The sequence below is a fragment of the Camelina sativa genome, chromosome 3, assembly GCF_030686135.1.
Source record: "Camelina sativa cultivar CO46 ecotype springtype chromosome 3, ASM3068613v1".
Lineage (NCBI taxonomy): Eukaryota > Viridiplantae > Streptophyta > Magnoliopsida > Brassicales > Brassicaceae > Camelina > Camelina sativa.
The window spans coordinates 16,541,286-16,599,610 of NC_141882.1; the positions used below are offsets into that span (position 1 = coordinate 16,541,286).

A 58,325-nucleotide genomic window follows, 5' to 3' on the forward strand; every position below is an offset into this window, starting at 1 on the left:
GGATAAGTCGGTGAACGAGGAATTATTGAAGACAAGAGGCAGAATGTCGCATGATATCTTACAAAGAGCAATCAATGCTGGAAAAATGGTAGACGTCACCTACAGGTCCGGCGAAGAATTCACTAATCCCCAAGGAAGATTCAAGGAACATATCACTTCTTTATTTGTCGATATAATTCGTCTTGAACAAGACTAATAAAGTCGTTGAACTACTTTGAATTCACTCTTGTGTTTTCTTTATTTAGTTGTTACCTTGAATTAAATTAATTATTGGATGCGCAATAATATAATAAAAGAAATAAGTAAGAAACAAAAGTACTAACTCATTATGAAATAAAACATATAAACATTGTATAAAGGGTCTAACTAAGCATGAATAAATGATCAAACAATAGCTCAGTGACTTTGGCCACAAATAATGGTAGACTTTAAAGAGGTGAATGGAATCTTCACATTTTCCTCATTTGAGATGGATACATTAGAAAATAAACTTAAAACATCTAGTTAAGAAATCGCTAGGCGCTGGTCGGACGGCGAGGGTAGACCTAACGCCTAGCAAAGAAATCGGGTATTAAAAAAGGATTAATCGGGAACTAGTTTTTGATAGATTTTATTATATTTTTATATTTTTAATAATATATGTTTTAAAATTATAAAACAAAACATTAATACATTCCAAAAACACAAAATACGTTACCAATCACATGATATACAAAAATTGGTATGGTCTTGATCTTGACAGACACAAATATATCCAAAAGTCACAAAAAGGAATGAAGACTACTTCATTATCAATAGCACTAAAGGGGATACTTGACTCTTACACCCACCTAGCACAATATTGACGAACAACATGTGTCTTTTCTTTAGAAATTGCATCATGGATATTCTGTTGTCGTGTTTGTGCAGCTAAGGAAGCTTAGGGTTGATGCAACTCGCAAACTTATCAAGGGACCTTGGAAGTGAGAAGCCGTTTGAGTTTCAAATTCTTCTTGCAGTTCACTATCCAAATGTGGTTTATTTATATTCACCTCCGATCTAAGCACTTTCTCACGTTCTCTCTTCTTCGTTTTCATGTTCTTTGCTTCTATAAGTGCATTCTTACACTTAGCTTCATCCTCTTTCGTTGACAATGGGTAAGCAGAAACATTTTTCTTTGATGAGCAATATGTTCTTTCATCCTATAAACTCCACCAGACATTTCTTTTCCACACAACTTGCATTTGAGTTTTTGGATCATACAACACTCCATATTCCCATCCCACATCATAAGAATTACGTTTTAGTTGTACATCAAACATTCTAACATGTAAAAAACTCAAAACATTAGTAGACAAAAGACACATCCTAATCGGCTACAAGATTGTAAAATTATGTAGTAACAATTTAGAGATTTAAGAAAATTACAGTAGATCCACAAACAGAAAGATGAGAGTTGCTTGACAAGTAAGAACAAATTTCTGGAGATAATTGAGATTAGGGAAGAAAGTTGATTAGGGTTTTTAGTATCTCGGCTTCCGATGTACAGAAAAGAAGAAGAAGAAACGTTCTCAGATCAATTTTTACTCACAAAAAATGGGCTTTGAGACCCAAAACGTTATACCCAACTTTTAAAACAATAACCCAGTTCAATTTTTACTCACAAAAAGTGGGCTTTGAGGCCCAAAATGTTTTTAATCAAATAAAACCCAATTTTTAAAACAATAAATCATTGGATAACTCGGGGTTTAATCGGTAAATCAATTTTGTTAACCGATTATACATTAAACCCGGCGGTAGAGCATTGCCTAGCGATTATTGGCCCGATTAATCGGCTAGGCCCCCGAGTTTTGAAACAGGGCTTAAAACTAATAAGTAAAGTTATCTCTCCGGGGAATCACTCTTCTCTTTAAACACTACACAATATTCATCTTTGAGAAGAGAGAGGGCGATTTGGTCATGTTTGTTTTGTTGCCGCAAGTAAATGCGGCTGCGGCAGATGCAACTATCATTGTTCATTTGGTTGACGCAGCGTCTTGCGGCAAAAAAATTAGATGTAATAAAATTCAGCATCAACCGCGTTAAAAGTTGCGTTAGATGTGCTAAATGACAAAATATCCTTAGAGCATCTACATAGGTAGAACAAGTAAAAGTTTCTCATATATATTATTTTAATATATTTCATATAATTTAGTTTTTGTTTTAGATTGAAAAAATTAAAAAAAATAAAACAAAACCAATAGAATTGTGCCATGTGTGAGATAAGTCTCTCACTAAGTTTTTCATGATTTCTCATATGAGAATCGATTCTCTCTCATCTCTCAACTTTTTTATTATTTTTGTTTCTTATATTGCTGAGAATCTGAGTGAGAAACCCCCAATGGACATGGTCTTATTATTTTTAAGAAATCACAAATAAACCCAACCCTAACTCTCTTCTTCTTCAAAAGCTCCTTCTTCTTAGTCTCTCTTCATGACAAAGCTCTTTCACTGTTTAACCACTAAATTTGGGATTTTGATTGTGGGGTTAGCATGCTTAGGGTTAAGATTCATTGGGTTAGCATGATTTAGTTCACTTTCACCGTTCAACCACCAATTATCTACTGAGACCATTAACATCAATCCATACTTGAAGGTTATATTGTTTCTAGCTTTTACAGAAGAACTATTGAAAGGAGAAGATACTAGTTACAAGAGCACCATTGAAAGGAGAAGATCTAATTCCTCTTATCTTTCACAAAAACTCTCAAGGTTTCTTCTTTCTCTCTCTCTCTCTCTTTCATTTTACTGAGAAGAGAGTGTGTTCTTCTTACATGAGGGATAATCTTTTACAGATTTTTGCTTTTGGGTTTGGAAAAATATATTCGTTAAATAGGTTTTTGCACTAAAAATTCTCTTTGAGTTAGAGGGTTTATGTTACTTTGATGGTTTCTATTTGCAGTAAAAATTCTCTTGTATGTTTGTTGTGAATCCTTCCATCAAGTTTCATAATTTTATGTGTTGTTTTCGCTTTTGTTTGTCGTCTGCATCAACACAGACGAATTTAGTAGCTTTATGGCTTCACTCCCTCTGTTTAACTAATAGGAAAGTGAAAAAGTTTCTTGTTTAACACTTGTTTGTTTGGATTTTGATGATTTCTCAGTTTACAACTCAAGCATTTTGAGAAAGAAGATGGCTAAAGATGTATGGTGTTTTAAGATTTCGTGTTGTAGTAGTAACTGGAGCTGAAGGATGGAGCACTAAAACTGGAGAAACTAGTTTAAATTCTACAATGGATGGAGATGATGATGATGACGCTGATTCTGTTGACAAAGATATATCAGTGCCAAGAATAGAGAAACAGACTCAAACACAAACCTAGACACAAACTCAAGCAGCAATTGAACATCTTCTAGCTAATGAAGCAAACCAGTGGAGTTTTACAACATTTCCTAGGGATGAAGATAAGATTAGATTTTTGGAGCTTAGGACTAGAAGGAATCTTGATGATATGTAGTGTTTTTAATTTTTCCAGATTCTGGTAAATGAAATAATGGTAGAACTTTTCATATCAAGTTGCTTGAGAGCATGACCTTAACACTTATGTTCTTTTTTCTTGCAACAAATGGTTTTTGATGCAATTTTAATTTCCATGAATTGGTTCTGTGTTAAAGTTGTTATTTTATTTGTTATACCAAAACTCTTAACAATCAGTATATTTTATGGGCGGAAAACAGCCAATTCCCCCATAAATTAAGTTGCTTTGGTCAATTCACACACCAAACTTTGTACTGTGAATAAACCCACATGAACTATTCTATATTTTGAATTTCCAACATGAACAAATCCACTCCGGCCAAAACCCACAAATTGGTAGACGCTGTTATTGTTCCACTAATGACTAGCTGACTAGGATGACACATCAGCGATTTAAACGACTGCGGTTTGATCAATTGTGTTTGATCAAACAATATAACATAAATATGGATTCTGAAATGCTATTATAATTAGAAAATCAATCCAAAATTACAAAATAATTTGAGAATTAAGTTAAGTACACAATGAAAAATAAATAAATATACCAGAACTGATACTACTGAAACACCCTTGATCCTTCATACCCTTAATCCGACTCAACACCCTGCAACAACCTGTAGAATAATAAATACAATACACAAACCCAAACCTGAAATGTTAGTCAGTGACTTGGTTTTGAGTTGATTTACTTGGTATTTCACATCCATCTTTTGTTCTCTTCCCCTCCAACATTTTTGCAACTCCTTGGAGTTATGTCCAACTTCACCACATTTTCCACAATGCATGATCCTGTTTTTTCTAGAAACTGTAATCTAATTTGTCTCTATGGTTTTCTTTTTCTTCTTTTGTGGTGACTCATGCCTCTCCTTGATTTTTTTTGGAATCGGCTTTCTACCTTTCGTTGAATCTGTATGTGGCTGCAAAATCTCAATCTCACCAGAATTTGGCCAGAAATTCACGCCTCTAACTGCCTTTATAAATGCATTATACTACTTCTCTCTTTATGTTTCCTTCTCGCCTTCTGTATCTTTCTATCCTTCACTTTCTGTCCCTTCTTTGTCCTTATGACATCGACTTGCACATCTTAATTCTGAATTGTTTTTATCCCATCTCTTATACTTCACATTCCTTCTTGACTTCAACACATAGTCCTTTACAGCTGATTTGAATCCCTCTAAACAGTCAAATAATTGTCTCAACTTCAACTCGCCACTACCTGTGATGTATCTGACATAACTCACTTTCAAACCACCTTCATCTTCACTATCAGATCCTACAACAGTCGCATACTCATCATACTCATCATCTACAATAGCAAAACCGACAACATTTCTCTCCACTCTTGCTTCTTCTTCAAATGGTTCAAAGTCATCTCTTGCTTCCAAATCAGCATCACCAGTCTCAGCTTCATTAATATCAAGCTCCACAAATGTATCGATACCTCTGGCCCACGCTGCAGCCAAACACATCTTCTTAAAATTTTCATCACCATTGTATATCTGTTTTCGTTCCTCTTTTCCTTCAAAAGGCAGCTTATACCAACTCTCTGTCCGTATAAACTCACAGGAAGATGATTCATCAACTCACTAAACAATTCACTTGGTTTTGCTTCCAAAAAACTCGAACACTACCACCATCATAATAGATTTTTCCATCAACCTTTTTGAATTGACCACCATAGTAACAACTAAAATTCACTGGGATCTCTTCATGATCACTACAGTAACAAATATATGTAATAATAAGAAGACAAAGTAAGAAGAATTCAGAAAAAAAAATTGGAAAAAGAAACTAAGACGAGAGAGGCATACAAGCAAAAAAACAATTTAAAATCCAAAGAAAGAAATGCAAGAGCTTCTTGCCTCACTGTGCTCCCTAGGAAAAGCTCTTGCATTTCTTTCTTCGGAGAAACTGGCTCTGGTGATTGCACTCTGGTCGATCGCGGACCAAATCTTGACTCCTCCTCGATCGCAGCTCTCGGCTACTCTTAGATGCAATTTCTTGATGCCTTCGTTGATCATAATTCTCGGCAGCAGACATGATTTCTCGATAGCCTGCCAGTGCGATAGCAGCACCATCTCTCGATAGTGGAGCAATCTCTCTTCCACCAGGAAATGACTTCTCTCGACAGCCGCTCGAACATTCTCTCAGCGATCAGACATCTCCTCCACCTTCTCTCTCGGCAACTGCCTTTTTCGACGATAGCCTAGCAGCGTCTCTCTCTTTTTCTCTCCTTGTCGCAAATGAGCGATAAAACTCATATTTATAGTGCAATAGTAGATTTCTCTCTCCTTTTGCATGCGTGATACGTGGCTCTTCTTGATTCACCACTTGCACTTCGTTTGCTCTGCGCCAATCCCCTTTGATAAATGACTTAAACCAATAGGCGAGCTCTCGTTTTGATTGGGGGACAAAGGGAATCAAATATTTGCCTTCACGCGCCTCTTCAACCAATAGGCGAGGTCGCTCTCTCATTGGTGGGCAAGGGGAATGAATTATGTGGCTTCATGCACCTAGAACTGGGTAAAAATAATTTTCGGGTCATGGTTCTGACCCAAGTCAACGCACAAGGCCGAACGGTCAACATCATGCTATAGGTCGCGGTTCTCGACCTTTGGTACGCAAAGGGCGGATTTTCCTTGATCACTCTTGACCTCCTTCGACAATTACCGTCCATTCTTCGTTCGTCCTTGACCTTTTTAACTTCTTGTGATAGTTCTTGCTTCTCTCGAATTTACTCGATCATCTTCGACTTTTAGCCGTAATTCCTCGAGCACGGGTCGGAATTCTCATACTTTTTCGACCTTCGCTTGATACTCTTCGACTTTCTCGACCACTCGCAAACCGTTCTCGACTCTCGCGTTGGTCTTTCATCTTAACTCAATTTTTGCTTAATGGTTCTACCTCGTTAGTGTTTTTAACACTTTCCATCAAATCACAACCCTTGGCTTACGAACCTGTTCATCCTCGGCTCGATACCTTGGTATTCGACATTGGTCGTCAACCATTGCTTGATTCTACAACATTCTCTCGTACATAGTTTGGTCCTATCTCTTCTTTATCCATTCTTCATCTTTCTCAGTTCTTTCCGGCTCTTTCAAATGAAGATTCTCACTTGGTCGCTTACTCCTTGGTACAGGTCACTATAAGACCGCTTTGACACTGATATTTTGCTGCATCGATTAAGATTGTTTGTTAATGCCCCAACCATTTTTTGTGATAAATGCTTGCTAGATTAGTATGGTGATAAGTATTTATGCCCCAACCACTTTAGTATGTCATTGATTTCATTCTCATTGGTTGCTAAAACATTAAACACAATTTGTTAAAGTTATACACAAAAACCTCTTGTTATATATGAAAATAGTTTGGTTAACACATACCACACATAAACCTTCTTTCATTCTCCTTAGCTTTGTACTTCTCCTTTGCTCTTTCTTTCTCCTCTCAACAACCACCATAAACTAGGAATGGATGTTTCGAATCCATTTAGTAACTCTTCAGTGTTTTTGGACCTTTTAAGTAGCCACCAGTTTGAACCAGTGTGACATGTTGTCAAATGCTTGAATGATGTCATTTGTTTAAGTTTGTTTGTGTCTTTTTTTCTTGAATCGGATCAATGATGTCTTTTGTTTGTGATAATGCTTGAATGAATCAGTTTGATTGTGTCCTTTGTTTCTTGAATTTGATCAATGATATTTTTGTTTGTGTTAATACTTGAATGAATCCGTTTGTTTAAGTTTGTGTTAATGTTGTTTGTTTGTGTTCCCAATTACAGGCAAAGTATTCACATGCCTCTCACAGACGTTGGACTCAAAGTAGTATTCACATTTGCAGGCAAAGTATTGTTGGCTGGAGCAGAAGTTTTGGACTATCAATAAATAAATGTGGTTCTTGTTCTTCTTCTTGTTAATTAAGTGTAATTTGATTGTATTACTTTGAGTTTTCAAACATTTAATTTTTTAGAACCTTCTACCATTGGACTACCAAAATATGTTAGAATCTCATTAGTATCTAAAGTATTTTTTTTTTTGCATTATTTCTATTGTAAATTATGATTTAGAACCTTCATTGGTTCACCACCATTGGTAATGCTCATTGGTTCACTTACAGCCTCTTTGAACTCAACACCATTGAAGAACAATTGAAGAACATTGGTTTAACTTTATTCCTTCAGATTCTTTTATCTCTCAAAACAATCGGATCTTCCTCTTCATCTGAACTATCTGAAATTTCATTTCGACCAACAGACAATTCATCAACAAAATTTCCTACTGAATCTTCTACTTCGAACTCAACCGATCTATTCTATCTTCATCATCTTCCGCTTCATCGTCGTTTTTCTTTTTCTTACCCTCTCTTTTGTTTTTCTCTAATTTGCAATCATCTTCGTTTTCCTCATTAAGATTGTTATCAATATTTTCCATATATATGTCGTGTTGCATTGCATCCATGTCTTCTTCGTTCATCGGGTAACTGAAAAAGTAACAGCTCTACGCTTTTGACCAAAAAAAAAAAAAAAAAAAAAACTAACGAGAGAGAGAGACCATACCAGGAAAATTGAGAGAAAGAGAAGCGAGTAGTTGCTGTGATGAATTGAGAGGAAGAAAGAACCCTAGGATTTTGGGACTTTGATGTGCAGAAGAAGGAGACTGATCGTGAGCTCTGTTTTTTTGGTTCACTTAATGTAAGTGTGGTTTTCAAAATGTAATTATTGGTTTATTAAGTCTAATAACAATTTAGAATCATTATGTTGTAACTAGAAGAGAATGTATAGTTTATGTATGATGTATAATGGAGAAAAAATATAGTTTATGATGTTTAAAAAAGAGGCAAAAAGTTTAGGATGTTTATTGAAGAAGTAGTATAGTTGGGGTAGTATACCATAGTCAACCCAATCATCTAGAACCTTTAAGATATCCTAATGGGTGATACAATGGGCAGCTACACAATACTGATAGACAAGGGAATATGTAATATTCTGTTTCCATATTTGTATAGATATTACTTGCACGGCATTCATATACTCTTGTATATATTGATGACATAATGTAATGAGAAGGGGCAGAGAGTCTTCCTTTGTCACATGGTATCAGAGCCCTAAAAAAAAAAAAAAAATCTTCCGCCGCTCTCATTTCTTCTCTCTTCTCTTCTCTCGCTTACCTTTGCTCCTTCTCCTAAAAACACTAGATCTCTTATTTCTTCTCTCTTCTCTTCTCTTACTTCCTTCCTCGATGGCTCAACCAGTTCACAAAGTCTTCACCGTGACTCACATTAAGTCACACATCCCTCTCGTCCTCGACATGCAGAAGATGAACTACGACGCCTAGCGTGAACTCTTCGAGACCCACTGTTACAACTTTGGCGTCTACGGCCATCTCGATGGAACATCTATTCCAGCCAATGTCGAGGACACTCCTTGGAAGGAACGGGACGACATCGTCAAAATGTGGATCTACAGCACCATATCCTCCTCTCTCCTTGACACTATTCTCAAGACTCGAGAGATCTGGGTATCCATTGAGAATCTCTTCCGAGACAACAAGGAGGCTCAAGCTATCCAACTTGACAACAAACTCCGCTCACTCACCATCAGCGATCTCTCGGTCCATGACTACTGCCAGAAGCTGAAGACTCTCTGCTCACTCACCCCTATCACCGAACGTGTACTCGTTATGCATATGCTCAATGGTCTCACCGAGAAATACGAAAACATCGTCAACATCATCAAACATCGTCAACCCTTCCCATCGTTTGCCACTGCTCGCTCCATGCTCGCCGAGGAGGAACGACGTCTCTCCAAACAGGTCAAAACAACCTCCGCCTCGCTTGATTCCTCCTCACACAGTGCGCTCTACACATCCTCCGGCCATAACAGCAACAACTCTCATCGTGACAACAACTCCAACAGAGGTCCCTACAACAGCGGTAAAAATAACAACGGTTGAGGACGCGGTCGCGGTCACGGACGGAGTTACAGTGGCAGAGGACGTGGTCGACAGAACTGGAATTGGGGCGCAAATTGGCGTATGCCACCTCCGTGGTCTCAACCTCCGGTTTCGAACTCACCGTGGCCACAAAGAACTTGGCCACACCAACCTATGGCTTACTTGACAGCCACTCATCCTGCTGCGGCTGGCGTTCTCGGGTCCTCTCCATACAAACCACCACCACCGGCTGTTCAACCAACACAACTCCCACCAAGCCTTGCCGCCGCTTTTGGGACAATGACGGTGCAAGATCCGGTGGATGGCAAATGGTATATGGACACTGCTGCGACGTCCCATCTCACGGCACAACCAGGTACCCTACATTCTCTTTTTAATTCGAGCTCTTCCCCATCGGTTGTAGTCGGTAATGGATCCTCTATTCCTACAAATGCTTTCGGTCATTCTGTGATCATGTATAATAGCCGACCTCTTCATCTTAAAAACGTCCTAGTGTGTCCTTCTATCATCAAAAATCTTGTCTTGGTATGCCAATTCACTAAAGATAACTCTGTCTCTGTGGAATTTGATCTGTTTGGTTTTTGTGTCAAGGACTTCCCAACTCGGATCAAGCATCTCCGATGTAACAGCGATGGACCCCTCTAATCCATCACGTCACCACCATTAGCCAATCTATCTTCTCCATCTCCACAAGCCATGATTTCCACGGTTCCCAACACCACGTTGTGGCATCATCGTCTCGGTCACGTGGGAAACACTACTCTACAATCTCTTATCCCTTCTTCTACAATAAATTGTTCTAAAACTGACATGCCTCTTTGTCATGCTTGTCAGTTGGGGAAACACTTTCGTTTACCTTTTGATTCTGTTATTTCTACTGTTTCTGAACCTTTTGAAATAATTCATTCGGATGTTTGGACCTCACCGGTTTCCAGCATCACGGGTTTCAAATATTATGTTATTTACATTGATCAGTTTACACATTTTCTTTGGGTTTTTCCTTTACGAAAAAAATCTGATGTCTTCTCAACATTTTTACAATTCATGGCTTATGTCTCTAATCAATTTGGCCGCAGCATCAAAGCATTGAAATGCGACAATGGTGGTGAATATCAAAACAACACTTTCCTCTCCCATCTTACCAACATGACATTGTTCCTCGCTTCTCTTGCCCTCACACTTCCCAGCAAAATGGCAAAGCAAAGCGTACGCTCCGAACACTTAGCAACTGTGTTCGTTCTCTTCTTTTCCAAGCGTCCATGCCACCTTCTTATTGGGTAGAAGCACTCATGACGGCTACTCACCTCTTCAATATCCTCCCCTCATCCTCCATCAACAATGACACTCCTTATACCAAGCTCTTTTGTAAGCCAACCGCATACACTCACCTTCGAGTCTTTGGTTGCTTGTGCTATCCCAATCTCATTCCCGTCACACCACACAAATTAGCTCCTTGTTCCACCGTCTGTGTTTTTCTTGGATATCCCACCAATCACAAAGGATATCGATGTCTTGATCTTCCCGTCATTTTACCTTTGATGAGTCTATTTTCCCTTTCTCCCAAACAATACAAACTCCTCCCTCCGTCGCACCAACAAATGTGCCTATCTCACCATCTCCTCTCCTTCGTCCCCTCTATACACCGCCAGTCGAAAACATAGCACCTCCGCAGCCACCCACTCCGACGGCACCAGTAGTTGCTGCTCCACCTCCACCTGCAACGTCTCACCCTTTGGTGACACGTAGTAAACGAGGTATTTCTAAACCGAGACAACCGCTCTCTCTTCATACCACCTTTCTTTCACCCCTCCCTTCTCTCTGATCAATTGGAACTAGGTCTTAGACATTTGCGCACCCAAAAGGTGTTTGATGAAATGTCTGACCAACTAGTGCCAGAGACTTGCATTCCTAGCCTAAGAGATTAGTTGTCTAGGGTGTTCGTTGACGTGAATGAACTGGTTCGTCATGCCTGCTCGACCATGTTTCTCTAGCGAGAGCTAGGTTTGGAAGTGTTCGAGTTTGAGTAGCTTCTACCAAGAGATTGGATTAGCTAAGTTATGATGTTCATTGTCTAGAGATAGTTTGTGTGTGGCATGTTAAACACTCTGTAGACTAAGAGACTCCACCGACATCAATTACTCCCATCCTTAGGACTTCTATCTTTTTGATTGATATTGCATTTCTGTTCTTGCTATCTAGTTCATGTTTAAAATCGTTTTATGCTTTTACTCATTCAGTTTCGCTTCTTGTCATGCATGTTCGTTTCTAATCTTGTAGTTCATTTTCGTTTTGCATTTTTATCATTCTAGGAATGTTAGACATAAACACACTCTTCGAATTTGCTTGACTTGTGATATCTTGATTGCATGTTGAGTGATAGTAAGGTTTCCCAACTGGATTGACACCTTAAGTATTACAACTGCATAAGGTTAATTGAACCTATTAGGACACACGAAAATCCTATTATCACTTATCATATAAATAAGCATTCTCTCAATCTCTCATTCTCTCATATTTGCATTCTTTTTCTATCTCATTTTCACATTCTCTCATTCTCTTCTACAATACCTCAAATCATTTTCCGTTTTTTTTTTTAATTTTTGATTTCTTATTTTTGTTGTATGGGTTGAAAAATACAAATGAAATATCATTGTAAATTTTTAATGCTAAATTTTAATTTTAGAGACTACATGATATATATTTTACATTGTTCTTATTTTAAAAGATTCATCTTCATTATCTAATTTGGATTATTATCTTATAAGTAATCATTCTCTTCTCCTCTCCCACCAATATCAAATGTTCTTATATCCCATATGTGTTGTAACTTGTAAGAGTTTGATTCTATATTTTAATTTAGAAAGTATTATATATATTTAACATTGTTTTCAATTTTTATTTTATTTATATAAAAATAAAATATTTATTTTATATTTCTTTCCTTTCTAATCTATTCATATTTATTTTTTAAATTTGCATAGTTAAATTTGAATTCACATATGTTGGTTTTAACAAAAAAATCAACTTTATTTGAGAATTAGATGTTTCTATTCATTTTTAAACGATCAATGTGTAACATAATATATATAAGCATTTTGTCTTGCAATCACAAGTTCCATTTCCATTGCTTAACTCCATGGTTAAACTATAATATATGTTGTCCTATTTGTAGGAACAACAACATACTTATTTAATATATTTAAAAGAGCAATGATTAGTCAAAATAAACATTTCTCCAAATTTTATAATTCAATCAGTGTGAGTGTACTTATTACTTTGAAAAACCTTTACATTGAAGTTCATAAAATCATATAAAAAAACTAAAATACGATGTCAGTTCAAATTTGGAAGGAAACACTTGGTATTCCTTTCTAAAAAAGTCAAGACACATATAAAAATTTATTAATATTTAACTCACTTTAAAGGCATAAAAGGTCATTTAACTCAAAAATAACTTCTATCCAACAATTCCATACATTCCTCCCACAAAAATAGATATATATATATATATATATATATGTTCAAGATTATATTTAAATATTACAGAATTTTTTAGTTAGCTAAACTTATAGTCACATATATACAATATATATACATAAGAATTTATATTACTTATTAACACCATAATTCGACCCATTATTTGCTTAACTCAAAATTGGTTTCAAAGCCAACTAAAGATAAACAGAAACGATCTTATTGATATTAGACCAAAACATGGGCATACAAACATAATCACTTACACGGAAAATAATTATTTTTAAAAAATAACTTATTATTGCAACATCAACGTATGCAGGGTTTACATAAGCAGTTAATTAGAAAATCTAAAATACAATAAATGTTTTGAGAACAATATCAGTCAATGATAAGATTGGATCCTTAAAAGCAAAAAACAACATCCTCATAATTCATAAAAAATAAACGCCACAATTGTACACATCTAAACGAAATGGTATAAACATATAGTGTATAAATACAAGTGACTACGAAGCCCGTATATGCCTAATTAAAACGAAATAATACAAAAGAGAAAACGAAAAAACCAAAAAAAACAAGAAAGTGCCAACTACACCACAACCCATGCGTTGCGTGGGAAACACCTAGTTTTAATAATTCTAATCATTGACGCTGGTTAAATGTTAAAAGAACAGGGCTATTTTGTAATGATTCTATCAATTTTAATGAAGTTTGTTTATCCAAAAAAAAGTTCACAGTTTGTTCGGAAACAAGTATGAATTTTCCTCTCATTCCTAGCGAAAATTACTTAACTTTCCTTAGAAAATATTTGTTATTAACATTTTCAATTATTTTTTTTATTTTATTAAAGATGGTCGTTGATTGCTGGAAAATTACCGGGAAGAACAGATAATGAGATTAAAAATTATTGGAACACACATATAAAGCGGAAACTTCTTAGCCGTGGGATTGACCCAAACACTCACAATTCGATCATCCAACCCAAAACGGCAGCTTTTCATTCTCGAAACAGAGATGTGAAGCCGACGTGTCATCATGTTAACGCTTATGTTAAATTGAATTGTGCCTCCGCGAGTGGTACGACCTCAGACGAGGATCTTCGGTTAAGTGTTGATCGCGATTACAGATTTGATATTGTGGACAGTGAGCTGAACTTGAACCTCACACTCGGGTCTAGTCCGAATCGATGGGCGGCGCGTGACGTTTGTGTTTGTAACTTGGGATCACGTGAACCTTGTATGAATTGCCAGACGGCCAAATGGGTTCTTTAGTGTTTTATACTATATAACATCAATACAAGTTGTGTCTTTTTGGAGTAGTGTGCACCAAACACTATCTTAAGAAAATAAAAAAGGCTACTTAAGAAAACACTAATGTTTTAGCACAACGAAAAAGTCGATTGTCCTTCAGACCCAAATGGACAAAAACGATTTGCACACACAATATAATCAGATTATTGAAGAAAAAAAATGCATAATTACTTTTTTTTAAGGGACATTTGCAAAAATACCATTTTCTATACCTTTTTACAGAAATATCTTATTTTATTTTTTTGGGTTTTTAACTTGAAATGTTAAATTTATTAATTCAACAAAAGAAAAATTACTTACAAAAAAATTTGGTAATGTTTTGCTAGAAAATTACCCCGAGCAAGAGTTACATGAATTTTGACAAAACATAGCAAAAAGAGAGTAACCAATTAGGACTCCCTATAACCGAACGCCAGCCAGTGAGAAGTGATTCAAATTTGCTGGGTGGTTTGTAGTGCAGGCTCTCAATACAATATAGTTTAGATTCTCTTGTTGTCAATGTTCAATAATATCATTTTCTATAAACAAAAAACAAAATGACTAAATCCCTAAACTTCAAATACTAAACCCTACCTCCTCAAAACTATACCATGAAGTAAAAAAAGAAAACTCAAACCTAAAAAAGTTCTAAAAATCAATTTAACATATTGTAATTAGATACTAAAGAGCAAAAATGAAAAAGGCAAAAAATAGGTATTTCTGAAAATATGTATCTATAAAAAGATATTACTAACAATTTCTCTTTTTTAAAAGAATAATACCGAGAGACAGTATCGTAGAAGATATTTATATTTAGATTGTTAAGTTGTAGCAGTCCATCAAATTTATACTTTGCACCGGTTTATCAAATAAACTAAAGTTGAAAATGCCCCTTAATATTTAGATTCTATAATTTTAGATAGATTGTATTTTCTTGTGTTTGGAACCGATTAGGATTTGCATAATACCTCTCGTTAATCCATTTAATATCAGACTAAATATTTTGTGTATTTTAGGAGACCAACCTTTAAAACACTATATGAATTTATGTAAATTCTAACCGGCTCTATAACATGATTCACAAGAATTTAAATTCTTTTTAGCAAGTTAAAAGTATGAGAATATTTAAATTAAGGATACTAAACTCTTTTAGAATTATTTAAAGTATGTTTTTTGCATACTAATTTTAACTTTTAAAGTATGATTATATTATAAATAATAACTTTAAATTTTGATATTTATTCAATTGACAAGGGTTTAATTATGTAAATCTTACATAAAAAGTTATTTTGTCAAATGTACTTCTGAATTAATTATAGAAGGATTACAATGGTTAGCCAAATAAATCAAATGTTGCAATGGTTTAATTAAACTGTTGCAATAAATAATTTAAAGCTATCTTAGTAATTTAGAAGAAAATTAATTGTGAAGGTATCACCAAAAGACGAAACTATAAAATACATTTATTCACCATGCAAGCCATATTGCTTGAAGATGTTTTTCATATTTGAGATTTGTAATATTGTTAATGCATCATCTAAATTATGTTGTATGCAACCCAAATATACTGCTTTTATGTAAAAAAAAAAAATCTCTATTACCATACAAAATATTTAATTTGAAAAATTCACTATATAATTCGTCTGGGGGAAAAAATGTTTGCATTTTCAAATTAGAATTTTATATTTAAAATTGACCAAAAGTCTTATTATTAGTCATTCTAAATTCTTCAAGTTAGATCTAGAATAAGAGGAACTTCTTCAAACTTAAAATGCTATATGTTAATAAATAGTTTATAGAGTAAATTAAAATGTTGAGTATTCAATTTTATATTATTTTGATTCATCATAAAGGGAAAAATTTTGTGTTAGAAAACAAAAGTGTAGTAGACACTACTCTAAATGGAACATATGCAACTTTATTAACACAACTGTGGAAACCATTTTATAAAAAAATGTTCCATGAAAGATTAGGACGAAAAAACGCGACTGTTGATGATGTTTTAATTTTATTAAATTTTTTTTTGACTATAGATAATAGATATTTTTTTAAAAGAAAATCTAACGAAGAGAAAACGCTACATAGATGGTGTGTTTTTGTTTTTCTAAAAAAAAAAAAAATCAATTTACGAAAAATTACAACGAATAGAAGTAACTATTGATATTGATGGCACTTTTCAAACTATTATTATCATATAAATTCATGAATTAATTTTTTTATAAGACAAATGTATGGCTAGTTGTTGGATTTTGAATTCTATTTTAGATAATCTCACCAATTCAAATTAAGAGATATGTGGAAAAAGAAAAAAGAAAAAAAAAATCATCCCAAAATGATATGATTTAACATCCCCAATAAATAAATTAATTTGCCTATCTAAAATTAAAAATTGGTTTGTAAATTTTTTTTGCATCTTTTTCTTTTCCGAAATTTGCCCGCCAATCTCTCTGTCGATTCGTCAAAAGGGTTTCTTCCAAAGAACGACGACAAACCCCACTGAACCTACAAATCTGAAACCTCAAAATTCATGCGAAAATCACAAAACAGTGTAGATTTCAAAACCAAAAGCTTGATTCCGTACAGTGAATTTGATTTTCCCAGAAAATGGGATCTAGGGTTCCAATAGACACCATCGAAGAAGACGAAGTGAGTCAAATCTCTTTCTGGGGTTTTTTTTTTTTTTGAATCGATTTTTCAACTTGTGGGTTTTCAATTGCAGGAGTTCGATTGGGAAGCAGCAGTTAAAGAAATCGATTTGGCTTGTCTGAAAACCTCAATTCCTCCTCCTCCTTCTTCTTCTTCTTCTTCGTCCCATTTCACTCCTTTGGCTCATCCACCAATTACGGGAAATGGCACTAAGCCTCCTGCGAAACGACAATCTACTCTCGATAGATTCATAGGAAGAACCGAGAATAAACCGGAGAATCAAGTTGTTTCAGAGCCCAATTTTGAGTGTGGTAATGACAACAGTCCTTTGGTTGGGATTGATCCTGAGACAGCTAAAACTTGGATTTATCCAGGTTTGTTGAGATTGTAACTTTTATGATTTTTGTTATATATCTTTGTAATTTGTGTTATGGTGATGAATAATGCGTTTTTTGTTTTTTCTTTTTGTTTTGGGTATTTTAAGTGAATGGGAGTGTTCCTCTTAGAGATTATCAGTTTGCTATAACGAAGACTGCTTTGTTTTCGAACACATTGGTGGCTTTGCCTACGGGGCTTGGCAAAACGCTTATAGCTGCAGTTGTTATGTATAATTACTTCAGATGGTTTCCACAAGGTAAAAAAAACACTTATAGCTCTTACAATCTCTTTGCTTTACTGATTTAGAAATGTAACTCTTGTTGTTGTTGTTGTTGTTATTCCTAGGTAAAATTGTTTTTGCAGCACCTTCTAGGCCTCTTGTGATGCAGCAGATTGAGGCGTGTCATAATATTGTGGGAATACCACAAGTATGTCATTCTCTTTAAACAGATATATTGAGAATCTGATTATTTCTTTATTAGAATTGTAGAGATATTTCTGAGAAAATGTGGATTGAATTGATTGCAGGAATGGACTATTGACTTGACGGGTCAGACATGCCCTTCGAAAAGAGCCTTCTTGTGGAAAAGCAAAAGGGTTTTCTTTGTTACTCCACAAGTGCTTGAGAAGGATATACAGTCAGGTGATACTCGGGTTATTCTATCAAAATGTTGAGCAGAAATCTCTTTATGCTTATTTAATTTGTATTCAAATTACCATTTGATCACAGTAACCGTCTCTTTCAGGAACCTGTCTTACTAAATACTTGGTTTGCTTGGTGATCGACGAGGCACATCGAGCTTTAGGGAATTATTCTTATTGTGTTGTAGTTCGTGAGGTTTGTTGTTCTTTTAAGTAACTTTCCTTTGCTTATATCTTGGAGCATCTCTATGTGTTTCTTTTCTTTCTCTTCGTAAATGTTAAAAAAATGATCAATGTGAAGGTACCAACTAATTCCCTTAACTTTTAGTTGATGGCGGTACCAATACAGTTGAGAATACTGGCCCTTACTGCAACTCCTGGATGTAAGTGATTGACTTTCATTTTTTTTTGGTGGTGGAGGTTATTATATTTCGGCACCCATTAACGGTAATGTTATTTTCAGCAAAGACACAGGCCATCCAGGGTATCATTGATAATTTGCAGATATCCACACTTGAATATCGAAATGAGAGTGACCATGATGTTTGCCCTTATGTCCACGACAGAAAATTAGAGCTAATCGAGGTTCAGTCTGGTTTCTGCATTTTCCAATCGTGTTGCTCTCCAAATTCATGTCTAATAATTTTAGCATCTTTCTGGCAGAGCAGGTTCCCTTGGGGCAAGATGCAGATGATGTATCCAAACGCCTATTTGATGTTATACGTCCATATGCAGCCAGGCTTAAAAACTTTGGGGTTAAATTCAATAGGGATTATCAAACGGTATGTGCCTCAATCCTTATATCTGTTTAACCATTAGCGTCAGTGCTCACATTTTCTTATCCACGCAAACACCAACTCATGTTTGACAGTTAAGTCCACATGAAGTACTTATGGCAAGGGATACATTTCGTCAAGCACCTCTACCAGGCCTTCCCCATGTAAATCACGGAGATGTAGAAGCTTGCTTTTCAGCTCTTATCACTCTTTATCACATTCGTAAGCTCCTCTCTAGTCATGGAATAAGACCAGCGTATGAGATGCTAGAAGAGAAACTGCGAGAAGGGTATGCTCTTACTTTCTTCTGTTGAACTGATTTGTTGGGATGCCTTCACTGGGTTTAGGTATAATAGCTTTTAATATCAAGAGAATAGTCAAATAAGTTTCTCTAAAACTATCACCTTGCCAGGCCATTTGCTAGGCTGATGAGTAAGAATGAAGATATTTGGAAGACAAAGCTTTTGATGCAGCAAAGGTTGTCACATGGAGCACCAAGCCCAAAACTTTCGAAGATGTTAGAAATACTAGTTGATCATTTCAGTAAGTATTCTTTTTAATTTTGATCTGGAGTTGATGTTAGTTCTCAGTTGTTAACTTACAATTGAACATTGTTATGATCTTATTCTATGGCTGCAGAAGTGAAAGATCCGAGGACATCACGGGTCATAATCTTCTCAAATTTTAGAGGAAGCGTAAGGTCTGTATAATTGTCGGTTGTGTTCCTTTTACTCGCCCATCATGTTTCTTCTATGCATTCACTGGATTACATTTATCTTTAGAGACATAATGGACGCCTTAAGTAATATTGGAGATCTGGTCAAAGCAACTGAGTTTATTGGCCAAAGTTCAGGTTTGTTACTTTGATTTTTACTTGTGAAACTTTCAGTTACACGGAATTATCATTTATAGCTGTAACAATGTATGTTTCTTGCAGGTAAGACACTGAAAGGGCAGTCGCAAAAAGTTCAGCAGGCAGTTTTGGAGGTACGTCTGTTTCCCTTTATCGGATTTCATGAAAATAAACTTTGATGTATCACACTGAGTCACTGATGATTTATCTTCTGCATGATATACTTGTTTTTCAATAGAAATTTAGAGCTGGTGGGTTCAATGTTATTGTTGCAACATCTATTGGCGAAGAAGGCTTGGATATCATGGAAGTCGACCTAGTTATATGTTTTGATGCTAATGTATCCCCTCTAAGGATGATTCAACGGATGGGAAGAACCGGAAGGAAAAATAATGGTCGAGTTGATATCCTTCAGCTCGCTTGATTTATGCACTTCTCATTGATTCTTCCATTACAAATCTTTGCAGTATCACCTTTTCATTGGAAAGCTATTATGCCATTCCTTGACTAGCCTTTACTAGTTCTTGCTTGTGAAGGGTCAGAAAAGAACAGCTATATGCGAAAGCAAGCAAATGGACGGGCCATTAAAAAGCACATGCGGAATGGAGGAACAAATAGTTTTAATTTTCATCCGAGTCCAAGGATGGTAGGCGCTGTTAAAAGCTCTTTCTTTTTTAATACTTCGTTTTCCTTACCTTTTTGCTTCAGTTACTTCTAATAACATATCCTTGTCATGTATTAATTACAGATTCCCCATATTTATAAGCCAGAGGTTCAGCATGTTAAGTTTTCAATCAAGCAATTTATTCCACGTGGAAAGAAACTACAAGATGAATATGCCACTGAGACCCCAGCTTTCAAGAAAAAACTTACATCTGCAGAGACGGATATGCTCGCCAAGTATTACGAAACCGATGAGGAAAAGTTGAGACTGTCCTTGATTGCGTTCCCTCACTTCCAGATATCGCCATCCAAAGTGCACAAAGTAATGCACTCACGTCAAACAGGCTTGTTAATTGACGCTATGCAGCATTTCCAAGAGGCAACTATTTCAGAGCAGAGTAAAAGTTTCTTCACTGAGGTGTGGTTTATAATCCCGGTATAAATTTAGTCTTTCCATGCCTTTTGTGAAATTCACTGTTTACTTATGTGGATTCACGTACTCTATTAGTTTGGAGCTCCTTTGGGTGAAAGAGAGGAGTTTGACACAGGTCTGAGGGTTGGTGATGATCCGAAAGGTATATTTAGTCTCGTGATTTTGCTGAAGTACCTATTCTAACAGTTGCATGGATATAATTACTACCAGCTAGTAGGAGGTCGGTAAACTTCATAAGTTATCGGCTAGTAGGAGGTCTATAGGTTTATATAAGCTATGAGCTAGTAGGGTTTCTCTAGGCTTATAAGCTATAGTAATACTGCAGCTTCTCGTGTTTAGAGTGTGTTATTAGCCCCACTATCGACCAGGCCATAAGTGATTTGATCGAAGTCTATAAGCATCTAGTCCTATACATTAGTGACAATTTCATTTGGGTTTGTGAGAAATGACATGGTGCTTTATAAAAAAGTATGTTCATACTATATCCAAGACCATTTAGGAAGATATTATCACCTAAGAGAGCAGAGAGTATATCCTAAAATAGTCTTTTTGGTTTTTGTTTTCGTATATATTCTATTTCAGATGTATTGTATATATGCTTACATAAGCTATATTTTGTCAAATAATAACTGGAGTGCTAATGTATATCTACTGTATTTATGGGCAGATTTACCCTCTTTCTGTGACTGGGAAGTCAACACATCACAGAGAAACGCAAAACAAATAGTTGAATCTCCCACAAGCACCTTAGAGACTACAGAGAAAGATTACGAAGAATCTTCACTCACACACCGTTATCTTTTCAGTTCCGAATGTGCATCCGTTGATACTCTGGGGAAGGTCTTCGTAATGCCGGTTCCTCTTTCTTTCTTTTCTAATCTACCAGCGTCAAAATATATGCCTTGTGCTCAAACAGAAAAACAACAATCTTTCCTGAATAGATCGCACATTGACTTTGGTCCGATTCCGATAGATACTTCCACAAAAAAACGGCAAGATAATAATATTTCATGCAAGTTAAGGCAAAGATCCTCGCCAGACGGTGCCAATGAGCCACTAGAGACTTGTAGCCTTGTGAAAGGGCATTCCACCGATGTAGGTAAAGGTGATGTCGAGAATTGTGTTGGAGAAATTGTGCTATCATCGGATGAAGATGACTGTGAGGATTTGGAGCTTAGTCCAAGGCTCACTAATTTTATCAAGAGTGGCGTTGTTCCAGAGTCACCCGTCTATGACCAAGGTTAGTGTTATATTTTGAACATTTAGTATGTGTTAGAGGTGGAAATATAACTAGATAGCTACCAATGTTTGCATCCGCCTTTGAGTCCCAATACATTGGATGCATCAATCATAGTGCTTGGAATTGTGGATGCAATTGGCTGCAACCACAGAGCTTTGGTGTTACTGTATAAGTATAGTAAAGAAATTTTTTATATACGTAAAGTTCTATGAAAAAGTTAGAGAAATCTGGATTTACAAAATTTTAATTTATTGATGTGGATGAGTGGAATTAATGGAATGTTGTAGTTAAGCTCTGTTAAATAGTTTTTTATATTTCAGGCAATAGTAACCTCCACGAGAACAGGACTCGGAAAACAATGAAAACATCCGAAATTTGAACCATATTTAAAAAATTTGGAAACTTATTTACTTTGATCTGTAAAGATTTTCTAACCCGTCTTTAAAATATTTGGAAATAATGCTGTAGGAGTTGCAGAAGAAGCGAGAAGAGAAGAAGACCTTGATCTTCCTAAGATTTCTTCACCCATGAGGTTTAGTAATGAATTAGCAGAAGAGCCTTCTTTCCCTGGGACAAATGTTCATCATAAACGCAGCGATTATCACACTGCGTTAAAGACCAATGAGGTCAGAACTCCTCAAAAGGAGGACTGTTTGGCCAATGGAACAGAATGTTTGGATGTTTCTCTCGTTCCTGAGGAGTGGAGAACTCCCTTGGCGAATCTCACAAACACAAACAGCAGCGCTAGCAAAGATTGGCGGGTGGGTTCTGGAGAAAAGTCAGAAACTCTTCGACAGCCTCGCAAGTTGAAGAGACTACGAAGACTTGGAGATTGCTCGAGTGCTGTCAAGGAGAATAATCCTGGAATTACAGACGCAAACCCTATGAGATCTCGCTCTCGCAGTGATAAGCAAATTAGAGGTAACTTAAAATGACCAAAATATATATTATATTATACCAATTGGTTTGGTGAGTAGACCCATAAGATCTTATTGTAACTAGAATAGAATGTTGCCGGTGTTAAAGTGAATTGAAAGTGTGAGAGTTGGATTTTACACTTTCTTCTATTGCTTGTGCACTGGTAGAAGAAGATGTTTTCAATTAAACAATGAGTTTTTCTAACAAGCATCTGCGTTAATTAAAAGTCTCGATGTGCTGAGAGAGTCGAAAGTTGAAACACTTATCACACAGACATGTTTGAATGATTGCTGCTTTGTTGCTCTGTGTTTTAAATTTCAGGTAAGAAGAAGATGAGCGTGGATGATGATGCCAGAGTATTTATTGATGCAGAAGCGGAGTAAGTTATAATCTAATCTAAAAAACACCTGATAATCTTTCTTTTACTTTCACAAAACAACGAGAGGCAACTTAACAAAAGGAGATATTCTAGATACAAAGTTGATGTTTAGTTTCAAACCTCTCTATTTTGATCAGGGTCTCTTCAGGAGCAGAAATGTCTGCTGATGAGAACGAAGATGTGACTGGAGATTCATTTGAAGATAGTTTCATAGATGATGGGACAATGCCTACGGCAAATACTCAAGCTGAGTCTGGTAAAGTTGACATGATGGCCGTTTACAGGTATATTAGGACTGAAAATATCTGTCTCCTTTATGAGTAAATTAGTCAATGAGCTTACTAAAAATCACAAGGTATCCTTCCACAGACGTTCTCTTCTCAGCCAGTCACCATTACCGGCGAGATTTCGTTATTTAGCCGCATCAAGTCCGAGTCCCTATTCTGCTGGACCTTTGAAGAGAATAAATGAGAGCAGAAGCGACTCAGATAAATCATTGTCTTCTCTTCGAACCCCACAAACAACAAACTCTGAGTCAAACCAGGATGCAATGGTGATAGGAAACTTTTCGGTAGTACAAATCTCATCAGACAGCCGGAAAAGGAAATTCAGCTTATGCAACTCGGGGAATGCCCCCGTGATTAACTTAGAAAGCAAGTTTGCAGCTCATGCACAAGCCACCGAGAAGGAAAGCTTTGAAGGCGTGAGAAGCAATGCAGGTGCATTAGAGCACAATGGTGACGATGATGATGATGATGCATTCTTCGCGACACTAGACTTTGATGCCATGGAAGCACAAGCCACATTGTTATTGTCGAAACAGAGGTCAGAAGCAAAAGAGAAGGAACATGCAACGCGTATACCTCATCAAGGCAAGCAGAGGAGTGATGCTGTGGAGAAAGATGCGCCATCTTTTGATCTTGGTCTGTGGTGATTCTTCTTCCAATACATAGATAATAAATTATGTGTATAGATTGACAATGGAGATGGTGATGACGAGTTAGACAGTAGAGTATAGACATTTGGATGTATGTGGTGTATTAAGTTTATGTATAATCTAATCAAATATAGTGCATAAGCCAAAGCACATGGTTAAATCAAAGTTGATGTCTCAAATCTTTGAAGTAATGACACATACACACGACTACATTGAACATAGCAACTTAAAATATACTTAAACCGATGGTAAATAACTGTTGTTAGAGCAACTCCAACCTAAGGTGCGATGAAATCATTCTAATACGAGACATAAAAGTAAATAAAATCATTCTCTCACATAACCTGCAAATATAGATTTAATCACTCCATTCTTTTTATTTTTTAGCCTTCCTTTACATTTCCCATCAAACCTTCACTCTCTCACTCTACCTTCACTCTCTCACTCTCTAACTCTCTCACTCTCTCACTCTACCTTCACTCTCTCACTCTCTAACTCTCACTCTCTAACTCTCGCACTCTCCTCTCTCACTCTCGCACTCTCCTCTCTCACTAGCTATATCCTCTTCCTTTTTATTTCAGTTTCCACTTCCCAGAAATGGTATGGTTCCCGGATGCTATGCTTGTCCTTCCTTAAATTTCACACTTTGTCAACTTTTGATTCACATTTTTTTTGTTTTTTAATGTTTTAAATTTAGGATCTCTGCATGACATGGAGAAACATTTATCCACAAGTACTTTCCCCTCGCCTCTATCAAAGAATTGACGTTTGTTGGGCAATTTCAATAATTCGGCAATAAAAACACCTACATCACGAATTCTATCTGTCCATCCATGAGTTAATCAACTACATGCCAAGACATTTGCTATCATCGACGGGTGCTATTTACGATATATGGACCGTACGTGAGTACATGCTTCGATACGGAACAGTCTTGGAACATGACTGCCCTCTCACATTTGCTCTGAACTCAGAACCAGGAATAACATTCTGGGCACCACGTTTCCGCATTCATGATTTGCGCATCCATTCCTTGCGCAACTACATTTACCAGTACGGAGCAGCGGCTGGCTCCTCTTTTTTTGAAGAAACTCCGATGAACTTGCTTCGAATGAATTCTGTTGCCGCGAGAATCCCCATGTGCAGTTCTTACGTCGAGGCAGTACAGAACGTCCGTACCTATATTTCTTGTAAAAGAGTATATGCCTTGTAAGTTTTTTTTACTAAGCTAATTCTTGTTTTTCTTTTGTTTGTTTACACAGGGTAGAATGTTGGATAATTCCAAGACTTGGAGACTAAGTAATCTCTTCTTAGAAGATGCTAGAAGAAATAGAAAATAGGAAATACAAATAAAGTCTAAATATTAGAAGTTTTGTAAGTTTCCCTTTTCCATATAGATTTAGGGGTTGCTAAGATCTATATAAATAAGAGGTCATGGAGAGATGTTCCATAAGACCTAAGAGAGAAAGAGATTTAGTTTTGAGAAGTTTCTAAATCAATAAAAAAAAGTTGTTCTTTAATCTTTCAAGTTCATAGTTCTTTTGATTTGAATTGGTATCAGAGCTTGTGCAGAAGACGGTGGTTAAAGAAGCCTTGTTCTCAAGCATGGGAGACAGCAATCCACCACAACGATCCAAAGACCTTGGGTCACCTTTGATCCAGTGTCCGATGTTAACATCGACAAACTACACAGTTTGGTCGATGCGTATGAAGATCATGCTACGGGTCAGCGAAGTATGGGACACAATAGAGCCAGGCTCCGCCGACGTGAAGATGAACGATGTGGCGATTGCTCTGTTATTCCAGTTGATTCCAGAGACGTTGATTTTGCAGATTGGAGAGAAAAATTCAGCAAAGAACCTATGGGAAGCTATCAAGTCTCGTCACCAGGGAGCAGACCGGGTGAAAGAAGCAAGACTTCAAACTCTAAAAGCAGAGTTAGATCGGGTAACGATGGGAGATTCATAGTCGGTAGATGAGTATGTAGGGAAGATGTCAGGACTTGCTGCTCAATCAGCCTCCCTAGGAGAAGCAATCGATGACACAAAACTTGTGAAGAAGTTTTTATCGGAAGAGGAAGTTTTGGTAGAGGCAGAGGCGAGGCCGAGGTACATTTAACGGTCAAAATAAAGGAGGAGAAACTCAGAACAGGATCAAAAGAAGAAAGATCTTACAAAAGTCGTATGTTGGAGGTGTGACAAGTCGGGTCACTATGCTTCAAGATGCCCCGATAAGCCTCTGCAACACCATGAAACAAACCTAAACGAGACTCAAGAAGCTGAAGCCCTCTACGTTCATGAAGTGGTGTTCTTGAACGAAGATAAAGTGTTTCCTGATAACTACGATACTAACACCGCAAGTGTTTGGTATCTCGACAACGGCGCAAGCAACCATATGACGGGAAACAAAGAGTTTTTCTCAAGTTTAGATGAAAACATCAAGGGGCGAGTAAAGTTTGGTGATGGGTCGTATGTAAACATTATCGGGAAAGGTTCAATTGTCTTTGTGACCAAGTCGGGTGAAAGAAGAGCTCTCAAAGAAATATATTACATACCGGATTTAAAACACAACATCATCAGCCTTGGACAAGCAACAGAGAATGGTTGTGAAGTAAAGATGAAGGGAAACAAGTTGACCTTAAGTGATTCGCACGAACAACTACTAGTTCAAGTTGTAAGGTCGCCAAACCGCCTCTACAAAACGCCGCTGGAGATCAGCTTTCAGAAGTGTCTCTCAATTCAAGAAGAAGAAGCTACATGGACTTGACATGCGAGGCTAGGTCACATCAGTGTTGGTGTCATGAACAATATGGTGAGAAAAGATATGGTCGTGGGAATGCCACAAGTATTACGTGAGATGAACGTATGTGATGCATGTCTAGCCGGGAAGCAAACCCGACACACGTTCCCAATCAAAGCAACTTACCGTGCAACACAAGTGTTAGAGTAGGTTCACGGAGATCTGTGCGGACCAATATCACCACCAACACTAGCAAACAACCGGTACGTGTTTGTTTTAATAGATGACTTCTCGAGATATATGTGGACAATGTTGTTAAAGGATAAGAGTGAAGCGTTCGATCGGTTCAAAAGGTTTAAAGAATTTGTGGAGAAACAAACCGGCAAGGACATTAAAACCTTTCGCACCGATAGAGGAGGAGAGTTCACTTCTACTGACTTCAATCGATTTTGCGAAGAGAATGGAGTTTCTAGGCACTTAACCACACCATATACGCCAGAACAAAATGGTGTGGTTGAGAGAAGGAATCGCACATTAATGGAGATGACCAGAAGCTTACTTAAAGCAATAAGGTTCCGAATGATATGTGGGGAGAAATCGTACGTCATTCAACGTATCTTATCAACCGAGTTCTAACAAAGGCATTACAAGGTTAAACACCGTATGAGAGCTTATGGTCCAAGAAACCAAATATCGAGCACTTAAGGGTTTTTGGATGTGTAGCTCACGTCAAGATCACCAGACCACATTTAAAGAAGCTAGATGATCGGTCAAGAAGTGTGATCAATCTCGGAACAAAACCGGGTTCTAAGGCATATCGTCTATATGATTCACTCACAAGAAAGATAACGGTTAGTAGAGATGTAGTATTTGACGAGAAAAAAGCTTGGGACTGGTCTCCTCAAAATGAAACTGATGAAGCACCAGGAATGTTCAAGCTTTCTCATGGCGGATTCATAGAAAATGGAGATGGACAGGGGAATGATGAAAACAATGACTATCATGATCCAGATCAAGATCCTATGAACCAAGAGGAGGAAGAAGCAGAGCAGGGTGACAATGGCGTGAATCATGGAGCTGAAAATCAACAAGTAACAACGAGATACGGTCGTGTCATACGACGACCAGCTTATCTTAATGACTGTGTGTTACTTGCAGATCAAGAAAGTGGAAGACTGCTTCTTACGATTGACGGAGAACCAGAAAACTTTCTTGAAGCAGAACATCAAAAGGAGTGGATTGACGCAATGAAAGCTGAGCTAGATTCGATTGTAAGAAACGAGACATGGGAGCTCGTAGATAAACCGATTGGTGTTAAACCCATAGGACTGAAGTTGATTTACAAGATTAAGAGAAAAGCGGATGGAACGGTGAGTAAATTCAAGGCAAGACTTGTGGTGAAAGGCTATGTACAACAACAAGGGATAGATTTCGAAGAAGCTTTTGCTCCAGTAGCAAGGCTAGAGACTATACGACTCCTAATAGCTATCGCAGCAACAAGTGGGTGGGAAATACATCACCTAGACGTCAAAACCGCTTTCTTAAATGGTGAACTAAAGGAGTTAGTTTATGTAGCACAGCCTAAAGGTTTCGAGAATAAGGGAAAAGAAGATCGAGTGTATAAACTTTGTAAGGCACTATATGGTTTACGACAAGCCCCAAGAGCATGGAATACAAAACTTGATCAAGTTCTAAAGGAGATGAACTTTAAAAGGTGTGTCAAGGAGCCATCGGTATATCTCAAGAAGAATGAGAAAGAAATCTTGATAGTGGCAATCTATGTTGATGATTTGTTCGTAACGGGAACTTCACGCAAGGTTATTGAACAATTCAAGGAAGATATGTCAAGGAAATTTGAGATGTCGGATCTAGGCATGCTAACATATTATCTTGGTATCGAAGTGTTTCAAGGAGAAGATGGGATCATGATAAAACAAGAAGGGTATGCACATGGGATCCTTAATGACACTAAGATGGAGTCGTGTAATTTGACTCATGTGCCGATGGAGTCAAACTTGAAGCTCTCTAAAGCAGAACACGAACCTGAGATCGATGCAGCCAGTTACAGAAGAGCCATAGGGTGTCTGAGATATTTACTTCACACAAGACCGGACATGGCATTCGCAGTTGGAGTTCTAAGCCGACACATGCAAAGTCCGAGAGAGTCACATGGAAAAGCTCTCAAACATGTGTTAAGGTATGTGAAAGGAACAACTAACCTTGGTTTGCATTTTAGGAGAGACGGATCAAAGAGAGTGATAGGATATAGGGATAGTAGTCACAATATCAATGTCGATGATGGGAGAAGTACTTCAGGTCATATGTTCTACTTCGGTTCGTCGCCAATCACTTGGACATCACAAAAGCAACCCACCGTCGCATTATCCTCATGTGAAGCAGAGTTTATGGCAGCGACGGAAGCCGCAAAGCAAGCTATATGGTTCAAGGAGTTAAGAGGTTCTTTGTATTGACAAGAAGGTTATACTAAAGATCGACAACAAGTCGGCCATTGCTTTAACCAAGAATCCGGTGTTTCATGGAAGGAGCAAACACATACTCTCAAAGTACCATTTCTTTCGAGAATGCATAGAAAACGAACAGATTGAAGTGGAGTATGTACCCAGTGTGGAGCAGAAGGCGGACATCCTTACTAAGCCGTTAGCAAGAATAAAGTTTAAAGAAATGAGAAGTCTAATCGGAGTTGTTGAGACAAAGCTTCCTGAAGTTCAAGTTGGAATTAAGGGGAAGAATGTTGGATAATTCCAAGACTTGGAGACTAAGTAATCTCTTCCTAGAAGATGCTAGAAGAGATAGAAAATAGGAAATACAAATAAGGTCTAAATATTAGAAGTTTTGTAAGTTTTCCTTTTCCATATAGATTTAGGGGTTGCTAAGATCTATATAAATAAGAGGTCATGGAAAGATGTTCCATAAGACCTAAGAAAGAAAGAGATTTATTTTTGAGAAGTTTCTAAATCAATAAAGAAAAGTTGTTCTTTAATCTTTCAAGTTTATAGTTCTTTTGATTTGGTAGAATTTATAATCCAACTGCAGCAGAGGTCGCATTTGCAGAAAATCTTGGACGGTTCGGTCACTACATGCTTCTCACAGGACGTGATAGAGACCGAAGGGATGGAACACCATTTTGGGAGTTCCAAGAGTCATCCGGGAACACGGAAATCGTACGCGTCCGTTGTGAACGCAAACTCATAACTCATTTTATTGATCTAATCGTATGTATTATTATTCTATTCTATCAAATATATATATTTGTTTTTGTTGTACATGAATATAATTAATGTTGACAATTTTGATAAATTTGTTTTTTTCTTAATTTTGTTTTCTGCAGGTATTTTGAGTTTAGAAGTTCGGAGAGTGGGAAGCGGTTTGCAGTTAGAAATTAAAAACCATGAGACATATCGCTTTTTAGCTGGTTTGGAACTTTATATCTCTATTATGTTAGTTTATATGATTTGGATGCTTGTCTGCTTATGCTTTGTTAGAATCCCGAGATTTATAATGTTAAGTTTATTTGGATGTTGGTTACGTACGTTTATCATTTGGATTTTGGTTATGTTATGTTAGTTTATGATTATATCACCCTAAAGGATTAATTGCTTGTGGAAGAAGCAATCTGCTGAATTATTGCAAACGAAATTTTAATTTAACTAAATCAATAGTCGATCCTTAGCTTTAGATTCGCGTTCTTCTTTGTTTTCATATGACTAGATGCTGGTAGCACAACAAGTTTCTTCTTTTCCCTTAAATATGTAAAATATAATGATTAAATACAAAATGAGTATATATGAAGCTAAATTAGTTTGGTACAATTTTAAGTTTTGTTTTCGTTTGAAACTCAATTTTAACTAAAACTATCCTTATTTTAATGAGAAATTATGAGTTCTATGGGAACAATAGTTACAATATGGCAAACAAACAACCAATTTAGTCCAAAGTCTGGAGACATCAATAGTTGTTTTAACGGAGAACTCATCATTATCAGCCAAGACTCGAAGAGGCTTCCCAAGCGAAACAAGTGATTTCAAATAGAACAAAATCTATAACGAATCTCCGTCATTATCAGAATAGATAAAGAGGATTCAATGGATAGAGAGTAAGAGTATACCTATTAGATTACCTATTAGATTGTAAGATGGATGTTTACATCTCCTAGAAAACTTGTTCTAAGCAGCCATATTCAAAGCCTTCAACTTAAGAGCACATAGGCCCCAAGACCAACAACTTCCGAGTCAGAGCAAATTTTGTTTTCTAAAAATATTGTAAAGGGCTATTTAAAAATAAAATACAAAATATAGAATACAAAAAAAGAAAGCAAGGGTAAGAAAAGGACGCATTTTCAATTAGAAGACAAATATACAATCAAATGTAATTCAAACAAAAAAAAAAAAGGTAAAATCGAACGGTGAATTGAAGGAAAACAATCTTCCCAATATATATGTCTTGTCTCTTTAGGTTATGATTTATCTTATTTACGTGGTATTGTGAATCTATGTTGCTTTATTCATGAGAAAGATGAAGATTATTCGGAGCCACATGTATAATAACAGAGGCAGAGTCCCAAGAAAACCTTGATCAGAAAGAAAAAAAAACTTTATCAGAAAAGTTTTAAACTTAAAGCTAATTTTAGCTCTACTAAGCCACCGAGGTTTGAATTTCTTTTTACATGTTTTTAGCTAAAGTCAGTGACTTATCATATAACTTGTTCTGATGACTCGTTCTGACGTAACGAAACAGTATTTGACTATTTATTTTCGTTAAAATATTTGAGTATATAATCGACTTCTGATTTGATAAAATATACAACGTTCGAATTTCCCTTTTTCTACTATTTAATAAATTATACCAATTTATTGTGATAAGCCTATAAAAGATTAACCTTAATTAAGTTTCAAACTAGAGGCGCCAAATGAACTAATGAAGCCATCATGAACATAAAACTTGTCACAAAAGAAGTTATAAATGTTATTATGAAACATAAAGCGTGTACTCAAATCATAGATTAAACTTAATCAAATGTTACAAAAGTGTCTAGGTAATGGGGCCACCAATTTGTAGATAACCTATGAAAACAAACGTGAGACGTCTAGGTAATGGGGCCACCAATTTCAACATGTATAATTTTAAAAGTGTCTTTTTATATCACAAATTTGATAACATGCCAATTTCAATTTGAACTAAACAGTTATTTTTTTTAACAAAAATTATATTATTATTGTTAACGGGTCTACCTAATCTAGTTGCGCTTGGCCTTGAAATAAAGAAAAGGTCATTTCATATCCATACATTTTCTAAAAGTGCGAAATCTTTTCTATATAAATAAACAAGTGCTAACTTAAATTTGTATCATAGTAAAATTAAAATTTAGTACCTGTATTTATAAAATTGAACCAATTTTAAAGTTCACGTTACCAGAATTAAGTCAACCGTTAGAGATTTTGACTCAAAATCTACATGTTTATTGACGTGCCATCGAAATCGCAAAACGACGTCGTTTTGTTATGTTTTCTTCTTAAAAATTTGTCAAAAATCCACACTCCTGTGGGTCAAACACGCATTCTCACTCTTATTTCGCGTAGGACACAACCAGTTGATCCCACATCAATACTCGATTGTATCATACAAATTTACTTTTATAAACCAAACTTGCCATCAAAATCGCAAAAAAATTGTCAGAAATCCACACTCCCGTGGGTCGAACCCGCGTTCTCAGACATTATCAGCGTAGGACGTAACCAGTTGATCCCACAACAATAATTGATAGTATCATACAAATTTATTGTTATAAACCAAACGTGGCATCGAAATCTCAAAAATTGTCGGAAATCATCACTCACGTGGGTCGATCAAGCATTCTCACACATTCTCAGCGTAGGACGTAACCAGTTGATCCCCCAGCAATACTCGATAATATCATACAAATTTATTTTTATAAACCAAAAAAAGTCTAATTACCAATAAAATAAAACATCGTCGTTTTGAATTGGGAGAAATTTATAAATCTTAGGGTTCTTCTTCTTTTTCTCTGAAATCCCGATCTTTTTATTCATGTTTTGCATTGTATATAGCCTAACCGTAGACAATACTCATGCATCTCAATTTGTGTTTGTGGTGCAGGTAAAGGTAAAGTGTGATCGTGGAATCAAGGCGATGAGGAGTGTGATCGTGGTCTAGCTATTGTTAGGTTGCTAGAATTGAGTTGAAAGAACATTTTATGATGTTTGAATTTGGTTGTTGAATTTTAATAACATCATTATTTTACCCATTTTAGTTATAGTTTTAGTATGCATTTAGGAAGAGTTTGACATGATTTCAAGTATTTTAGGTTTTAAAAAGGTTTTACAGGTTTTATAGCAAATAGGACCAAAATACAAGAAAAATATGTTTCATGACGGATTCAGAACTTTACAGTACGGGACAATTTTGAAGAATTTCCAGAACTCACATTTTGACGAGCTTGGTGGTAATGGAAATCTGAAAGATTCATCTTTCTCCTAGATGTGGAATCAAGTCAATCCGTTCAGTAATCAGAAAGATATGCTCGATTTACCGAGACGTATCATAAACCAACGTAAAGAGAAGCATCCAGCTGATGGGCTTTTGTTGAAGGCCTGAACAGAAACCAGCACGGCGTCCCAGTCTAAGCCTTCCCCACGGTCCAGAACCTTCTTTCGCCGCCCCTTGTCCTGCATACGCTTTTACCCTTACAAACCCTAATCCAAGACAAAACCCTATAAATACTCTTTAAGACATAGGGTTTCAAAGTGTGCTTCCTTTGTGCCTATTAGTTATTCACCCATGCCTCCAGCAGCAGCCCTAGAAACGACCCTAGACTTCTACACAGCCGTCGAAGTTCGTTCATCTACAACTCTCTTGGAAATACTACTACCTATCAACTGTGCACTTGTAGTATTCTTGTGGTCTTTGAGGTAAAAGATTGAAGTGAAATTCCACATACATTAAGCTTTTTGGCGCCGTTGTCGGGGATTTATTAAGTCACTTTCGAGCTTAAGACTAGGATTATCATCTACGATCTTTTATTTTAGTTTTTAAATTTTAGTTTTGCATTTATTTTTTAGTTTACTTTGAGATTTTCTTTTGAATTTTCAGGTACTATAGAGTTAGCTCAATGGAGAACCAGAACCCAATCTAGGTGACCTTAACAATCTACCGCCTAGGAGGAACGATCAAGGAGCTGGTATGGATGACGGGGAAGACGTCCGAGAACATAATGGCGGGGAAAACGTCCGAGAACGGTCAAGAAGCTGGAACGCCCCGACTGCTACCTTGCTTAGTGAGCCTCATGTCCACTCTCATTCCATGGGCCCAGCTTCCTCAGTGGGCCCCGAATGCCACCTTGCTTAGAGAGCCCCATGTCCGCTCAGTACATGGGCCCACCTTCTTCAGTGGGCCCCACGTCTACTTCTGGCCCACCCATATCCGATAGCCCGGTTTGTTACGTGCATGAGGCTTTAAATACTTGTTCACCGATCCTACAAATCACCATATGATCTTTCTCTATATTTTGTCCTCACTCCTACATTTCTGACAATCACTTCCCGAAAAGTCACCCATCCTGAAACCACTTCAGCTCAAGCACACTCAACTTTGGAGTTCTCTCAGTATCATTAATCGAAAAGATAAGTGCACTTTGATAACATAGGTGGCCAAATCAATTCTTATAAATTTATCTGCAAACCAGGGTGTCATAGTCTCTGAACTCCTATTGATCTATCAACAATAATTTATGTTTTCCAATCTATATATATATATATATATATATGTTTGTTGTAAGCTTGTGTTTAATTAGTCTATTTATCTAACTATTAGATTGATGAGCTTCTACTATTTATCTCCCTTTGGGATTGAATGAATGGTAACAATTATGTTTGCACAAAAAGTGGTCTATGACCAACTAAGCAAGGTTGAAAAATTAGAAGAAAACTAATTTGACATAAATAAAGATAAAATAGAAAATTATAAGCACTATAAAATATGAATCTTAAATCAAAGATGATAATATAAATTAAATAAAACAATATAAAATACTATAATAAAATAGAAAATACAGTATTAGAAAAAGAAGATGCATATATTAATCTTACAGTTTTTTTTGGTCAACATATTAATCTTACCTATTCTAAACTGGAAAAAAAAGTAGGAGAAAGTTTTGGTTTAAAAAGTTTTGGTTTAAAGTAGTGTTTTTGAATAAATTATTTGGTTAGATGAAAAATGTGAGACGGTCTATATTTATATAGAAGTGAGTAATTAATTATTAACTGTACATTTTCCTTAATCCCTTTTCTATTTTTTGTTGAATTAATAACTTAAAGTTAGATATAAATAAATATGTTATAATTTCAAATTTTATGAAATATATAATCTCCTTATAATTATGTTTTTAAAAACTGTTTAATTTTTGTAATTTTTTATAATTATCTTTTTACATTATTAATATTGTTTTAAATAATTTTTTGTTTTTTGTCATAATCTCAAATCCTTCCTATTAAATATTAACTTGACACGTGTCAAAATCCTGTTAATGGATAACTTTCAAAACCCAACTTTATATAATAAGATATATATATATTTTACATATTTTAGCAAGAAAAAAAAATATTTTTTTTTCTGAATTTCTTTCAAATATGTTATTGTTTTTACGAACCAATAAACTACATTGTTAAGTCTAGTCCTGGGCATTCAGATATATGTTCGGGTTTGGTTCGGGTATTTTGGGTTTATAAATTGTGAAATTCAGGTATCTTAGAAATTTTGGTTCGGGTTCGATTCGGTTTTTTTGGATTCGGTTTGGTTCGGGTAATTTTTTGAAATACCAAAATATATCTGATATTTTGTAGTTTCGATTCGGTACCAGTATTTTTTTACCCGTTTGGAACCGAAATACCCATAAATATCTATAGTACCCTAATTATAAATTGAAAAACTAGATCAACTTTCATGAAATTATAAGTAAAAAATCATATGAAAGTACCTAAATCAAGCAAAATAAGCAAGAAAAACATAATCATCAAACAGAAAATCCAAAACATAAATAAGTAGTAGAGTAGTAACATCCAAAATCAAATTCAAAAGTCTTATAAAACCTAGTGTTATTAAAAAAAAATCAAAGAAACATCAAACATCTATAAGAGAATCAATCAATGAAAAGTACTAAACTCCTGTTATAAAGTATAAACCAAGCATCAAGATGAAAGGGAGTTACCTTTAAATGAGTCTTAGACGTCTCTGTAAGAGGAGACGAAGAGAAGAAATTTAGAGAATCCAGTTTGAGATTTGAGATCGTGGAGTGGTTAAAGAATTTATAGAAACAAAACAAAAATCTCCCGTAGAAAGAGGACAGATGAACCGGTATCATAGGTTTCTTATTCTTTTTAGCAAACTAGGTTTTGAACCCACACATAGCTTGGGTTTATTTGATATATTTTGATGAAAATTATATATGATTGATGACGGTAATAAAATATTATCTTATAAAAAAAAAATTAGTATTAAGGAAAAAAATTAAATTTCAGAAACACAATTTTTAATATATAAAAATCAGTTGTGTTATAAAATCAAATATGGTAAAAAAAATCATGAATTTAACTCGACGTCTAGGAGAGGCGAATCAAACTGATGACCTCACATATCCTAAACCATTTCTTTGACCACCAGAAAAACGAAACAATTTTATCATAATGAATTTAACTCGTTTTCATATTTAATTGATCGCTACCACCTATGTTTTAGTGTTTTTTTATTCAATGTTTTCTTATTCTTCATATTATTTCTTGTCATTTTCATTGTCAAATTTTATTCGTTATACTCTTTTTCTTCTTATTCCTCGTCAACTTTTTCACATTCTTCCATTGAAAAACCTTTTTTTTAGACTACCTCACAACTTGTTAACCCATCAAACTCCAAGAACAAAAATCATTTCTTTTCTCATAAAAAAATAATACTAATAATAATAAGGGTTGACAAAAAAAAAAAAAAATATAAAATATAAAAAATTAATGAAAGAATATCAACTCATCTATAAAATCATACACAAAAATATGTTCTACAGCTCATAAGAAATAAAAAGCATAAAGCGTAGATAAATAAGATAATTTATGTTTTAAAAAGTTTCAAAATATAAAATTTGAACCTTTTAAAAAGTTTCAATATTTATAATATTTTAAACTTTTAAAATTTAAAAATTAATATATTTTCTAGCCGATGTGAGATATTGTACATACAAGTTCTTTTATTCCCATAAATTTAAAATTTTCCTTTTTCTTAAAAATTCTGGAAATTTAAAAAATGTTAATGAATGTCATGTTAAATCTTTTTTTTAAATAATTCTTAATATAGAAAATTCTGTAAATTTTAAAAAAGTTAATGAGTGAAGTGTCTAATCCATATTGGTGGTTTAAAATCCTAGGTGGACATTTTAAGAAGGTTATAGCGAAATTTAAAATTTTCCTTTTTCTTAAAAATTCTGTAAATTTAAAAAATGTTAATGAATGATATGTTAAATCCTGATAGGTTGTTTAAAATAATTCTAAATATAGAAAATTTCGGAAATTTTAAAAAAGTTAATTAGTGAAGTGTCTAATTTATATTGGTGGTTTAAAATCATAGGTGGACGCTTATTCTTTTATTTAGTATAGATTCCACCTAGGGTATTATAAATTCAATAACATATTTTAAAAATAATTTATAGAAAAAAAATAAAGAAAAATGTAAAATACCATTGAAATTTCTGAAAAAACTAAATCTAAATCGGAAACCAAAAAACTAAAAATCCAAAATCTAGATGCTATTTGAAAACTACCTCTATGGGCTTAGTCCAGATCTGGAAAAAATAAGGCCCAAGCGTTTTTCTCTTTACATATACAGTAAAACCTCTATAAATTAATAATATGGGGACTTTGAGATTTTATTAATTTATAGTGATATTAATTTATCCATAAATTAATAATTATTAATTTATCGTATAAAATTAATAATTATTAATTTATAGAAATATTTTTGCAAAATACAATATTATTCACTACATTAACTTTTAAAATATTTCTAGATGTAAATTTGGAATTTTTTACTTAAAATCATATACTTTTTTAGAATTTTTCTTTATATAAAATTCCTTATGCTTTGATATAACATATTCAATTATGTTAACATTCATATTTCTATAGAACCTGTGTCTTTATTTGTAGACACGAACGTGAACGTACGAGCTATTCTCGTCTACTATTTTTTTTCTTTACACAAAATCTTAGCTATGGTTTCTCATCTAAAAGGTGTTGCAAAAGCAACCATGACAGACCAAATACGCAAAGAGTTATGTGAGTACAAAAGAGATCATACCAAATGTACTCAAAAAGAGTTGCAATTGTGGATTCAAGAAAAATTTCAAATTCAAGTTAGCCAAGGTACAATCTCAAACACACTCAAAAGATCAGATGAATATCTTTCCACCAATCTGGAATCCAGAAAAGATATCAAACGTCACAAACCAGCAAAATATCCAGAGATGGAGAAAGTTCTTTTTGAATGGTTTCTTCAATACCAAGATCGTGTGAATATGACCGGAGAACTAATTTTAGAGAAGGCAAAAGTGACTATGAAACTTGTATACCCAGAACAAGATTTTGAGCACCAATTTGCTCAAGGCTGGCTTGAAAAATTCAAATTACGACACGGTATCAAGTCGTTTTGTCGGTTTGGAGAAAGCGGTTCAGTTGATGTTGAAGACATGGAAAAGAAGCTGGAAGCTATAAGAGGAAAAATAGATAAGTTTTCTAAGAAAGATGTTTTTAATATGGATGAAACTGGTTTGTTTTATAGGTTACAAGCTGATCATTCTCTTGCTACAAAACAACTTGAAGGCAAAAAACAAGACAAAGAAAGGTTAACTGTTGTTATTTGCTGTAATGAGGATGGGTCTGAAAAAATTCCCTTATGGATTATTGGAAAATATGCGAAGCCGCGCTGCTTCAAGAATGTCAACATGAATAGCTTGAATTGTCATTATCGAGCCAACAAAAGAGCTTGGATGACAAGTGTTATTTTTGAAGAATATATTCGCTGGTTTGATCAGATAATGCATGGTAGAAGGGTTTTGTTTGTGGTAGATAATTGCCCAGCACATCCAAGAAATATTGAAGGATTACATAATGTTGAGTTGTTTTTCTTGCCACCTAACATGACGTCAAAAATCCAACCTTGTGATGCTGGAATAATAAGAGCTTTTAAAATGCATTATCGAAGGAGATTTTACTGTGAGGTTTTAGAAGGATATGAGTTGGGACAATCTGATCCAGCTAAGATCAATTTTTTGTATGCTATCAATTTTGCGGTCTCTGCTTGGACAACTAATGTTCATGGAGAGACAATAGCAAATTGTTTTCTACATTGTAAAATTCGTTCAAGGGATGCCGTATCAAGGAATTCAGAAGAGGAATCAGTTTGTGAAGATGGTATGCAGGAACTTGAAGTGGTGATTAATAATCTTGGTTATCGAAATAAAATGGATGTCAATAGTCTACTCGACTATCCAGGTGAAAATGATGCATGCTCAGAAGTTCAGAGTTTAGAAGAGATTGTGGCTTCTGTCATTAATGTTGATGAAGAAGCTGAAGACGATAATGTGGAACCTTTGGAACTAGTTACACGTAAGGAAGCAATTATCGCGTCTAGAACTCTTCACAACTTTTGGATGCAAATCGAGAAGACAACACCAGGAGTTTTTGATGCAATAAGGAAAATCAGAGATGAACTCCAACGAGATTCCAACTTTAAGAAAAGACAAACAACACTAGATTCATATTTTACAAAATTGTCTTAGTATTTATGCCTATGATTTATGATTATTAATTTATGATATTATTGGGACCATATTTTATAAGGAGATTTCGAAAAAATTATTATTATTGTTAATTTTTACACTGGCCCGACTTGGGACCAGCAAAATTTATTAATTTATAGAGTATTAATTTATAGAGGTTTTACTGTATATATATGCAGGAAGTTGATGTAAAAACAAAATAACCTTATTCGTGCAGCCGACCTAAATCCCTAGAAAATATATTTGACAAACTCAGTTTGTCATGATTTGGTAATGAAATAATATCCGAATTATTGCAGTAGCACTGGCTGGGTGCAACCAAATTATCACAGTAGCAGTAGCTGGGTGCAACCAAATTATCTCAGTAGCAGAAGCAGTGACTGGGAACAACCAAGAAATTACTGCAGTAGCACTGGCTGGGTGCAACCAAACTATCTTGATGGCAGGAGCAATGGCTGGGAAGAACCAAAAACTGATTTCGGCCGTACCTTTAGCTGTATTCGCGTTGAGGGATATGACACTTCGCTTCGTGAGTATGATCTCAAGCTGGCGTTGATAAAACATTTCTCTTCATGTGGAGCGATCGTACATATTTATGTTCCCAGGGACTTTGAAAGGGATACTCTCAAGAGGTTTTGGTGGCTTCTTCCTCCAATTTTCCCAGCTCAAAGTTCGTTGTTAAGTAAAAACTTAGTTTATTTAGTTTTTTTTGTTTCCCAGTTTTGCCTTCATTCATATTGTGGGAGAAGGTGCCGAAGAGAAGGTGTTGGCACTAAGTGGCAGTGATGTTGGAGGATGGAATGTATTTGCCAGTTCTTGACCGTATGATGGACAATACAATGATCCTGGATGGGCTATTGTGGACTCTCCAAGATTCAGAATTCCAACCCACATGTAAATTATTATTTTTTCCTTAATTAGCTTGTACATTATGTATTCTTGTCATGTTGATAAATGTTAACGCCCTGCAAAATCAAATTGTTAGGATAATAGTTACGGGGTATGACACCTCGCTTCCTGAGACTGATATCAAGATTGGGCTGTGTCACCATTTCTCTTCATGTGGAGAGATCACGGGTATTAGGATTTTTGAAGGCTCAAACGATCGCCGTGGCAGGTCTGTGTCTACTATACCTCCACACAACTCTTAAGTTATTAAGTGCTAATCTTTTTTTTTGTTGATTTTTACAGAAATGCTCTCGTTTACATTCTTGGAGAAGACGCTTTAGAGAAGGCCATGGAACTTGTTGGTGGATGTGACGGGGAAGGATGGAATATTGCAGTTGCTTTGGCTATGCCGCCACCAGGCGCAATGATAGGATATGACCCATCATCATGTACGTAAAGTTGCTCTAGATTCTTTGTTCTTTGTAACAAATTAAAAACCTTCTCACCCAAATTTTGTTGTTTATTTTAGCTTTTTCTGTACCTATCGAGTCCAATTCCAAGATGACTAAGAGGACGAAGAAGAAGAAGTCGACTATGGAGTAGAAAGTTTTCTCTTGGAAGAAGATCGAAGCTCTTTGATGTTTCTAACTTGTGATGCAATATCCAACTTGTTATAATTCTCAGTTATTTAAACACCTTGGTTCTTATGTTTATTACCGACGATATGTCTATGTTTTATGTTTCTGATTTGGATTCTGTATGTTTATGATTTGCTGTTATGTTATGGTATGGTATGGTCGGTCAGTTTATGTGATTATTTTTTTCTTTTTATGTGATTATTTCCAACGGCAAATTTGATAAAATCCAACAACCCCTCTAGTATGAGCATACATATCTATTTTAATCAGTAGAGTTTTTCAACTGATAAATTCTCTACGGCAGGTTTATTGGGTGTTAGGGCATCCACATTGGTGATCCTTTTAAAAGTGTCAAACTATTTTAATCTATAGACCCTCTCATTAACTTTGTTATTAATTTGTTTACTCCCATTGGTGATCTGGTGTCTTAACAATAAAAATTAATTTATATTAAAAACGTGTTTTATTAGTAAAATCAATACACAAATCTTCTTATGAGATTGTTTACATTTTGTTATCTGATTTGTTGTTTGAAGATAATAAATCACATCAGAATCAACATCTGCATCTGCATTGTCCACCAAAGGAGCTCCACAGACTGGTAGTAGTACGTTTCTTGCTTCACTTTAAGTATGCTGCATTTGTAATTGAAAGTGTAGACACCTTCCCGATTGAATCAATAGCAACAAACCAGTTTCAATTTCAAGTGAAGCAGACACAGATTGATCAATATATGCATTCATAAACCAAAATTACAAAGAGAGCAACTAAAAGCAGAGATAAACAGCGGAGAAGTAGTGAGTGAGAATAAACATCACCTTTGTGCCTTGTAGATATGAACTAGAACTATCTACAGACTCAATCTCCTGATTATCTTGGAACCAAAACCATGTCCCAAAAACCAGAATTCTTTGAAACACAATAACCCTACTCACTGCCACCGTAAGCCAGCAATTTATCATCTTTAGAAGTTAGAACGAACTCAATCCTTGCTTGAATCACCAAAAACAAGGATTCGAATTTGAAATCTAATGATACAACCACTGAGTCTTTCGTCCTAGCAACCTGAGACTCCCAACTGATAAAGGTTGATGAGAGAAAACACCTTAGTGTTTAGGAAATAGTATATTGACTCTCATAATCATAAGCTTTATGTTACATAGAATTATATAGTACAAGAGTTTCCTAAACTATAATGATTGCAAATATATAATATCTAAATAAAAAATATTACAATATCTCATATTAACTAGAGGATCTTCTAGATCCTTCTACACGCCCCCTCAATCTCAAAGTGGTAATGGAGCAAATGTGGAATTAATGGCTTGAGATTGATCTTAGTAGAATGGTAGAGCTCGTGCTTGAGCAACACTATCGAAGCTTGCTTTCCGACGTCTTGGTGGTGACTAAGTCATATCTTAGATAGACCCGGTGAACATAGATATGGTGATGGCTGTAAGCAGATGTGATGTTTTTTTTTTAACTGGATTGAAACATAACAAATAAAATTTTGAAGAAGCATCGATGGCTTGAAAACTGAAAAATAAGATGGTTTTTAAAAAAAAAAAAAATTAAAGAAGCACTATAGCTTTGATTCAGAAGCTCATAAAAAGCTTGAATGTTAGAAGCACTTTTGGCTTGAAAATAAAAATTATAAAAGAGCAGCACTTGGCTTAGATTCAGAGGTTTAAGATAATAGATTTGAATAAGAGAAACTCGATAGCTTAGATTCAGAGGTTCATGATGAACTTGAATGTGGAAGCATTTGGCTTAACAAGAAAATAAAATAAAACGAGTCTGATGGTTAGATCTAAACTCGGGAGCAAACCTGCTCTGATACCATGATAAAGGTTGATGAGAGAAGAACACCTTAGTGTTTAGGAAATAGTATATTGACTCTCATAATCATAAGCTTTAGGTTACATAGAATTATATAGTACAAGAGTTTCCTAAACTATAATGATTGCAAATATATAATATCTAAATAATAAATATTACAATATCTCATATTAACTAGAGGATCTTCTAGATCCTTCTACACCAACAACCTTGACATTTCTAGGGTCCTCGCATCTTTTGCATATATCATAGTTAAAAACATTTCTAAATATCCATGAAGTGTGGAAAAAACAAATCCAAAAGCTCACCTAGACATGATAACAAGTGCTTACAGCTCAGTAAACCTGAAAAGAGACCAAAACGAAAAGTTTACATGATCTCTCTTCATCATCGACAACAAAATTATCTTCTGGAAGCTGAGGATTACAAAACAGAGATGACAATTGCTGATAGCTACTGATTCTCTAACGATCCACAACAATAACAACTAATCTTTATCTCGGAAAAACACAATTTCCTACACTAAGTTATCATCCTTAACTAGCAAGAATTTATATTACAATGTTCAAGTTTAGATCACTAAACTGTTCCAAGAACCCACAAGGATGTGTAACCATTTCTCTTCATGTGGATAGATCACGGGTATTATGATTTTTGGAGGCTCAAACGGTCACCGTGGCAGGTATGTGTCTGCTATACCTCCACACAACTCTCAAGTTATTATTAAGTCCTAATCTTTCTTTGTTGATTTTTACAGAGATGCTCTTGTTTATATTCTTGGAGAAGATGCTTTAGAGAAGGCCCTGGAACTTGTTGGTGGATGTGACATGCGAGGATGGAATATTGCAGTTGTTATGGCTATGCCGCCTGTTGGAATACAATCCAAGTCCCACATCTGAAATTTGATAAAACTATCATTAATGTATAAAGGGTTAGGACCAATCTACTAATTGCCAATTGGTTTTTAGTTAGAAGCCCAAAATTAACATGGTATCAGAGTCCAAAGTTAAAATTCTGGTGGACCTAGAAAAGTGGATATGGACATTCCCCTTGTTAACCCGAGTAATGGGGCCCAAGAAGGGTTTTAGATCGGTCAAGTGGGATCGGTTCGAGATGGAGTTATCATCTCGAGGAGGCGTGTTAAAATCCCATATGTGGTCCTTGGTTTGAAGGGGAGATTGTTGGAATACAATCCAAGTCCCACATCTGAAATTTGATAAAACTATCTTAATATATAAAGGATTAGGGCTAGTCTACTAATTGTCAATTGGTTTTTAGTTAGAAGCCCAAAATTAACATCGCCACCACGCGTAACGATAAGATATCGCTCATCATCATGTACGTGTAAAGTTGCTCTAGATTCTTTGTTCTTTGTAACAAATTTAAAACCTCTCACCCAAATTTTGTGGTGTTTTTTTTGTTTTTAAGCTCTTTCTTTAGCTAGCTATATATAACAAGTCCAAGATGACGAAAAGGACGTAGAAGAAGAAGTCGACTAAGGGGTAGAAAGTTTTCTCTTTGGAAGAAGATCGAAACTCTTTGATGTTTCTAACTTGTGATGCAATATCAAACTTCTTATTATTCTCAGTAATTAAAACACCTTGATTCTTATGTTTATTACGGACGATATGTCTATGTTTATGTTTCTGATTTGGATCTCTGTTATGTTATGTTAGAAATCATACATATAGAGGGAATCAAGAACTACTAAATAAAATGGAAGATACATAAACAAAGGAGAGTATAAATTGAATGTATCTTGTATTTTTGCATATATATATATATATATATATATATTTTGTTCACATACGAATTTATTCATTACTATAATGCTATTGTAAATGTGAAACTTATGGTCGTAGATTCGTATGTGATCCATCTTTATTTGAACTTGTGACGAGTATTCACTGTAGATTTCATCTCAACCCAATATCTATAACAAATCTGAAGTCTCTATAATGAATTTTCATTTCCTGCCATTTTCGACAACTTATATCTACCTATATAACCTGTCTATCATTACTGAAAGATATTGTGATTCCCACACTATGTGACTATGCCTAACTGGCGATTGCAATTGCGCAAAATGAGATAAAGAGCATGATGTTGATTAAAAAAACGGCAAACGAGCTTTACCCATTTCTTTTTTCTTACTTGCAAAGCAAGGAAGTAAGCAATCAATTAAGTCTGTCCCCGCACAAGTTTTCAATAACATTATCATACAAACAACAACAACAACAAAAAATCATATCGTGGCAAATTTAGGACCAGATCAAAAACCGAAAGCGGTTTTCAGAGTTGCGGCCAAGACGCAGATCGCTTGATAACAGGTTTCATGAGTTTGTCTTCTTCGAGAGAGATCATACCAATGTGTGAAGGGTCTTCTAGCAACATTTTAGCCACTAAGTAACCTGCGATAGACCAAGTCTGGTATTTCCTTGCTTGTTTTCCAACGTACCTTCCGAGTTTACCGTCGTAATACTCTGGCCAGCAGTCTCTGTGAAGACGCGATTCTATGAGGTCAACCGCGCGTCTTGCGATCTGCGGTCTCCCTGTCTTAATGCACGCCGCCGTTAGCTGCCAAAGCAGAACTGCACATTGAGCAAAGAAACACAAAAAAGGCGGTCAGAATCAACTATTCGGATTGTATTGACAAATTTATCACTACGCAACATGTCATGTCTATCCAACATTTCAAACAGAATATATCAAAGGGTTGCCACAAAAATATATATACAAAAACGAAAGAAATGCGGTCATACGACATAAAAGTTGGACCGAACTGAAGTTACTCGAAATTGAAATCAAAACCGAACAAGCAAGATACGAAATGTCTTATGCAATCAGTCTCCAGGGAAAGAAAATAGACCTGGCCAAGATCCACCGTTGTGGTAGCTCCATCGTGTGTTCTTGGGGTCACAGCCAGTGACGATACGCCACTCGTGGCCCTCGAGGCATGGATAACAAATCTTGAGGGGCATCTCACCTACAAGCTCTGCCCAACGGTGCTCAAGGAGATCCATTATGGCCATGGACTGATCTGGAGTGGCCAATGAAGAGAGTATGGAAACACAATTGCCGAGTGCGAACCACCTGAAATCCATATGGGCAGGTCCTACGTTTCCCACAAAGTAGCCTCCCCGAAGAGGCATAAAGTCGAAAACCCACTCCGGTATGGAATCCGGCATCACATTGAACTTGTTCACCGCTGTGTGGGAGTATTCCTCTGTCTTGAACCTTTATAGAAAAATTTGTATGAGCTTTTACTCAACTTTTGATGATTTATATATATATATATATCATTTAAAGCATATACAAGTGTACCTGTAAATGTCATTGAGGTTCTGGTGATCGAGCCAGAAGTAACTGCGCATATGGAAGCTCAAGGCGTGAAGTCTCTTAACAATCTTCTCAATGCACTCTCTGCCATCTCCGTCCGGCTTTAACATCGACAAGGCAGATCTCAGAGCCATGAAGAACAATGCTTGGATCTCAATTGGATACCCATAAACACCCTTCAAATTCAAAACCACACAACAAAAAATCATTTTTTTTTAGATAACCAATCACTAATATTTTTAATGCGTCTAAGATTGATCAAAGATGTCCTTAATTACCATTCTCCGATCAATCATGGAGCATCCATCAGCACAAAGCAGCGTGGGGAATGTGTCAAACCCTTCAGCCAAGCACAAAGACAGGATCAGCTTCATTCCCTTTTGACACTCTGGTGTCTCAGAGAGAGTCAAATCTCCAGTAGATTTGGTGTAAGCACGGAGAAGGATAATCCACCAAAACCCTGAATCTACAGGAGCCACACGTCCAATGGCGCTTTCACCAAAATCTGCAACAATGTTATCCGTTTCTCTGATAGGATCGTGAAGCACCTTAAAGCTAGCAGGCATCACACCTTCTCCTAGCTTGAACCTGTCCACACGTTTCTCCCAACCTTGAAGCTGAAGTGTCTTAAGCAAGAAGTGTTTCACTATATCCGGTTCACCATTCATCAGAAACGCCAGCGCACTCGGTACAAAGTCCCTCACAAACACCTACAAACAACCAAAAAAGATCAAAACTTTGTTTAGCCAATCCAACGAATTACAAATCAATTATTCCAAAGATCAAAACTTTGTATATGATATTTACCTGATCGTAGTTCAAGACCTCGTCAGTGGTATTATCAACAGCTGCAAGAGTACCAACGGGTTGACCACGGAAGAAGACCATAGATCTCCTTAAAGCCTCCCAAGCCTCAGCCATCATAGGATGAGGTTCAAAAGAGTTTCTAGCAGAAGAAAGAGGCGTGTCAAGCACCGATCTACCTCTAGGAGAATCGTGCATACCGTCATGTCTACTGTAACCAGTCGAGAGCTCACTCATGGACCTCTCATCAAAAGATCTCTTCCTCTCAATCTTCAATCTCGGTTTATCCAAAGCTCGAGTCAGATCAAGATCATCCATCTCAGATAAAGAACAGTGTGAACCCACAGCTCTTAATCCAACACCTTCCATCTCAAGTTTTTTTTTTAATTCGTAATCACACTCTAAACCAAGATCTAATCAAATTTAAAAAAATTATAACATTAGTTGACTCTTTAAATCTTGATGTAACCCCTAATCCTAAAAAAAACAAAATTAAAAAAACTCTTCGAGTTGTGTTGTGTTGTTGGAACACGCGAAATTAACTTATTGTTAGATGCAATGTGTTACACGGATTTATGCGAATAAAAACTATGCCTTAAAAAGCTAAATCTTATTCCAAATCGTATAAATGAATTCATAAACAGATCAAGATCCATAAAAAAGAGTCAAACTTTATAATAAAGCTACAAGAACCAGAACTAAATCATTCGCGAAAGAAAGAAACAAAAAAAAAACAGATCTAAAATCTACCAAACGAAATCTTTTTAAAAAAAAAAAAAAGTGAGAGACAAACCTCCGGCGTAGTATAACTGAAAAATCGTCGGCGGCGGCGGTGGAGGCGGAGGAGGAGAAGATGATCTCCGTCGTGAAATGAGGAGAAAGAGACGGAGAGACTTATAGAGAGGGAAGAAGAAAGGAAAAAAAGAAAAAAGAAAGGGAAAGAGTGAAGAAGCTGTTATTTATAACGACGGGCGAAACGGAACGCTTTAACGGTGACTGGTAAAATTGAAGACGAGAATTTAAGTTGACCTGTTATAACCGGTCAAAAAGGTATACTTGTGAAGTCTACGTGGACTAAACGACGACGTTTTGTAGCTGATCTGACCTGCTTCGTCTGATTTGGCGTTTGTTTTTTTCTCTACGAAAACTTGATTTATCGGTTTCCCGTTTCTTTCTTTTTTTCTTTCGGACAATATATATACACCAAACTTGTTAGTGTTAGGTGGACAGTACATTTACTAGGTATTAACTAATACTACACTAATATTATTATTTACTGCGATTTGTTTTTTTATTAAATAAAAATAAATTTTGACAACTTCTCTATAATATTTAATTTTATCTCTCCAAGTTGTTAGGGTTTATTCGAGGTAGTCCCAAGTTCCAATGTCAAAATTAGTGTATACATTTTACTTCTTCCTCTAATTTATAAAATTTTGGTCCATTAAAACGTTTAATTATTTGTATTTGCCGGCTAAAAGATTGAAGAATTCGTTTTTTTTTCTGTGAAAAGTTGTACTTTTTATATACTGTATATGGAAAACGTGGACTTTACAGGATGAAGAAATAAAATTTTAGGTGGATAAAAAAATACTTAAAGGCGTTGGACCTACATATATCCGAGCCGGATTTGCTAACTATTTTATGGGGAACATATAATTAATGTAGACCAAACTTTGAGTCAATATAATAATATTAAGGTGACTATTACATAAGAATTTCGAGGAAATGGGGTTTTATTTTTATTTTTTTGGTTATTTTTTTATTATTATAATATGCAATGGGATAGACATGCATACGTGGAGTCATCGTCTGATATTATCTTTTTTTTCATAACGAAATATGAGAATTTAACTGTGGCCAGTTTGTCACATATTTGTTACTCGTAAAAGAGTTGTTCATCGTGTTTTCAAGTGATAAGAGAGTTATAACTGCGTGTCTTCACTAAAATCATCATTCATAATATGATAGCAAATTAAAAACTTAGTTCTAAATAATGTTCAGTCTTCAGACAAATTAACAATTTTTTATTACAATAGGATAATTTAGTAACAATGTAAATTTCTGTATAATAAAAACAGAGAAGCTAAGCCTAACAACAAATTTGGACAAGCTTCTCTAAGAAATATACTAGCCAGTAGCCACAACATTTTATTTTTTCCGTATTGAAATTCAGTTGGCACAACATCATCAATAGAGTCCATTCTGTGGTATTTTGTTGATTGATTCTATTTAAATTTATCTAATTTCATAGAATTTGACATCAACCTTTTGCTTATCAATGAAAGTTCCAATTCCGATCTCTTTCCACAATTACGAAAATTAACACATTGGATTTTAGTATCCGCATGTATAATGATGTAATTATAGTTTGAGGTAAGTTGCCTATATGGTTATATAAAATGGAAATATTCATTTCGATGTATGATTGGCTAAATAGCTACCTTGTAGTGGTTAAAAATATATATTATAAGATACTTGCAACTTTGGGATATAACATATCGTGGAATAGATGATTAGCTGAATAGATATCTTGTAGTGGAAAAATGACATAAACTATAAGGTGGTTAGCATTTTGGATAACATATCGTGGAAGATAAGCTACCAAAAAAATGCAATACACGTCGATGACTAAACAAATAGTGTTTTAAGCTGTTAACCATATGTTCCTCGTGTTCCTTTGTCATATTGACAAACATTTCATCAATTTATAGAATAATCCAGAAAATAAAATAAAAGACCAAACTAAAACCCTTAATAATAAATAAACAGAAAAAAAAAAGAAGTAAATTATCTGTATCAAAAAGAAAAGGTAATTACTTTCAATATCTATATAAATATTAATAATTAAGTTAATAAATATGTGATTCCATAACTTAATGAAAACCCTTTAACAAAAAAAAAATGATCTCGTGACTTATGTACAAATTTGTAGCCCATAGGCTTTACCATTTGGTATTTTATTTGACATAATTTTCCTATTTTTTTTCCATAATTTAGTTGTAGTGATTATCTTTTCCTTTTTTCAGATTAGCTACGAAGCTTTTATTTCAAATCCCTCTATGTTCTCCTTTTGATATTGGAGAGGTTTGGATTCCGGAAAGCTCTTATCATAGATGGAGGGTTTTGTGTTTTGTTTAGGAAACATTGATATCATGTTATCAACGGTTAGTAGCAGAGATCTGTATTAAGCTATTTTTCTGGTTTAGGCTTAAAAGAACATATCATGTCATGTCACCAACTATATTTATTTGCAAAGAAACATCACCTGTCTTTTGTTTTACCAACTACAAATCGGTGGTTGAAGCTATTATTTTTACTTTCTCCTTCTTTCTTTTTTTTTTTTTTTTTGTCAAACTTATTTGTTTTTTTGGACAAATTTTTTGTCAAACTTCTTTTTTTACTTTCTCTATGGTAAGTTCAAACCTATTTCTGGTTTCTTTGAAAAAGGTGGGAAAATAACAACTTGGTCAAAACGTGTTTCTTGTGGTAGGAACCAAGTATGTTGGGTTGTTGCCCGACGACTAATAAGTAGATAAATTAGTTTTTTTTTTTCTTTTTGTCACATTGTAGATTTTATTTTATATCAAAGTTTTATACCAACATATATACATATCAAATGAAATAAAATAGTATTTTCTTATAATGAAACGGTAGTACCCACTATCTAAGCATTTATCATATCACGTCTGCCACTGGTCTTATCTCGTAATATTTTATCAGCCCGTTTCGATTTCTATATCACACAGTTTACTTAGTGTACAATCGGTCTTACTTATTTGATGATATATCATATATGTCAAATATTAATCATTATATGGTTATTATAATATTCAAATATTAGAGAGAAGTATTGGTTTAGGATTTAGAAAGAATTTTAATGACTTTAAAAGTTAGGTAAAATATGTTGTTATTCAATCAAGACTTTTAAAAACTCTTTAAAAATTTGATGTTATTGGTTGTGAATTTGTAAAAAGTTATCTAAAATCTTGATAAATTTAGTGTTATTGGATTAAGAGTTTTATAAAATCATTAAAAGTTTTATGTTATTCAAATAAAACAAAAGAATCTTGGATTGTTAATGAAGTCAAATTTTATGTTATTGGTTTAGGATTTTATATCATTTCCTTCATAACAAAAGTCATGAAAACTCTTTCATCAAATAGAAAGATTTTACGAGATTAGAAAAAACAAATCATCAAGATTTTAAAAAACTTCCTAAATAATCTCTTAGAATCTTCATTTTTAACTTTCAATTTTCTATGATTCTAACAATCAGCAAGAACATAAAGTCATTAAAATTCTTTCTAAATCCTAAACCAATACTTCCCTTTAGAAACAAGTCGGCACATGTAAGAATCGACCTGTCCATTATAGGTTATGATAAATCCTGTTCTGAATCTAGAAATAAAAATATTAGAGATAATTAATTAAATCCTATATATGTTTTTTCACAAAAAGAAAACATGTATAGAGATAATAAATTAATAACTAATATATATATATATATATATATATATATATATAGAAAAAAGTAGTCGTGAGTCGTGACACTCGCCGTTGGCACGCATCAACGCATTGAGTTTTCTAATTGGCGTGATCACAAATATTTATGATTTGTATATTCATATTCATGTTGGGTTGACATTGATAAAAAAAAAAAAAGTGTATATTTAATGTGGCGTGAATGGTGCGAATTATTTTATAATTACAATCACGTGCACCTAATCCACTCGGTCCATCAAATATTATTATACATAAACTAAAATACTATAATCTAATCCTCCTATAAGTTAAGTTGGGCTTCTTGAGTAGCCATTTTATGCGAAAATGACCCCAAATTGAGTTTATGATTAATTTTATCTCTGTCAAATATAAAATGTAAACTAGTGCGTGTCGATTTACCTTCATCGTTTTTGTAGAACAAATATATCATAAACACACACATATACATATTATGATTTATGACCATTTCTTTGGCGTTTGCGTCTTTGTTTATTATGCGTACGAAACGATACAATTCGTATTTTTAAATTATACAAAAAGATTTGGCTTATTATTATGTACATGATATCATATAAGTACTAAAACAAAATCTGGTAATAAAACTCTATCGCGAAATCACAAACCTTTCGAGTGAAGGTATCAATTCCTACACCACCATTAGTCAAACTTCAGGAAAAGTGAATCCACCTATTTTTTTTCAAAATTAACGCATTCACAAAACGATTACCATTTATGCAAATGGCATCTATGTCTGTTTCAACTAAAGGAGTAGATTATGGACTAATGGACCGAGGCCCAAACTCTAAAACAAAAACTATTGTCACAAGTCCTTTTCGGATTGGAAGAAGCAAGATGTTCAAGAACACCTTTGTATTTTGTAAAGTGATACTATTTTGGGTTATTGTTGATTTGGGTAAAATCTTTGAATTTAGGCATTTCTATCCATGCATTTTTGGAGAGGAGAAATAACAATATTATTTCTGGAAGCTGAACACGCCTCTGAAGAGTGAAGGGGACCAGAGCTATTTGTGCTTCTTCTATGTATTGTCGAATTCACTTTTTGTTATATATATATATATATATATATATATATATATTTTGTAAGTTTCATTACAACCAAAATAGAAACAATCAATTTATGTCATGCATTCACTTCAAAAAAATAAAAGAACAATTGATGGTGTGTGACATCCCGTTTGAAAGACTTACGTAGAGGTTTAAAAGAATTGATTTAGCCACCTATGTCACTAAAGTGCACTTATCTTTTCGGTCAAGGGTCTTGAGAGAACTCCTGAGTTAAGCATGCTTAAGCTGGAGTAGTCTCAGGATGGGTGACCTTCCGGGAAGTGATTGTCGGAACTATGCGAGTGAGGACAAAACACAGGGAAAGATCATGTGGTGATTTGTAGGGATGGTAACTGATATGATCGTGGCCAGCAAGGAGACAGAAGTTGCAGAGAAACCGGAGATCGTGGGAAGGATCACTCGTTCAAGAGCTAAGGAGATGGCCAAGGAAGCTCATTCACTCATAGCTGACGGGTCATTCAATCTACCGAGGATCCAAGTCTTCAACATATCCACCCTGAATACTTCACCCGGTAATGATAACTAGATAACTTAGGTGTGAAGTTTGTACTCTTTTTCCCATAGCTGAGTTTTGTCCCAATGGGTTTTCTCGGTATGGTTTTTAATGAGGCAAATGGATCACTACGTCGAGTTATCTAGAAGTCATTACCAATGGGGAATAATGTACAAGCCACCATGACTTCTGTACTAATACAAGTGACTTCTGTACTACTACAAATCACCTAGACGCTTCGTTGTTTTCTTATTTCCTTTACACGCCTTGTTGTTTTATTTTGAACTTCCTGTTGTTTGGAGTGTCGAGCCTTAGGGTTGATTATAAAACCCAAAAGCGACGCCTCCTTGTTTGGTAGCAAAGAAGTTTTATGCAACAAGTATTGTTGAATCTTTCTTCTCTCAATCCGAACTCGTGAATGCGTTCATGATTCCGAGTTTCTAAACACTTTATGATTAAGAAACTCTTCACTTTATGTGGATTCGAAAAAAAAAGTGAAGAGTTTCTTAATCACAAAGTGTTTAGAAACTCGGAATCATGAACGCATTCACGAGTTCGGATTGAGAGAAGAAAGATTCAACAATACTTGTTGCATAAAACTTCTTCGCTACCAAACAAGGAGGCGTCGCTTTTGGGTTTTATAATCAACCCTAAGGCTCGACACTGCAAACAACAGGAAGTTCAAAATAAAACAACAAGGCGTGTAAAGGAAATAAGAAAACAACGAAGCGTCTAGGTGATCTGTAGTAGTACAGAAGTAACTTGTATTAGTATAGAAGTCATGGTGGCTTGTACATTATTCCCCATTGGTAATGACTTCTAGATAATTCGACGTAGTGATCCATTTGCCTTAGTAAAAACCATACCGAGAAAACCCATTGGGACAAAACTCAGCTATGGGAAAAAGAGTACAAACTTCACACCTAAGTTATCTAGTTATCATTACCGGGTGAAGTCTTCAGGGTGGATATGTTGAAGACTTGGATCCTCGGTAAATTGAATGACCCGTCAGCTATGAGTGAATGAGCTTCCTTGGCCATCTCCTTAGCTCTTGAACGAGTGATCCTTCCCACGATCTCCGGTTTCTCTGCAGCTTCTGTCTCCTTGCTGGCCACGATCATATCATCCTCTCCCTCTTCAAAAGGATTTGTCCTCGAATCGGGATCTGCATAATAAGGAAGCAAGTCAGAAACATTGAATGTTGAAGATATATTATACTTACCTTGAAGATTAATCTGGTAGGCGTTATCGTTGATCTTCTTGATGACTTCAAATGGACCATCAGCTCGTGGTAGAAGCTTGCTTTTCCTCTCTTCTGGGAACCTATCCTTGCGTAGATGAATCCACACCAAGTCTCCTTCTTCGAAAACGATCTCCTTTCTGCCCTTGTTCGCATGTTTCTCGTACTGCTTGGTTCTTTTCTCTATGTTCTCCTTAGCTTTAGCATGTATCCTCCTGACCTGTTCAGCCTTTTTTTTGCCATCAAAGCTACACTTCACACTTAAAGTTAAAGGAATCAAGTCTAGAGGTGATTGTGGATTAAAACCATAAACAATTTCAAAAGGAGAGAATAGAGTAGCAGAATGCTTAGCGTGATTATATGCGAACTCTACGTGTGGTAAACATTCTTCCCATGACTTGAGATTGCTTTTCACTAAGGTCCTGAGGAGTGTAGATAGCGTCCTGTTCACCACTTCGGTTTTCCCATCTGTTTGCGGATGACATGTGGTTGAGAATGATAGCTTGGTTCCGAGTTTAGCCCATAGCGTTCTCCAGAAGTGTCCTAGAAACTTAGTATCTCGGTCTGAAACGATTACTTGAGGTATTCCATGCAGACGTACTACTTCCCTGAAAAACAAGTTAGCTACAATAACAACATCATCCATCTTGTGACTGGCAATGAGGTGAGCCATTTTGCTAAACCTGTCAACCACAACGAAAATCGAATCTCTAACATTTCTGGTTTGAGGTAAACCAAGAACAAAATCCATAGAAATATGAGTCCAAGGTTGAGAAGGGATAGGGAGAGGAGTGTACAAGCCGTTGGGCTGTACTTTACCCTTGGCCATTTTGCAGATATGGCACCTAGAACAGACTTTCTCAACGTCTTTCTTCATTTGAGGCCAATAGAAGTGTTCTTGCAGTCCAAGTAGAGTCTTTGACACTCCGAAATGTCCAGCTAGTCCACCTCCGTGAGCTTCTCTAATCAACAGTTCCCTTATGGATCCTCTTGGTATGCACAATCGATCCTTATAAAATAGATATCCATCCTGCCTATAGTAGTTTTCAAAAGGAAACTTATGGCATTTGCCATAGCTCTCAGCAAAATCGATGTCAGTCTCATAAAGTTCTACTATTTTATCAAAACCTTCAAGCTTAGAAGACAAGGTAGAAACGAGAGTGTACCTCCTGGATAATGCATCTGCGACTACATTATCCTTACCTTTCTTGTATTTAACCGTGTAGGGAAAAGTCTCTTTGAACTCCATCCATCTGGCATGTCTCTTGTTGAGCTTCTGTTGTCCTTTGAGATGCTTCAAGGACTCATGATCAGTATGAATAATGAACTCCTTTGGCCATAGGTAATGCTGCCACGTTTGAAGAGCCCGAACCAAGGCGTACAGCTCCTTGTCATATATAGGATAGTTTAGCGTCGATCCTCCTAGCTTCTCACTGAAGTAAGCTACTGGCTTCCTATCCTGCATCAAAACAGCACCTATACCCACTTCGGAGGCATCACATTCAATCTCAAAAGTTTTCATAAAATCAGGAAGTAAGAGAATAGGGGCAGTGATAAGCTTCTCTTTTAAGGCTGAAAACGCCTTCTCTTGTACTTCCTCCCATCTGAATCCTACATCCTTCTTGATAACTTCTGTAAGTGGCGCTGCAATAGTACTGAAGTCTTGGACAAATCGCCTGTAGAATCCTGCTAGTCCATGAAAGCTCCTGACTTCTGCCACGTTTTTGGGTGTTGGCCACTCCTTAATAGCCTTGACCTTCTCATCGTCCACTCTAACTCCTTCTGCACTGACAACAAAGCCTAGAAAGACAACCTCAGTAGTACAGAACGAACATTTAGAAAAATTAGCAAAGAGGGATTGAGAACGAAGAACATTTAGAACTTGGCGGATGTGTTCTAAGTGTTCTTCTAGACCTTTGCTGTAGATGAGGATGTCGTCGAAATACACAACCACGAAGACGCCAATGAAAGGTCTGAGAGCATGATTCATTAAATGCATGAAGGTGCTAGGAGCATTGGTGAGACCAAACGGCATGACTAGCCATTCGTAGAGCCCTTGCTTGGTCTTGAAAGCTGTTTTCCATTCATCTCATTCCTTCATTCTGATCTGATGATACCCACTCTTCAAATCGATCTTTGAGAAGACTGTTGACCCACATAGCTCATCCAGCATGTCATCTAATCTCGGGATCGGATATCTGTACTTCACTGTGATATTGTTAATAGCTCTGCAGTCAACACACATCCTCCATGAACCATCTTTCTTTGGTACAAGCAAGACTGGTACTGCGCATGGACTGAGGCTCTCTCTGATGTGTCCCTTGTTCATCAACTCTTCTACTTGTTTCTGCAGCTCTTTAGTCTCTACAGGATTGGTTCTGTAAGCTGGTCTGTTCGGTAAAGCTGAACCTGGTACCAAATCAATCTGATGCTCTATCCCACGTATTGGAGGCAAGCCTGGAGGTATCTCTTCTGGAAATACATCCTTGTACTCCTCTATAATCTCTATCATCTCGCGTGGAAGCTCTTCTGCTGGCTTGGTACTAGCGAGTGTCTCTTAGTAGACAAACATGAATGTGGTCATCTATGGGTCAAATAGCTTATTGAACTCGCTGTGATTGATGTACAGGCTGTGAGACACTTTCTCTGTATCCTTGAGGTTCATGTGAAGCTGATCCTTGTAGATCTCGCTGGGTGTAAGTGGTAGAAGAGTGACCTTGCGTCCTTGGAACTCAAATGACTGCCTGTTGGTGTAGCCATCATGAAACACTCTTCTGTCAAACTGCCATGGTCTTCCCAAAAGAATATGACTGGACTTCATCGGAATCACATCACAAAGCAGCTCATCTTCATACTTCCCAATTGTGAATTTTACTACCACTTGCTGCGAAACTGTTAAAGCTCCTTTGTTATTCAACCACTGTAGCTGATAAGGTCTTGGATGTGAAGTGGTCTTGAGATTAAGCTTCTGTACCATCTCTTCACTAGCAGCATTAGTACAGCTACCACCATCAACGATCAAGGTGCAGACCTTGTCTTGAACCATACACCGGGTGTGGAAGAGATTCTCACGCTGCCCTCGATCATCTGGATGAGTCTGAACACTTAAAGCTCTGCGTGCTACTAACATCTCTCCCATGACTGTTGGTTCACCTTCTTCACCTAAATCAGACTCTGGTTCACTCTCTGAACTGTCTACAGACACAATCTCTCCTCCTTCTTGAAGAAGAAACATCTTCTTGTTAGGATAGTCTCTGGAATAATGCCCCATCCCTTGGCATTTGAAACACCTGATATGACTTGTAGAGGTGCTACTCTTGGGCTTGAAATCGATCTTAACTTCCTCTTTGTTTGTGACTGTCGCGGGTTTGCTGTCCTTGGTGAAGGCGGGTTTACTGAACTCTCTTGGCTTGGGAATGTTAGGCGTAAACGTTGACCTCACTCCCTTTCTCTTGATCTGTGATTCAATTAGCTCTGCCTTATGTACCATTTCTTGCACATCTTCATAGTTCTGCAGCTCTATCTTGTCTTGAATCTCTCTGTTCAAACCTCCAAGAAACCTAGACATAACCATGTCTTCACTTTCTCTCAGATCAGCCCTGATCATAAGCGTTTCCAGCTCCTGATAGTAGTCTCTTACAGACTTAGTGCCTTGAGTGAGACGCCTCAGCTTGTTAAGAGTCTCTCTGGTAGTGTGTAGGCACAAACTTCTTTCTCATCTGCGTGACTAACTGTTCCCATGTAGTGATAGCAGGCTCTCTCTGTCGATGTCTAGTGAGTCCCAACTGTTCCCCCCACAACAAAGCATAGCCATTGAATTCAGATA

At 35.8% G+C, this 58,325-nt stretch overlaps 4 protein-coding genes and 1 pseudogene across 5 annotated transcripts; 4 read left to right on the top strand and 1 right to left on the bottom strand.

Annotated features, from left to right (window-relative positions):
• The first annotated feature begins 8,942 nt into the window (after positions 1-8,942).
• On the top strand, positions 8,943-14,191 carry LOC104779102 (uncharacterized; annotated as a pseudogene).
• Positions 14,192-16,579: 2,388 nt separating this feature from the next.
• Positions 16,580-24,239, top strand: LOC104777475 (DEAD-box ATP-dependent RNA helicase FANCM). Of its 2 annotated transcripts, none has more exons than XM_087506202.1 (23): positions 16,580-16,855; positions 16,929-17,229; positions 17,340-17,489; positions 17,579-17,661; positions 17,762-17,876; positions 17,980-18,071; positions 18,204-18,258; positions 18,339-18,460; positions 18,539-18,657; positions 18,747-18,940; positions 19,064-19,194; positions 19,291-19,351; positions 19,434-19,504; positions 19,589-19,638; positions 19,743-19,908; positions 20,023-20,150; positions 20,253-20,585; positions 20,676-20,742; positions 21,268-21,840; positions 22,309-22,761; positions 23,080-23,137; positions 23,275-23,421; positions 23,507-24,239. In XM_087506202.1, exons 10-23 carry the CDS (start codon positions 18,768-18,770, stop codon positions 24,069-24,071), a joined length of 2,976 nt encoding a protein of 991 aa, XP_087362328.1. In that variant the 5' UTR covers positions 16,580-16,855; positions 16,929-17,229; positions 17,340-17,489; positions 17,579-17,661; positions 17,762-17,876; positions 17,980-18,071; positions 18,204-18,258; positions 18,339-18,460; positions 18,539-18,657; positions 18,747-18,767; the 3' UTR covers positions 24,072-24,239. The 2 variants fall into 2 exon arrangements, with proteins under 2 accessions (XP_087362328.1, XP_019099377.1); XM_019243832.2 differs by having other exon boundaries at positions 18,544-18,657.
• Positions 24,240-38,100: 13,861 nt separating this feature from the next.
• Positions 38,101-40,486, top strand: LOC104779103 (CENP-B homolog protein 2-like). The gene is made up of 3 exons (XM_010503497.2): positions 38,101-39,665; positions 39,966-40,298; positions 40,387-40,486. Exons 1-3 carry the CDS (start codon positions 38,101-38,103, stop codon positions 40,484-40,486), a joined length of 1,998 nt encoding a protein of 665 aa, XP_010501799.2.
• A 124-nt stretch (positions 40,487-40,610) lies between these two features.
• On the top strand, positions 40,611-41,157 carry LOC147947022 (nucleolin 1-like). Its single transcript, XM_087507327.1, has 3 exons — positions 40,611-40,783; positions 40,858-41,003; positions 41,084-41,157. The coding sequence occupies exons 1-3, from the start codon at positions 40,611-40,613 to the stop codon at positions 41,155-41,157; spliced, it is 393 nt and encodes a 130-aa protein (XP_087363453.1).
• A 3,980-nt stretch (positions 41,158-45,137) lies between these two features.
• LOC104777476 (alkaline/neutral invertase CINV1) lies at positions 45,138-48,203 on the bottom strand. The gene is made up of 6 exons (XM_010501738.3): positions 47,968-48,203; positions 47,178-47,587; positions 46,649-47,080; positions 46,356-46,546; positions 45,901-46,268; positions 45,138-45,622 (listed from the first exon to the last, which is right to left on the bottom strand). The coding sequence occupies exons 2-6, from the start codon at positions 47,541-47,543 to the stop codon at positions 45,324-45,326; spliced, it is 1,656 nt and encodes a 551-aa protein (XP_010500040.1). The 5' UTR covers positions 47,544-47,587; positions 47,968-48,203; the 3' UTR covers positions 45,138-45,323.
• Positions 48,204-58,325: the final 10,122 nt, after the last annotated feature.

Excerpts from the sequence above, each read along its gene's own strand:
- LOC147947022 (XM_087507327.1), top strand. The coding sequence starts at position 40,611 with ATGTTGATAAATGTTAACGCCCTGCAAAATCAAATTGTTAGGATAATA. Across the intron at positions 40,784-40,857 it reads TCAAACGATCGCCGTGGCAG|AAATGCTCTCGTTTACATTC; the intron begins GTCTGTGTCTAC and ends TGATTTTTACAG. Across the intron at positions 41,004-41,083 it reads AGGATATGACCCATCATCAT|CTTTTTCTGTACCTATCGAG; the intron begins GTACGTAAAGTT and ends TGTTTATTTTAG.
- LOC104779103 (XM_010503497.2), top strand. The coding sequence starts at position 38,101 with ATGGTTTCTCATCTAAAAGGTGTTGCAAAAGCAACCATGACAGACCAA. Across the intron at positions 39,666-39,965 it reads TATTTTACAAAATTGTCTTA|TAGCACTGGCTGGGTGCAAC; the intron begins GTATTTATGCCT and ends GAATTATTGCAG. Across the intron at positions 40,299-40,386 it reads GAAAGGGATACTCTCAAGAG|TTTTGCCTTCATTCATATTG; the intron begins GTTTTGGTGGCT and ends TTTGTTTCCCAG.
- LOC104777475 (XM_019243832.2), top strand. The coding sequence starts at position 16,814 with ATGGGATCTAGGGTTCCAATAGACACCATCGAAGAAGACGAA. Across the intron at positions 18,259-18,338 it reads CCTTACTGCAACTCCTGGAT|CAAAGACACAGGCCATCCAG; the intron begins GTAAGTGATTGA and ends TGTTATTTTCAG. Across the intron at positions 18,941-19,063 it reads GAAGAGAAACTGCGAGAAGG|GCCATTTGCTAGGCTGATGA; the intron begins GTATGCTCTTAC and ends TCACCTTGCCAG.
- LOC104777476 (XM_010501738.3), bottom strand. The coding sequence starts at position 47,543 with ATGGAAGGTGTTGGATTAAGAGCTGTGGGTTCACACTGTTCTTTATCT. Across the intron at positions 46,269-46,355 it reads AACCTCAATGACATTTACAG|GTTCAAGACAGAGGAATACT; the intron begins GTACACTTGTAT and ends TTTTCTATAAAG. Across the intron at positions 45,623-45,900 it reads CAACGGTGGATCTTGGCCAG|TTCTGCTTTGGCAGCTAACG; the intron begins GTCTATTTTCTT and ends CTCAATGTGCAG.